We start from the raw sequence: 72,089 nt of genomic DNA, 5'->3' as shown, positions 1-72,089 counted from the left end.
TATGGCACCAAGACATTTCTTAGAATTAGTCCCAGTTTTACAATATACCCATCCCCCACCATCTGCCTCCAGCAGTCTTATCATAGTTGGCTGGTTTTCCAAACGTGAAGAGTTTTAGCCACATCATACTGATATTTCAAAATCTGAATAGTCAGTTCCATACTAAAACTATCAACTTGGGAAGCACTGGGCAGAAAATACATAGAGGCCTTAGTTTAAGATAGCTTTTTGAAGTTATCTTGATCTGTATAGGGTCAAGTTCCAGTTATGATTTGGAATCTCTAACATGTTCTGTGAGAAAAAGCTCACCTATAATGGTTCATGTCATTAACACATAGAAATGGTTAGTATATTGCAAAAACAGCTTTGATGACAATTGCTACTTCTGGCTCAGAAATAGATCTCAATCTCCCACCAGGGAACATAGCAGATATTAAGTGAGATATTCTGATTTTCCTGGAACCAATGTTAAGGCCCATAGCTAAGGACAATTGGTGCTGTCTACTCCTATCTTCCAGATTCTGCAACCCTATGATCTCCTTATAAGCCCTACTAAAAGATTAATTTAGAAATATGGTTTTACAATGAACCCCGACATAACACACACACTCACCAGAAAATACAAGAAGACAACTGAGAGATGAAGGTCAACTTGGCAGGGGCATGAGGAAGGGACAGGCCTGTATTTTTGGAATCCATTCTGTCCTATGACTGAGGGAAGCCAAATGTATCCCTTGTCCAAAGCAAAGGAAAAGAATTTAGATGTGAAGACAGGACCTCCAGTTGAATGCCTGGCCAGAAGCCTTGCCAAACAAGGGAAAAACAACATGAAAAGACAAAATGGAAGAGGGACAGGGCACCTCAAGTCTCTGTTCCAAAAAGATATGTTGTAGGTATTTCCATAGGCCCAGAAGTCTGAATGCTGGCCTTGGCAGGTAGATGAAGTTGAAGGCTACAGTCCTGTTGGCACCACTGTGGTGTAGAGGGGAAAAAAGGAAACACATGGTGCCTTCATCTGGGGGTAACCCAAAAGGTGTGAATAAATCTCACTAGGAATCACCAGTGCCTAGAGGTGCTACTTGGAGGTGCAGCTCAGAAACACCACCCATCCAAGCCCTTGGGCAATAAACTCAACAGCATCTAAATCAGGGGAGGAGCCAACCTCATCAAGTCAGAAGACATTTGCCATTTCAATAAAAAAGATTCAGATAGTAGACACTGGAATGAAACCAATATGATAATGTCTAAAAGTGGCTGAGAAATTACGGAATCTGGCTTCAGATATTTTAACAGTTTCTAACTGGTGGGAAATGTGTATAGCACAGGATGGGGGGAGGGGATGTTATTAGAAAAACAAAGTGGAAATGTTTCTGTTTATACCCAAATGAATCAGGATCCTCTAAAAAATATAATACTAATGGATTTGTCTTCATTTTCATGATTGACAATTGGGAAAAAAATTTGATTCAGGAACACTCAAATATTAGGGTGCATTAAAATAACCTGGGGCTGGTTTTTATTTTTTTTTTCCACGTTTATTTATTTTTGGGACAGAGAGAGAGACAGAGCGTGAACGGGGGAGGGGCAGAGAGAGAGACAGACACAGAATCGGAAACAGGTTCCAGGCTCTGAGCCATCAGCCCAGAGCCTGACGCGGGGCTCGAACTCCCGGACCGCGAGATCGTGACCTGGCTGAAGTCGGACGCTTAACCGACTGCGCCACCCAGGCGCCCCCTGGGGCTGGTTTTTAAATTGCGATTTCCCAGAGCGCCTGGGTGACTCAGTCTGTTAAGTGTCTGACTCTTGATTTCGGCTCAGGTCATGATCTCACATTTTGTGGGTTCAAGCCCCGTGTCGGGCTCTGTGTTTACAGAGTGGAGCCTGAGATTCTCTGTCTCCCATTCTCTCTCAAAAAATAATAAATAAACTTAAAAAAAATAATAAATAAAAATAAATTGCAATCTTCCAGCTCCACCCTACACTAAGAGATCCAACGCAGTGAATCTGTGGCAACACCCCAAAATCTCCATTTTAACAACTTGATCATTCAATGCAATAAATTTCCCTCTAAATACTGATTTCACTGCATTCCACATATTTTGATAAATTATATTTTCATTTTTATTTAGTTCAAAAGATTTTTTGACTTACTTTGAGATATTTTTCTTTGGTGCATTTTTTTCTTTGGTATTATTTAGAAGTGCATTGTTTAATCTCCAACTGTTTGAAGACTGCCCAGTTATCTTTCTGTTACCGATTTCTAGTTCAATCCCATCCTTGTCTGAGAATACACATTATATGATCTGTATTCCTTTAAATGTATTAAGGTATATTTTATGACATAGAATGCGATCTGTCTTGGTAAATGTTCCATGTGAAACTAAGAAGAATATGTAATCTGTTGGATGAAAATCTATAGATGTCAATTATCTCTAGGTGATTGACAGTGTTGTTGAATTTAACTACATCCTTACTGATTTTCTGTCTGCTGGAACTGTCCATCTCTGATAAAGGGGCGTTGAAGTCTCCAACTGTGATTATGAATAGTGGGTTCATCTCTCTCTCCTTGCAGTTGTATCAGTTTTTGCCTCACATAGTTTGACACTCTGTTGTTAGACACATACAATTAAAGATTGTTATGTCTTTGTATGGAATTGACCCTTTTACCATTATGTGATACCCCTCTTTATCCCTGATAATGTTCCTTGCTCTTTAAGAAAATTTGATCATGATATTGTTAGTTCAGAGGATCACAGCTGAAAAAACATTGGGTGTATTAGTTTTCTATGGCTGCTGTAACAAACTACCACAAACTTACAAACTTACAAACTTAGGGGTACCTGGGTGACTCAGTCGGTTGAGTGTCTGACCGGCTCAGGTCATGATCTCATGTTTGTGGGTTCAAGCCCCGCATTGGGCTCTGTGCTGACAGTTCAGAGCCTGGAGCCTGCTTTGGATCTGTGTCTTCCTCTCTTTCTGCCCCTCCCCTGCTCATGCTCTGTCTCTGTCTCAAAAACATTAAATATTAAAAAAAAAAACAACTTACAAACTTAAACAATCTTACAGTCCAATGTATGCTAAAATCAAGGTGTCTCCAAGGCTACATTCCCTTCTGGAGGCTGTAAGGGGGAATCCATTTCCTTGCCTTTTACAGTTTCAGTGGTAGCCGGGAAGGGACCTCTGTCATCAGATTGAGCCCACCTTAGATAATTCAAAATCATCTCCTGCTCTCAAATTCCTTCATGTAATCACATCTGCAAAATCTCTTTGCCAAGTTAGATGATATATTTGCAGGTTTGAGGAATTAGGATGTGCATATTTTTGGGAGATGCCATTATTTTGCCTCCTACACCTTCTTAATCATGTTTGCTCTATGATTTAAAAAGCATTTTCAAAAGTATTTTAATAACCCTTGACCAATTTCCATGTGTGTCATCAGAGAAATAGCTCCAATTTCTCACCAAGGAAATTGGTGAGAATTATTTTTACATGGCAGTAGGATGTTATAATAAATTTTGTTAATAATGATTACATTTTTCTGTCTTTGAAGTTGGTCAGGGCTAGCCACAGTTAATGGAGTTCAAAACAGCTTCTGTTAGCAAGGGTTCTAATTCTGACAGAAAAGGTGAGTACTGCCTTGAGGAGGTTACTATTGATACCAAGAAAGTGTTGATTATTCAGGCCTGCAGTGGCCACCACTTGGCTGGCTGAGAGATCAGACAGAGAGAAACTAATCTAGGAGAACAAAAGAAGCCAGACCTGAAAAGCATCTGGAGAGCTTGAGGGAGGGAGTATGTTACAGGATACAGGAAACCATTTTGAGTCTCCCAGACAATCACCCTTTGTCTGAAAGTTTCCCTTGCACAGTTAAATACAGTTCTTAATAGAATCTTCACACTGTTGAGCAAACATGTACTGCAAAGTGAAACAGCTGTTCATTCATTCCATAAGAATTTATTAAGTACTTGCATTTGTTAAGTATTTTGCATACGGAGGTAGCAAAGTAACTAAGTGTGGTATTTAGGGTCAGATTATCTGAGTTTAACTAGGTTTCAGCACTTACTAAGGCAAGTTACCTCACTTCTCCATGCCTGGTATCACCATCTATAAAATAGGATAATAGAACGTACTTTATGGGATCAGTAAACAGAATGCTCGGAACTTGCTTGAGATAAAGCAAGTACTAAAAAATTGTTAGTTTTCATGACAGCTTCAATAACCTGCCAAGCACTGGGAACACAAACTAAGGAAAACAAATTCCTGTGCTTAAGTAGCTCACAGTCTGGTAGGAGAGACAGATGATGGCAACAAGGGAGCCTATTAAGTAACATGTAAAGGTAGACCCAACATACCTTAGGAGCACATCAAACAGACACCCAACCCAGTGTAGGCAGTGGTCAGGGATGGCTTCTCAGACACCCGAGCCGCATCTCAGAAAATGAGCCAAACAAAGAATTAAGGAAAGGGGTTTCCCAATGGGGACAGCATATGCAAAAGCAAAGAGGTGTGAGAGCAGGCTGCATTCAGGATGCTCTGAATAGGGCCCAGTGAGTATAGGACAAGCAGCAAGTTCAAGATGGATATTGAGGTTTGAAAGAACTTCATTCAGAGGGGAAAACAATTTGCCAGTGCCAGGCCAACTGTTATTAACACCAAAAAGAGAACAGCTGAGGAGTCCCCAGGTAAACTCAATTTCCTCTTTTTCTCATGAAGAAACCAAAGCTATATAATAACTGTGTGCATGTATGAGCACTTGTGTGTGAATGTGCCAGAAGAAGCAAGAGCTCTGGGGAGAAGGAGACTTTGTTTTCTGAAGCTTTAAGAACCACCTGTTTTGAGAAACAGACTGAACTGAATTCATAATACCTATAGTTTTTTTCCCAAGACATATTAACATACTTAAGAAAACATGAAAAGTCAATAGAAATTTTAAAATAGAAACTTAACTTTATTTTATCACTCAGTTAATAAAATGCATCATACATGGAATAAGGTGTTAAAATTGAAGTTTCCTCTTCTCAGCTTCTGTGGAAGACCCAAAACTTAAAATAAGGGATGTTAAAGGCCCACATATCCTAGAAAAATGAGCCAGAATATCTATGGAGAAATTACAGTTAATTACAGTCCCCCAGTCTGCCCCACCCCAAATGTAGATCCTTAACTGGACACCCATATCAAGGGGAGAGTCTTAAATATTGATACAGAGTTTGGTCATAAGAACTTTCTTTAAAAAAAAGAAAAAGTTGTCAATGTGTCATGGTCCTTTTCTTCTTCTTAGTTTCTCCTTTCCATAAGCCAAGTGAGGAAGGGGATCAGAGACTCATCCAGAAAAACTGACCTATGACCTCAGGGCTCCTTAATGCAGGAGTCATTGAACTAGCACGTGGCAAACTACTAAAAATCCTAGTGCGAAAGTGGCTGGGGCAAATTGGTTCTCCTTGAAAGGGACGCTATCCAAAAGAACTAGCTGGAAGGGTAAGGTGATATCAAAGAAGAGTCCTTAAAGAATGGAGCACCAGAAGCCAGAGATGATTGTAAGCGGCCACGAAAAGGAGACATACACACCCTGTGAGGGAACGACTGGCAAGAGACCTCAGCAGCTAAAGTCTCACAAGAAAGTCAGCATTTAGATACATGAAAGAGCAGAGAGCCCCATCAGATCACAACTGCACCAGTCCAGGAAGACCTTTCAGCCCTTTTCTTCCCCTCCTCCTCCAGCTCAACCATGGAGAACCACAGACCACATGGGAATCAGGTAAAAAGAGAAGAGCCAAGTGGGAAAACTGTGAAGAAGACATGGAGACTCCTGCTTCTGGCAAAGACATGGTAACAAGGGGCTGAATTTCTCCTCTCCCATGAAACAATTAAAAACCTTAACCAAATGTACAAAACTGGCTTCCAGACTTTGGACATTGGGCTGCAATGGACAGTAACCCCCAAGAAAAGGGTAAGGTGGCACCCCATGATGATGGCCCCATCTTGCTAACTGGAGGGTTAGCACAGTGCAGGGAGGGAGAACCCAGAAAGAGCCCAGCTGTTCACAAAGCTGAGAAGACACAGAGGGGTGCCTGGGAGGCCCTTTCACTATAGCCCATCAGCAGAGTGATGGAGAGGAGAGCACCACACAGACATGTCCAAGGCCTTCAATGAGTGCTGGTCGATGCGTGTGTGTTAGCAAACTACCCAAAGCACCATTCGAAGGAGCAGAGGGAAAAATCCCCAGGGCTCACGCAAGGTCTGAAGTAATTTGTGCTACCACCAGCCAGAGTAAAAACATGGTAACTTACACAGGACTGAGTATCACTCAGAATGGGGTGGGGAGGGGAGGCAAAATCATCCCTAGACTAAAGGTTGAACTGACTCTGCCTACCAAAGCTTTGATCCTCAAAAGGATCAAAATGTTTCCAAGAAACAACTCTCACAATCCAAAGTGTATTCAGAGATCAAGCAGCACCCAAATTCTCAGGCAAAGGGCTTTACTGGCCTCCTAAATAGCTAACCCTGTGTACCAGGCAACAGATTCACTTAGAGTACATTACTGTATTTGCTTTCATTTGGATTGCTTCAAGATGGATAAGGAATTACATCGTATCTATATTATCCCTGGGTTTTTTTTTTTTTCTTCCCTGTTTCCTTCTCTAGGTTTTAAAATGTGTGAACCATTTGGCCTCTATAATCAACTAAAAGACTCTCTTCATTATTTCACAATAAGAAAAAGGAGAATTCAAACTTGGCTAGAGCTGATGAGTTGTTCTTTCCCCTCCTCTTTCCTTTAGCTGTGTACCTCCCAAGGCCACAGTAATACAAGGGACTTCTTACAGTGCAACTGAATGCTTGGGATGTGGGGAACAAGACACTTATTTCTCGTAACTTTCATCTGTATATAATTTAAAACTTACAAAAAAGTTGCAAGTATAGTTCAAAGGCTCCTATACATCTGTTGTAGACAGAATTATGTTTCCCAAAATTCACATGTTGAAGTATTAACCTCTAACATGACTGTATTTGGATGCAGGGCCTGGAAGGGGGTAATTAAAGTTCAATGAGATCATAAGAGTGGAATGATAATCTAATAGGACCGAGGTCTTTATAGGAAAAGGAAGAGACACCAGAGGTCTCTCTTTCTATGCACTCACAAAAGAAAGGCCATGTGAGGACACAGCAAGAAGTTGGCCATTTACAAACCAGGAAGAGAGGCCACACCAGACACCCCTCATGGCGCCTTGATCTTGGACTTACAGCTTCCAAAACTGAGAACATATCTGTCTGTCTCATGCAGGAACTCTGAGAGTTCACCACAGGGATGAGTAAAATAATCTAGGACAAGGGTCAGTAAACTTTCCTGCAAAGGAACAGATAGTAAATATTTTAGGCTTTGCAAGTCACATATTGTTCTTGTCTGGTGGTGGTGATAATGGTGGTGGTTGTAGGAGTAGTATTCAACTCTTTAAAAATGTAACAGCCATTCACAGCTCAAAGACCATATAAAAAATAGGCCAAGGGCCTATGGGTGGGTGAACCATTTCCAAATCATAAAGCCCTACAGGCATGAACCTGAACTAAATAACCACCCCCCCCCCTTTGAATACCATGCTGTGCATGTGTCTGGCTAAGAAAGGGATTACCACCACTTCCCCACTTGATCACCTGTTTTGTTATGTTTATTTATTTTTAGGAGGGGGGGGAGAGAGAGGGAGAGAGAGAGGGAGAGAGAGAGAGAGCATGAGTGAGCAGAGAGAGAGGGAGACACATAATCCGAAGCAAGATTCAGGCTCTGAATTATAAGCACAGAGCCCACGCCAGGCTTGAACCCACAAACCATGAGATTATGACCTGAGCTAAAGTCAAACATTTAACCGACTGAGCCACCCGGGTGCCCCAATCACCTGGCTTTCTACAGAGGAAACATGAGGAAGCGAGTATGGCCTCCCAGAGCATTTGCCACCTGACTTATGAGACTATTTACTGCTACTGACTATCCCATTCCCTATGCCAAGACAGAGGACAGACCACTGGGGTACACCCACCAAGACAATATGCAGAAGAGAGAAGAATCAGAACTTTTGTGTCTGAGCTCCTATTTCTAGGAATAAGTAAATTAGAATGGAAGTAGAATTGTGAAAATATATGTATGTGTTACCTTGAGTGAGGATGGATGGTTTTATAAATATATATCTGCCATTGTGGCATACTGATGGCAAAAGCTGTAGTAGCATCTGGGGCCATGAGAATGAGAGCCATACAAAGGACAGCAGACCTAAAGCACCGAAATGAGTTTGGGTTTCTGACCTCAGAACATGGTGGAGCTGTGACAGCAGCTATAGTCAATCTGCTGCCAGTGGACTTGATTTTCTTGAGTTCAAGACAATGTTATCTTGTAATCTGGACACAAACAGTTGAGACTACCCCTGACGAATAGAGTTTGAAGAATCCAGAGTATCTTTCAAAGAACAAGCCATAATGCCTTTGTTCCTACAAAAATTCTTTTGATGGTGTAAACACATTTGTTAACAAGTCTTAAACAGGTACTACTGAGCGATAACTTGCTTTAAATTTGTAACAAGTTTTTCTAAAGGGGTTTTGAATGTTATTATTGTACTTACAGAATGTTATAGTAAATGCAGTGAGCTAGAAGTCTAGAGACCTAGGATTTAATCAAGTTCAGCCTCTTTAGCTGTGTGAACTTGAGCAGTTTGGTTTCTTTTATAATTGAGGCAGGTACACTAAACAGTATCGGTATGAAATGAATGATGGTGATTATCTAATGTGATCATCACAAGAGACTTGGAAGCAATAGCAGTGTATCAGGGTAAGGTACAAAACTCAGATAGAAATTACTGTCTTAAAACAATATTCTTGAACAGATACCACTTAACCTGTGTTTTGTGCAATCTGAATATGTACTTTTTACCACAATGGCCAAATAGGTTCAGAGAATCCAAGGCTTTATGAAAATGGTCCAAAAAAAAGGACTTAAGTGCAGCTTAACCCACTTGATGGAAAGTGCACTGTATACACTGTATTACAGTATTACTGTATTACAAAGCAGTTTATTCCTGATTACAAGCAACAGCAAAAAGAGTACACAGTAGATTCTGATATCCGCTTCCAAACTCCACTCTTGCCAGCATGGGCAGGGTCTGATTTCTGTTCTGATCCAACTGGAACACTCTTTCAGGCCCTGTTTAGCTGGTCCTCAGGTCTGCTTGCTTCTCATTCCATGTGGCCTGCACTAATCGGGTATTTTCTTTGCTGCCTTGATTGATTACCTTAGTGTACATCTGCAAATTCTTGACCTTCACTTTACATACCAAGTCCTCACGGAGTCATTGTTTACCTGAGTATAGTCTACATCACGCTAGACACTGCTTTTCCTTGTTAACTACCAATAGACTCTTTTTGCCTATCTCTGTCTGCCTCTTTCTCCCCTCATACTCTTTACCCCTGCATCTGTGACCAAGAGCACAATTAGTGGTCTTTGCCACAACATGTCCTCTATTGGGTTTCACTGATGGAAAGAATTATAAAGTTCACTTGTTTTGGTTGTGAGCAATCAGTTACTGATAGTGGTGTAAACGAAAACTATACTCCCCTCACTGCCTCCCACTACCACAACTGCTGTAAAACCACAAGGAACATTTCCCTGGGGGCAGTAGTACAAAGGTATTACTGATTAACTGTTTCGTGATACATATCGTATGACCCCTATCAGTGCTGAACAACCAAGAATCATTTAAGTTTATTTGTATCCCAGGTCAAACCCTTCTCACTAGCTTATTCCTCTTGCCGAATATTCAAATAAATGTATAATGTTCTCTATTGTCTTCAAAGTCCCAGTGGCAAAGGTCTCGTTGTGACAGAAGAAAGGGGAAAAAATTAAGCCACTTGTGTCTTTTCCTCTGATTTTACTAAGTAGATGAATTCCTCCCTAGCCTTATAATATTGATTTAAAACTGATAATATTGCTAGCATACTCCATCCATGGAACTCAAAATTGAATCACGATGGCCAAGATTTGTTCCCCTCAATCAGACTTGTAATTCATTCTAAAACTCATTTCACAATAAGAAAAAGATTAATCATCTCATAGTTTTTTTTTTTTAAAAAGGCAACTGATGTAATCATTTAAAGTATTTCCTGCATATATTAAAAAAAACAGATGTTGAATATGATCTTTCAGGATAAATAAATGTCAAGAATATTCCTCTATAGTATTTGATAGCTATGGGAATTTTTAAAGCACATCATGTACTGTACTAATCTTAATCTACCATGTATGCTGAACTATCACCATTTGCCAATAAAGTACAGTTATTTACATTCGATGAGTTCCAATAACACATTAAGTTTCATCCTGCAATTTTTTAGATAGAGACTGTAAAATTAGACACTGTCTCTATTTCACAAAATGTAATCCAGGTTTTTTTTTAATTTCTGCAAAGATAGAATTATAAATCTCAATAAGAGTAAAATAAAACTAAACTGGGTAATTACATAATAATATATATGTCTCAGTTTCCTACATAGCCTGCTAAACTTGGTATCCATTAGAAGAGTTTTACCTAAAAGATAGAAAAAAAATTAAAAGAGTTAAATTTTTCTTTCTTTTCTATTATAGAATTTCCTATCCATTAGGTAGCCTGGAGTATAATTAATATGTAATGTGCAGTGCAAGTGCATTGACTGCATGAAAGAGACTGAACCCATATTGCCTAAAATCTTACGTACAGAATGTTCAGTTGTCTGAATATTTAAAATATCTATTACCTCAAGCTACCTTAAAACAAAGTAAATCTTGGGACGCCTGGGTGGCTCAGTCGGTTAAGCGGCCAACTTCAGCTCAGGTCATGATCTCACACTCTGTGGGTTCGAGCCCCGCGTCGGGCTCTGTGCTGACAGCTCAGAGCCTGGAGCCTGTTTCAGATTCTGTGCCTCCTTCTCTCTCTGACCCTCCCCTGTTCATGCTCTGTCTGTCTCTGTCTCAAAAATAAATAAACATTAAAAAAAAATTAAAAAAAAAAAGTAAATCTTATATATTCAAATTCAGTTAGTTACAAAATTAATAGAATATAATCAAAGATATCATGCCTGGATTACCACTGCTCAAGAAATTTTCCTCAAATGAATATAATCATAAAACTATATTTAATATTTTCTGATGAGTCTAATGGCAATTTGGTGTCCTAAAAATGGTTCAGTGTCATCATTCTGAAACTGATTATCACTGTATAGTACTCTACAACACACTGTGGTGCTATTAACATTTATGTTCAAAGTGTTAACTTAGATCTCTAATAAACAGAAATTATCATATCACCTCTGAAAGAGTAACAGTTTATTCTGATTAAGCATTGAAATTCCTCTGCTACATAAGGTGTACAACCTGAAGAGTGTCACTCATTACCTAACAGTGAGAGAAAGCCATGTAAATTACAAAATCGCTTTTTGGAACCCAGCAGAGAGAGCCAACATTTCAGGACAACCAAGCAACTTAAAATCCCAGGAGGAAAGACCTTGCCAAGGAGAGGTGGGAGCAAGGATGGTCTCACCTATGGCAGAATACAGGAGGAAGATGAGGTTTCCATTCAAGTGGGTAGACAGAAAATAGCCAGCTTCCAATTAGAAGATGAATAAGTTCTGGGGATCAAATGCACAGCACTGTGATTATAGCTAACAATACTGTGCTGTGTACTTGCAAGTTGCTAAAGGGTGAATCTTAAATGTTCTCACCACAAAAAAGAAATGCTAATTATGTGACATGTGGGAGGTATTAGCTAATACTACAGTGGTAACCCTATAACAATATTTAAGTGTATCAAATCAATACATTGTACACCTTAAACTTTCACAATGCTATATGTCAATTATATCTCAGTAAAGCCTAAAAAAAAATTATACCTAAAAAAAAAAAGGAAAAGGAAAGAAATCAGCCATCATTAGCATAAACTGTCATGATAGCAAAGCAAGCCACAAATACAAGGGAGTCCCCACACACTTGTAGGCTTTTTTTTTTTTTTTTTTTTTTACAGTCATTCAATTCATACTCACAAGAAATACTGGAAGCAGGGAAAGAGAAGACTCCCTCTGTGGGATAGGCATAGAGAGAATCAGCCACCATTGTGGGAAGGCACAAAACCCAGCTCCTCTGCTTGGACCTTTCTCTTAAAAGACTGAAGCTTTGGGGAGGGGCAGTTAATGCTATTACCTACAGAACAGATGTGTTGTTTCCGGAAAGGATAGGAAAATATACCTCTATCCCTGGGGAGAGGGGCAGGAAACAGTCCTGAGCCCAGGATCCTGTGCCAGTACTATTAGAGGTCTCCTGCCACTTGGACTAGAGCAAGAAAACCTCCTGTACAACATCTGCTAAAGATACAGAAAATTGGCTCCTTGCCATGGGAAAGAGAAACAGTGAGAAAACTCCACCCCCAGAGTCCCAGGTTCAAGTGGCCTACCTAAGGCTGAGGCTGGGTCAGAACACTAAAGGACCCTCCTGCCCTGCTCCCCACCAGTCTAGGAAACACTGAGTAGCAAGCCATGGCAGTCTACCACTGTGGAAGGGTCAGGACCATGGTGAAAAGCCCATCTATGGTACAAAGAAGGACAGCGAAAAGCTAAGGTTTGAAGGCAAACATTGAGATACACCTTCAGCTAACTCAGATCTTCAACCTAAGCACATCATTAGAGAAATCTGAAGAAATCTGAAGATAACCACAGCAACCATAAACCCTAAATCAAGTTTTTCTATATTAATTCCTATAATGAAATTAAATTAGAAACCAATAACAAATATATATGGGAGATCCCTGAATGCATGAAATTAAAACAACAAATTTCCACATAACCCAGAAGTCAAAAAGAGGGTTACAAGAAAAACTAGAGAATGCATTGTATTGAATAAAAATGAAAATATAGCATATAAAATTCGTGAGATGCTGTGAAAACAGTGTAGCTTTATAAAGATGAAAGATCACAAGCCAATATCTAAGCTCCCACATTAAAGAGTTTTAAAAGAACAAATTTAACCTATAGCAAGCAGAAGGAAGGAAATAACAAAGAATGGATATCAATGAAATTAAAAACAGAAAAAAAATTATAGAGAAAATCAATGAAACCGCAACTGGTTTCTTAAAGAGATCAATAAAATGTATAAACCTCTCACCAGAATGACCAGGTTAAAAAAATAAAAGACAAAGAAAAAAATATCATGAATGAAAGAAGACAGTTCACTATGGGCTCCACAAATATTTAAGGGATAATAGGGAATATTACAAAAAATTCTATGCCTATAAACTTAACAACTTACATGAAATGGATAAGTTTCTTAAAAAGACACAACTCCCGAAGTTCACTTCAGAAAAATTTATATACCTTATAGGAGTTTATTAGTCCCATATCCACTAAAGAATTTGAAAGTACACATAAAAAGTTCCAAACAAAGACAACTTTCACTGGCAAATGCTATCAAACATTTAAGGAAGATATAAAATTATTTTTTAAAAGCTCATCCATATTACAAAGAGGAGGGAGCATTTGTCTACTCATTTTATAAGGCTAACATTACCCTGATAACAAACCCAGAAGAAATTATAAGAAAAAAAATTATAGATGTCTATCTCTCTTTAACATAAAGATCTCAACAAATACTAGCAAATCAAATCCAGCAATATTTTAAAAACAAACTTCATGATCAAGTGAGGTACATCGACGGATTGTAATACTGGTTCAACATTTTAAAAAATCAAATTAGCCAATATAATTCACCATATCCACAGACTAAGAAGTAGAACCATATGTTCATCTAAATTGTCGCAGAAAAAGCATTTGACAAAATCCAACATATTTTTCTGATTAGAAAAAAAAAAAAAACCTCTCAGCAAACTAGGAACAGAAAGAAACTTTCTTAACATGTAAGAGCATCTACAAAAATATCTACTGCAACATCATACTTAATGGTGGATGACACTGCTTCCTCCCTAAAATCAAGAACAAGGCAAGGATATCTATTCTCACCAATTATATTCAACATCACACTAGAGGTACCAGCCAATGCAAACAAGGCAAGAAAAAGAAACAAAAGTCCAATAAAAGGAAGAAATAAAACCATCTCTACTCAAAGGCTATATGGTTACCGTCTGAATCCATTCAGAGCCGCCATAACAAAATATCACAGATTGAGTGGCTTATAAGCAACAGAATTTTTCTTTCATGGATCTAGAGGCTGGAATTCCAAGATCAAGGTGCTGGCATGGGCAGATGAGGGCCCTCTTCTGGGTCGCAGACTCCTCATTGTATCCTCACAGAGTGGAAAGGGCTAGAGATCTCTCTGGAGCCTCTTTTTATAAGAGTAATAATCCCACTAAGGAGGGTTCCAGCCTCATGACTTAAGCATCTCTCAATAGCCCCGTCTTCTAATACCATCATAGTTGAGGGTTAGGATTCCAGCATATGAATTTGGGGCAGGAGGTGGGAGGGACACAATCATCCCTAATTTGTAGTAATTATCTACAAAGAAAATCCCAATGAATCTCCAAAAACTACTATAAGTAATAAATGAGTTTAGGAAGTTTAGAGGATACAAAAATTCAACTGTATTTCTACATATTAGGAAATAACCATTGGAAATTAAACTTTTTAAAAGGTATCATATATAATAACATCAAAAAAACATAAAATACTCAGGTATAAACCTCACAAAATAAATGTAAGATTTATATGCTGAAAACCACAAAACACTGATAAATTAAAGAAGACCCATATGAAGGGAGAGATGTATTGGGTTCATGGTTTGGATGACTCAATACTGTAAAGATGTAAATTTTCTCTAAAGTGATCTATAGATTCAATGCAATTCTAATCAAATCTCAGCAGAGTATTTTTATACAAATTGACAAGTTGATTTTTAAATGTATATTGAAATGCAAATATAGGAAAAACCTGGAATATAGTCCATTGATTTTTGACAGATCCAAAGACAATTCAATGAAGAAAGGAAAATTTTTTTCAGCAGATGGTAACTTGAAAAATCATATACAACTGGATATTGAATATCCACATGCAGAAGAAGAAGAAGAAGAAGAAGAAGAAGAAGAAGAAGAAGAAGAAAAGAAAGAAAGAAAGAAAGAAAGAAAGAAAGAAAGAAAGAAAGAAAGAAAGAAAGAAAAGACAAGACCACAACCTTTGACTCACACTTCATATCTTATATAAAACTTAACTCAAAATGGATCATGGACTTAAATGTAAAACCTAAAATTACAGAACAACAGGATAAAAATTTTGTGACATCAGGAAGAGTCCTTAGATACAACACCAAAAGCATGATCCGTAAAGAAAAATTGATAAATCAGACTTCATCCAAATTAAAAATATCTCCTCTTCAAAAGATACTGCTGAAAGAATGAAAACTATAGGAACAGAAAACAGATCAAAGCTTGCCAAGGGCTGAGAGTAGGGGAAAGGATTGGCTACAAGGGGCCTGAGGGAATTTTGAGGGTGTTGGAAATGTTCTATAGCTTAATTTGGTGGTGGATATATGGCTGTATGCATTTGTCAAAAGTCTTAGAACTGTATACCTAAGAAAAATGAATTTTACTATATGTAAATTATGCATCAATAAAATGGCATATATATGTATATATAAGATGCTAATATACTTCACTACCCTTGTGTTTTATTGAGATGATCCAGAAGAGTACTTCTTTTCTCTTTAAGAAAATCAACAAGAACAGCAAGGTTTTGGCAAAGTTTCAACAAGTAGACCAATGGAACAGAATAGAGAATCACAAAAAAGACCCTCACATATATGGAAACACAACTGATGACAAAGTTCACACTGTAGTGCAGTACACAAAGCCTTTTCTTATGGATAGTTTAGCTATAATCTGATACAGTCATAATCTTTCTTTATGAATGGGATAGTGCCTGATATTTCTGGCAATCTGATATAGTGGGGGAAAGTGTAACTTAACTCCTACATCACACCATACACAATAATCAACTCCAGATTATGCACCTAAATGTAAAAAATAACAATCAAGTTTCAGAGACAACATAGGACACTTTTTTGACTTTTGTGTCAGTAATTATTTATTTCTTAAACAGGACGTAAGATGTAGTAATCATGACAGAAAAGACTGATTTATTTGGCAAAATTAGTAAATTTTACTTATCCAAAGATACCATAAAGAGAGAAAAAGCAAGCCATAGACTGGTAGAAAACCCTCACCACACATAAAATCAACAAAGGACTTGTATCTATATTATACAAAAAGTTCTTATAAATTAATAAGACAGACAATCTAATAGAAAAATGGTCAACAGATTTCACAGGCATTTCACAAAGAGAATATTCAAATGTTCGATGAACACAAAAAGGTGTTCAAGCTCACTCATTGTTCAAGAAACCCAAGTTAAAAGCACAATGAGATCCCATTTCACAACTACCATAATGGCTAAAATAAAGGGAATGAAAATATCATGTTTTAACTAAGATGTGAAACATGAGGAAAGGCTGGATGCAGATATGCAGTTGCAACAATTCCCAGAAGAGATGCAAATTAAGGAGCAACTGGCCTACACAGGCAACAGCAGTGGAGATGCAAAGAAAGGAATGTGTGTAACAAAGCATGCAGAAGAATTGCCAGAAATTGTTAACTGATTAGATACAAGGGGAAAGGAGAATGAGACAATAATGTTTCAAGCAAATAAGGGAAGCCTAACCACCACATACTTCAAAGAATTTTTATCTTCTTTCATTGTAGGAAAAAAACACCATGAATTATGACTAATATTTTACCGGCTCTTTTTCACACCAAGTTTTATGTTGTACATATAAGATACCCTGCCAGAATGATGCACATTAGAAACCCTGCATCTGCATATTTACCTGGGAAGAATAAATTATAGATTGTATGTGAAGTTTTTTATCTCCATTTCCTCTTATAGCATTTTTCCATATATATGCAAACACTGACAACTCATTGCCTTGTAAATCTTTTAATTTTGTCACCAAAAAAAAAAAAAATCATCTTCTACAAAATTTTCCAATCACGAAGGCCAATAAACCACAGTCTTGAATGACCCAACCATGTTTTTCTGTTGGACTTACATCAGTTTCCCAAGAACTTATCAGGCCTAGTCAGAGAGCTTATTAGAATCCATTCACTTAAATATTTGCAGGCTAAATTAAGATGCATCTTATTTATTTTATGGTAAGCTCTGCTTAGCATTTATCATTTAAAATTCCCAGGCCACCAAACTTCCAAACACGGGACCCAGCTGCTTTTTGTCTTAAGTGAGTGGTCACTGGCCAAAGGGCATGTTTTGGAAGTCAGAAGTCTGAGTATGAGTCAGGCTGAGCCTGCCCTGGGCAAAATGTCTTCTATTACTTTGTTTAATTTTGATATGCTTTGTTTTGAGGAATCCCCCACATAAAAATTTGATCTCACTTTCCCAGTCTCCCAGTGTCCTTATCTTGTCCTGCAAGCCTTCTTCTAGCTTTGCCTTCATCACATTTGCTCTGATGCTACATGCTATCATGTCTGAACTTCTCTCTCTCTTCAAAGTTAACCAGTTTCCTCACACTCTTCCTAGGTAACAAGTTAGATAATGGGTAGGCATTAGTGATCAACAATATCTCCCTGAACACGGATATTAAGAACATACATTGATTTATTACATCCTTTAAAAAAGTTATTAGTACAAAAGTTCATGGTAAAGGATATATTTTTAAAGCACAGATGTCCTTTTAAAGCTCTTTGAATAATGGAGTGTTAATCTTTCGTCCATTTTAGCCAATACCAAATGATTAGAAATACGTGTTTTATGGAGAATTTCTAAGTTTAATAATTTCTGGGGTGCCTGGGTGGCTTCATTGGTTAAGTGTCTGACTCTTTTTTTTTTTTTTTTTTTTTGAAAAACAGCTATTTTATTTTTTTACTTTATTTTTTTTAATATATGAAATTTATTGTCAAATTGCTTTCCATACAACACCCAGTGCTCATCCTAAAAGGTGCCCTCCTCAAAACCATCACCCTCCCTTCCCTCCCTCCCACCCCCCATTAACCCTCAGTTTGTTCTCAGTTTTTAAGAGTCTCTTATGGTTGGCTCTCTCCCACTCTAACCTCTTTTTTTTTTCCTTCCCCTCCCCCATGGTTTTCTGTTAAGTTTCTCAGGATCCACATAAGAGTGAAAACATATGGTATCTGTCTTTCTCTGTATGGCTTATTTCACTTAGCATAACACTCTCCAGTTCCATCCACGTTGCTACAAAGGGCCATATTTCATTCCTTCTCATTGCCACGTAGTACTCCATTGTGTATATAAATCACAATTTATTTATCCATTCATCAGTTGATGGACATTTAGGCTCTTTCCCAATAGTTCATGTTTGCTTTTAATTCCCTTGCCTTTGGAGATGTGTCGAGTAAGAAATTGCTACAGCTGAGGTCAGAGAGGTTTTCTCCTGCTTTCTCCTCTAGTGTTTTGATGGTTTCCTGTCTCACATTCAGGTCCTTTATCCATTTTGAGTTTATTTTTGTGAATGGTGTAAGAAAGTGGTCTAGTTTCCTTCTTTTGCATGTTGCTGTCCAGTTCTCCCAGCACCATTTGTTAAAGAGACTGTCTTTTTTCCATTGGATATTCTTTCCTGCTTTGTCAAAGATTAGTTGGCCATACACTTGTGGGTCCAATTCTGGAGTCTCTGTTCTAATCCATTGGTCTATGTGTCTGTGTTTGTGCCAATACCATGCTATCTTGATGATGACAGCTTTGTAGTAGAGGCTAAAGTCTGGGATTGTGATGCCTACAGACATCACAATGACTCTAAACCCATATCTTTGAACAATAACACTGAATGTAAATGGACTAAATGTTCCAACCGAAAGACATAGGGTATCAGAATGGATAAAAAAAATAAGACCTATATATTTGCTGTCTACAAGAGACTCATTTTAGACCTGAGGACACCTTCAGATTGAAAGTGAGGGGATGGAGAACTATCTATCATGCTACTGGAAGTCAAAGAAAGCTGGAGTAGCCATACTTATATCAGACAAACTAGACTTTAAATTAAAGGCTGTAACAAGACATGAAGAAGGGCATTATATAATAATTACAGGGTCTATCCATCAGGAGGAGCTAACAATTATAAATGTCTATGTGCCAAATATGGGAGCCCCCAAATATATAAAACAATTAATCACAAACATAAGCAACCTTATTGATAAGAATGTGGTAATTGCAGGGGACTTTAATACCCCACTTACAACAATGGATAGATCATCTAGACAGAGGATCAATAAAGAAACAAGGGCCCTGAATGAGACATTGGATCAGATGGACTTGACAGATATATTTAGAGCTCTGCATCCCAAAGCAACAGAATATACTTTCTTCTCAAGTGCACATGGAACATTCTCTAAGATAGATCACATACTGAGTCACAAAACAGCCCTTCATAAGTATACAAGAATTGAGATCATACGATGCATACTTTCAGACCACAATGCTATGAAACTTGAAATCAACCACAGGAAAAAGTTTGGGAAACCTCCAATAGCATGGAGGTTAAAGAATACCCTACTAAAGAATGAATGGGTCAAACAGGCGATTAGAGAAGAAATTAAAATTATATGGAGACAAATGAAAATGAAAATGCAACAATCCAAACGCTTTGGGATGCAGCAAAATCCCAAATACAAAATCTAACAGCACACCTAAAGGAAATAGAAGCAGAACAGCAAAGACACCCCAAACCCAGCAGAAGAAGAGAAATAATAAAGATCAGAGCAGAAATAAACAATATAGAATCTAGAAAACTATAGAGCAGATCAGTGAAACCAAGAGTTGGTTTTTTGAAAAAATAAGCAAAATTGATAAACCTCTAGCCAGGCTCCTCAAAAAGAAAAGGGAGATGATCCAAATAGATAAAATCATGAATGAAAATGGAATTCTTACAACCAATCCCTCAGAAATACAAGCAATTATCAGGGAATACTATGAAAAAATATATGCCAACAAACTGGACAACCCGGAAGAAATGGACAAATTCCTAAGCACCCACCCACTTCCAAAATTCAAACAGGAAGAAATAGAAAACTTGAACAGACCCATAACCAGCAAAGAAATTGAATCAGTTCCCAAAAATGTCCCAACAAATAAGAGTCCAGGACCAGATGGCTTCCCAGGGGAGTTCTACCAGACATTTAAAGCAGAGATAATACCTATCCTTCTCAAGCTCTTCCAAAAAATAGAAAGGGAAGGAAAACTTCCAGACTCATTCTATTAAGCCAGTATTACTTTGATTCCTAAACCAGACAGAGACCCAGTAAAAAAAGAGAACTACAGGCCAATATCCCTGATGAATATGGATGTAAAAATTCTCAATAAGATACCAGCAAATCGAATTCAACAGCATATAAAAAGAATTATTCACCATGATCAAGTGGGATTCATTCCTGGGGTGCAGGGCTGGTTCAACATTCACAAATCAATCAACATGATACATCACATCAATAAAAGAAAAGATAAGAACCATATGATCCTGTCAATCAATGCAGAAAAAGCATTTGACAAAATTCAGCATCCTTTCTTAATAAAAACCCTCGAGAAATTCTGGATAGAAGGAACATACTTAAACATCATAAAAGCCATTTATGAAAAGCCCACAGCTCACATCATCCTCAATGGGGAAAAACTGAGAGCTTTTTCCCTGAGATCAGGAACACAACAGGGATGTCCACTCTCACCGCTGTTGTTTAACATAGTGTTGGAAGTTCTAGCATCAGCAATCAGACAACAAAAGGAAATCAAAGGCATCAAAATTGGCAAAGATGAAGTTAAGCTTTCACTTTTTGCAGATGACATGATACTATACATGGAAAATCTGATAGACTCCACCAAAAGTCTTCTAGAACTGATACATGAATTCAGCAAAGTTGCAGGATACAAAATCAATGTACAGAAATTAGTTGCATTCTTATACACTAATAATGAAGCAACAAAAGACAAATAAAGAAACTGATCCCATTCACAATTGCACCAAGCAGCATAAAATTCCTAGGAATAAATCTAACCAAAGATGTAAAAGATCTGTATGCTGAAAACTATAGAAAGCTTATGAAGGAAATTGAAGAAGATATAAAGAAATGGAAAAAACTTCCATGTTCATGGGTTGGAAGAATAAATATTGTCAAAATGTCAATACTACCCAAAGCTATCTACACATTCAATGCAATCCCAATCAAAATTGCACCAGCATTCTTCTCAAAGCTAGAACAAGCAATCCTAAAATTCATATGGAACCACCAAAGGCCCCGAATAGCCAAAGTAATTTTGAAGAAGACCAAAGCAGAAGGCATCGCAATCCCAGACTTTAGCCTTTAATACAAAGCTGTCATCATCAAGACAGCATGGTATTGGCACAAAAACAGATATGTAGACTAATGGATTAGAACAGAGACTCCAGAATTGGACCCATAAATGTATGGCCAACTAATATTTGACAAAGCAGGAAAGAACATCCAATGGAAAAAAGACAGTCTCTTTAACAAATGGTGCTGGGAGAACGGGGCAGCAACATGCGGAAGGTTGAAACTAGACCACTTTCTTACACCATTCACAAAAATAAACTCAAAATGGATAAAGGACCTGAATGTGAGACAGGAAACCATCAAAACCCTAGAGGAGAAAGCAGGAAAAGACCTCTCTGACCTCAGCCGTAGCAATTTCTTACTCGACACATCTCCAAAGGCAAGGGAATTAAAAGCAAAAATGAACTATTGGGACCTCATCAAGAGAAAAAGCTTCTGCACTGCCAAGGAAACAATCAACAAAACTAAAAGGCAACTGACAGAATGGGAGAAGATATTTGCAAATGACATATCAGACAATGGGCTAGTATCCAAAATCTATAAAGAACTCACCAAACTCCACACCCGAAAAACAAATAATCCAGTGAAGAAATGGGCAGAAGATATGAATAGACACTTCTCTAAAGAAGACATCCAGATGGTCAACAGGCACATGAAAAGATGCTCAACGTCGTTGGTCATCAGGGAAATACAAATCAAAACCACACTGAAATGCCATCTCACACTAGTCAGAGTGGCGAAAATGAACAAATGAGGAGACTATAGATGCTGGTGAGGATGTGGAGAAATGGGAACCCTCTTGCACTGTTGGTGGGAATGCAAATTGGTGCAGCCGCTCTGGAAAACAGTGTGGAGGTTCCTCAAAAAATTAAAAATAGACCTACTGTATGACCCAGTTATAGCACTGCTAGGAATTTACCCAAGGGATACAGGAGTACTGATGCATAGGGGCACTTGTACCCCAATGTTTATAGCAGCACTCTCAACAATAGCCAAATTATGGAAAGAGCCTAAATGTCCATCGACTGATGAATGGATAAAGAAATTGTGGTTTATATACACAATGGAATACTACTTGGCAATGAGAAAGAATGAAATATGGCCTTTTGTAGCAATGTGGATTCTGGAGCCTCCATAGCATCTCCATAGCAACTGGAGAGCGCTATGCTAAGTGAAATAAGTCATACAGAGAAAGACAGATACCATATGTTTTCACTCTTATGTGGATCCTGAGAAACTTCAGAAGACCATGGGGGAGGGGAAGGAAAAAAAAAACAAAGTTAGAGAAGACAGCCAAACCATAAGAGACTCTTAAAAACTGAGAATAAACTGAGGGTTGATGGGGGGGTGGGAGGGAGGGAAGGGAGGGTGATGGGCATTGAGGAGGGCACCTGTTGGGATGAGCACTGGGTGTTGTATGGAAACCAATTTGACAATAAATTTCATATTAAAAAAATACGAAATGAGTGCTTTGTTTCTGCTTAATCTAACTTATTGTCTTTATTGTTGCAGAAAGAAAACAAAATCTTCTCATTTTCTCTGAGCACCATTTTTATAAAATAAGAGTTTGCATAGGAAACTTTGATTAACTACAATGGTTAGAATGTGCTTTCTTGACAGTTGATCAACTAATCCAGAGGTTCCTAACACTGGACCACAAAGGCACACAAATATACAATTTTATGGGAAAACACAATTTTATGACTCTCGGACTTTCAGGCTGAGAAAAATGCTAATAGCAAATCAACCTGAAGCCTGAGGGAAGCAGTCCGACGTGGCAAGAGTGCACATCCCTCCCAGATGCAGCAGGAGAGCAACAGTGCCTGAAACAGACCCATTGCCAGCACCCTCACAACCACCCACAAGCTCCAGTATCAGCTACTTCCCCTCCATCTGGAGCTCACAAGGGATTTTAGAAACAAAATGTAGTACTTTTCCACAGACAGTTTGCAAATGTTGCAGCTAATTAACCTGTGACATACAAAGATGTGTAATGTTATAAAAATTGCAGTCTTTTACATAACACACACACACACACACACACACACACACACACACACACAAGGAAAGTGTTCTAAACTTTCTCAATGAACCACTGGACCTTTACGGGGCAGATCTGCATGTGGATGGAAAGGAGAGTGGTGCTACTAGCAGGACCATAGATTGCTAGGCCCCAGCCCAGAGTTTCTTATTCAGATGGTCTGAAGTGGGGCTTTATAATTGGCATTTTTAATAAGTTCCAGTAATGCTGACGCTGCAGGTCTACAGTCCAAACTTAGGGAACCAGTAGACTAGAGCTAAAACTCTTTTCATAAGTAGTAGATGAAAGAGAAGCAGAAAAAGTAAGGAGGATCTGCAAAACTCATGTATAGGGAAAGAGGCTAAATAAATAAATTAAAAAAAAAAAGAAAAAGAAAGAGGGGTAGCCTCAAGAAATAATCCTGAGATGAAAGGAATTTCTAAAAATCTTCTTTTATCCTATGTCTTAAAGTTCCCTGTCACCAACCCCTGAAGAAAATCCACATTAAATACATTATTCTTTAAAGGATTTGTAGTCAGGTGTGTATCTTTCTGAGCTTCTTCATTTGTTGTCCAACTTTGACTTACTGAGCCTATCATCTATGCCAAGCACTAGCCAAGGCCCTGGGGTAAAATACAGAGACCAAATCCCAGTGAACCTGAAGCTCACATTCTAAGGAAGGGAAGCAGATCATAAAAAAATAGGCCTGATGGTGTCAAGTTCTGTACAGAAAAATAAACCAACATAAGAGGGCAGATAGTGATGGGAGGTGGGAAAGATGGCCACGGGATTTGAGAGAGGGTGGTCAGAGAAGGCTCCACTTATAAAATAGCATTTTGGCAGAGATCTGAAAACATGAAAGAGAAAGCCATGTAGAATCTGAAGGAATATGGCAGACAAAATGGAAATCACAAATATTCTGAAATGGAAGCATGTCTAGATGTTTGAGAAACATCTGTGAGGCCCATGTAACTGCAGCAAAGAGATATAAAGGTGATAAGAGATAACATGGGAGAGGTAGCAGAAAGTCAAATAATATAAAGCCAATTGGGCCTTATAAAGAACTCTGATAGAACATGAAATGGAAAGCCATGTCAGGTTTTAAGTTAGAATTATGAATATCTCACTTTTTTTCTTTCTTGGAAGGATCCCATTTATGGGAATGTATGTATGGAGAACAGAATACACTGGGTCAAAGACAGAAGCAAGATTCTAGATTGAAGGCTGCTGTAATAATCCAGGTGAGAGGTGGTAGTGGCTCACACTGGGGTAATTGCAGAGATGGTAATAAGAAGTAGTTGGATTCAGAATATGTTTCAAAGAGTATGCCATCAGGATCTTCTGATAAATTGAATGCAGGATATGAAAGAAAGGAATCAAGGGTGATTTCACGGTTTTTGGCCAGAGCAAATGAAAAATTGGAGTTGTCATAAATGGAGGGGATGGCATGACTATGGAAGTAGCAGATTTAGGCACAGAATAGAAGGCTATGGGTGTGCGGTCCAAGGAAGAGGTAAAGAAGGAGCAAGGAGATTTTAAAGACGGTACTAGATAAACCCACCTGGAAAAGAAATGACCCGAGGACTCAACCCTTGGAGAACTTTTGACCTTTAAAGATTGCAAAGATGAGGACAAGCCAACAAATGAGCTGAGAAGGAGCACTTGGTAAAATGAGAAAAAGAGAGAGAGAGAGAGAGAGAGATGAAGGGCTCCACTATAGCCTAACCAAGAAAGTGTTTCAAAGAAAGAATGACCAGCTCTGTCCAACTCTTATAATCGGAGGGCAAATTGAGGGATGAGAATTAACCCCTGGATCTGACCAAATGGAAGTCACTAGCAGCCCTGACGACGCAGCTTGGCTGAAATGGTGAAAACAAAACTCAAGCTGGAATAAGTACAAAATAGAATGTAGCTCTCCTTCTCAGCATTGTGTCAATCTTTCTGAAGCTGGAAATTGAGAGTTAATCCCCGACATTGCTGTCTTCTTCACTACAATAATGATTCAGCAAGTTCAACACTGATTCTCCTTCTGAACATCTCTCTGTCCACTTCTTTTCATGCCCAAGCCACCATACAAGTCTTCTGTCCAAACCAACATCATCTCTCACTGGCTCAACTTCTTGGGGGGGTCTCAAACATCAACTGTTGGTCCCTTCCAGCCCATTCCCCACTCAAGTGCCAGTGGAATCCCTTCTCAAATCGGATACAACCATGTCACTCTCTTGCTTAAAATTTGTTCAGTGGTTTCTACCGGTCTTAGACTAAAGTATAAAACGCATAAAACACACACCCATAAGAATAGCTATTCAGCCCCCAGAGTTTTCTCCAAATCTTCCTATCTATTCCATGTTGCCTTGCCCTCAGCTGATTTCTTTTCTGGGAACTTGAAACTTTAGTCAAGAAGCATACAGACCTGAGTCTACCTCAATATAAGGGCTCTAGAAAAAGTCTACAACCAAACTCATCCCTAAAATTTCCTGGTTGGGGCCAGGATAAGAAGTACAAATGGAGGCACACAAAGCACATGTCTAAATATTCAAAAGTTATAAATCAAGCTAATAAACCATCGGGCAAAATGTATTCTGTACTCTATACTTCATAATGATCTGGAAGGTCAGATCAAATTTAGAATTTTCAGATTCCTGAAAGTTCTGAGGCAAATGCCCTCCTTCTTCTTCCAACTGCTGCCCCATCTGGGTCTGTAAGGGCATTATATGCATTTCAATATACCCCCTCTGACTGAATCCTTGTTTCTTCATTGATCATCAATGTATTGAGTACCTACCATGCACCAAACAGTGTGTTAGACAATGAGACCTCTTCTCAGCCTGCATGTCCTATCTCCAACCATAAGCCCCTCAACTGGCTATTTCCAGGATTTTAATTCTGCTGGAGGGTTTTACACTTGGAAGAAAGAGGTCTACATTCATCCCAAAAGCAGGCTTGTGACCTTTAGGGCAGGAAAGTCCCAAATCCCAGGTACCTGGGCTGTGGTCTGGATGGGTGAGCATGAGCTCTAGGTGGCATTTGCCCTTTGCCCTGAGAATCCCTTGGTCCATGGAGACAGGACTCTCTGGAAGAAGGGCAAAGAAGGAGTTCCAAAAGGATACGCCCTATGACAGGAGAGCTTTTTTTCTCACATTTAAGGGCAATACTGATTACACAACATCCTACTGTCAAGCTCCTGGGGCTGCCCGGTCTCTGCCCTGCACAATGCCTGGCTGTTTAGCTTTTCTTCCACCTACAAGCCAACCCAGTGTCATACTTCCAAGCACTCCCTTTGCTCCATTTCAGCCAGCCAGAGTGTTGTCTGTTGCTTGCAAGCAAAAGAAAATCAATCAATACAATGTGGCTTATATGACAACACAATATGGCCTTAAGTTGCTTGCATGGTTCTTGCATAATCTGGTTCCTGCCCACCTCTCCAGCTTTACTTCATTCCACTCTCCCCATCACTCTCTGGCCACACCAGCTTCTCTCAGGTTGTCACAAAAGCAAAGTTCCCGTCCACCTCAGCACCTTTGCACATGATACTCCCTCTGCCTAAGGAGACCTCCTCCTCACCTAAGCATTACTTTCTTTCAAGAACCAGATTAAACAGTATTTAAGGAGGCCTTTCTGCTCACACCCCACTCAAGCATCACTACTGCACACACTCATAGCAACATGCATGTCTTCTGGGCACTAATGGTTAATTATTTGTGGAATGTAAGTCTTACTGATAGAGCCTAAGTGCTACCAGGGAAACCTTATCTATATTTTCACTACTCTGTAAACACTTAGTGTAACACATGACACAGAGTAGATGTTCAATAAATAGTTGTTGGATGAATGAGCCAATGGTACCCCCTGAATCCTGATGATTTAATCCCCTATCAACAGAGTCCAACTTTCTTCTTTGTGCCCTGTATCCCAAGGCCTTCCTTCACACCCAATTTCTGAATAAATCAACTGTCTCACATTTACCCCCAAGAGAAACTGAGCTCTGTGCTTTATTTTCCCATTTAACAGCAATATGTTGAGTGCCTATGATGCACCACAAAATGTGTGAGGGAGGCCACACAAACAATGGGAACCTGCCCCCTTCCCTGCAAGGAGTTTTCAGTCCTCACAATAACAACATGCTGGTCCTCACATCAACGAGATCCCTTCTGCTTAACTTTGCTCTGTATCACTGAGTTCCTAACACTTGCTGCTTGCAGGCCCTCTAGGTCCATATTACCTGCACATTCGCTTCCACTAATAGAAAATGCCTGGACACTGTTTCCGATTCTGTGTCTCCCTCTCTCTCTGCCCCTCCCCCGTTCATGCTCTGTCTCTCTCTGTCCCAAAAATAAATAAACGTTGAAAAAAAAATTTAAAAAAAAAAAAAAAAAAAGGGGCGCCTGGGTGGCGCAGTCGGTTAAGCGTCCGACTTCAGCCAGGTCACGATCTCGCGGTCCGTGAGTTCGAGCCCCGCGTCGGGCTCTGGGCTGATGGCTCAGAGCCTGGAGCCTGTTTCCGATTCTGTGTCTCCCTCTCTCTCTGCCCCTCCCCCGTTCATGCTCTGTCTCTCTCTGTCCCAAAAATAAATAAACGTTGAAAAAAAAAATTAAAAAAAAAAAAAAAAAAAAAAAAAAATGCCTGGACAGTACTACTTGCTAACAGGAGGTATAATCCTGACACAGACCAGCACAATTTGGACCTCCACATGGGATAGTTTCTTCACTTTCAGATCTTCTTTCCACATATCCAAAACTCAGGCCAGGTATCTCACCTAAACGCAACAGACCTTGGATTCCTGTCCTCAGTCTTCTTCCATTCGTCTTGCTTAACCACTGACCTAGCCCCGATCCTGTTGTAAAGGGAGTAGGGATGGGAGGTGGAGAGGAAATCTTTCTTATTTCAGATTTCTGGATACTTGGATTCTAGATTGATGTCTGCTATAAAGATATGTTTGCTAAAATCTAGATAAACAGATGTCTGCTAGAAATAGAATTATATTCCTAACATCCTCACTATAGAATGACTTCTGTCCACACAGAAAAAAATACCTTTTTTTAAAATTCCTACCTTGGGGTGCCTGGGTGGCTCAGTCAGTTAAACGTCTGACTGCAGCTCAGGTCATGATCTCGCTGGGTTTGTGAGTTCGAGCCCCTCATCAGGCTCTGTGCTAATAGCTCAGAACCTGGAGCCTCCTTCAGATTCTGTGTCTCCTCCTCTCTCTGCCCCTCCCATGCTCATGCTCTGTCTCGGTCTCTCAATAATAAATAAACGTTAAAAAAAAAAATTAAAAATAAATAAATAAAATTTCTACCTTCTAAAACATAAAAAGATATAAAATTACTACCCCAGGATAAAGGGACATTTATGTATGCTCATTTCCTTCTATACTAGTTTTTTGAAACATGCAACGGAAGGAAGAAGACTTGGTGTTCTGAAAATGCATGCTTTTAAAGAGGCTATAAAAAGAAGTCATTCATCCATAAAGGAAAAAATCAGGAGAACAGGGAGCCAAAAGGGGCTATCTTCATGCTTTTTGGCAGTCTTCCCTTATGGCTGGTTTTCCTACTAAAAATTAAATATCTTCTGCTTTTTACAAAACAAAATATACTTAGAGATATTACTGTGAGGAAAAAAAATGTTTGCTAATGTAATTTATAAAAGGTAGATCACTTTAGTAAAATGTACCCATAACAAGTAAAAGATACCCATTTTCCTTCTTTCCAATAACACGCCTAGGCAGAACTATCTTAAGGTGATAATTTCTTAATTAACTACTCCAAATCATCATGAGAATTTGAGAAGCTTCCAAGTAGATTATCAGGCAGATGCTTTCACTAAGTTTAATTTTTTTTTCCTTAATTAAAAAATAATTAGCATTGACCATACTTCTCAATTTTTCTCCATTATATTCCATTCATCACACTTTCCTAGGAATGATATTCTAGCATGTGTTAAATTTTTCAAGGAAAGAAATGACACCTTTATAGTAATTAATTAATTTTGAAATACGATTCTAATTAGAACAAAACAATTTATTTTTTTAATCTATCACTATAAATTATTTTATACTAAAATTGAACAAATGAAATATTGACTGAAAAAGGCTGTTCTATATAAAATTGGAAGAACATGTTCCTAAAATTACGAAACTCTGAAAAATCATTGTCCAATATATTTCTTTTTTTTAAGTTTATTTATTTATTTTGAGAGACAGACTACAAGTGGGGTAGGGGCAGAGGGAAAAGGAGAGAGAAGTCCAAGTAGGCTCCACATTGTCAGCACAGAGTCCAATGTGGGCCTCGAACCCACAAACCATGAGATCATGACCTGAGCTGATATCAAGAGTCGGGCACTTAACCAACTAAACCACCCAGGGACCCCTCTCCAATATATTTCTTTAAAGAATTCGCAGAACATAAATACTACACTGAAACTAAGAGTGAAGTAAGTTGTTCTGTGGGATGATTTATGGCTCAATGCTATGCATAGACTAGGAATCGTCTATGCTACTTTTCAGCAATTTATGTTGAGATTAGCCAAGTGTTTACACTAGTGTCTCTTAGTTGTTATTTCTTTGTGAGAAATTTGAAGGTTAATTATTTGGCATTCTTAAAAATATTTTGTGCTATTTTTTTTAATGCTACTACTACATATTTTGAAACTTTTAGAGTCTTCCAAAAAGCAAGATCACTGAGCTTTTCTGTTTCCCTGCCAGAGAGATGAAGGAGAATCACCCTCTTTATTAATTAGGATTCTTTTGGTTGCAAATGTCAGAAAACTCCATCATAAATGAGTTAAGTAAACGGGGTAAATATTTGTCTCCCCTAACTAGAAAGTCCAGAGGGCTTGCCTCAGGCTCTATTATGACTGATACTATCTATATGTGATTGTAACTGCTACTTTCCTGGAACGTAGTGGTCTCATGTCTCTGCTCCTATTCATAGCAAAATTCCTTAAAATAGTTGCCCATCCTCACTAACTTCACTTCTGCATTCTCCATGCTTTGACGATAGTGCTGGGCATGAGAGCTGTGTGCCCATCACTGAGCTAGATCACAGGGATACTCTCAAAAGATTGGTCCAGCCCAAACTTGGTAGGGGGTTGAGGCCTCCTTTCACAACCCTCTCTAGAGTGTCCCAGCTTCTCACCACCAACAACAGCTCTCCTTTCCAAGATCAACCACAGGTGGTGAGCTAGGGGAGGAACAGGGACAGGAAGCTCTAGACACCAGGGAGAGTCTCTGGGAACAGAATGCTCACTCAGAGTGGAGTCTTCATTCCTCAGCTCCCAGGTGGTTCTTCTCCACTCCTACCCCTCCCAGGTTTTTTCCACATTCCTTTCTCTTCTGTGAGTAGTTCCTTCGCTTTCCTTTCCCTGTTCTCCAGCCTGGGGCTTCTGAGAACTCAAAGAAACTCTGAATCTGCCAGCCTGACATTCCAGCCACTGGCCTTTCTCCATAAATTTCTTAGTCTTTGGGGCTGCTTCAGATGCAGGTGACTATTGTCCGGGGACAAGGACTGGTGAAGGAGGAGTTGTCAGGGTTCTCCTTCTGACAAGAGTAGGAAATATTCAAGGTACAGATGAATACATTGAAGTATTATCCAGCCACAATGTTTGTGTTGTTGTTATTCTTTTGCTATTATTCCAACTGATGGTAAAATTAACATTAGCACCTCTAAAATTCACACTTCCAACAACATAAGTAGAGTTGAATTTTTACTTTCCACGTTAAAAAAAAAAAAGAGAGAGGTAAATTTAAATGATATCTTTACCTTGAGAGAAATACCTTCAAGCAAGCACTATCCATTCGGTGAGACATTTATCATCTTTAAACCAATTAAGTCCCTCACTGAATAAATTATTCTACATTCCTGCACTAAAGAAATTATGTAGTCATTATAAGAATGAGGTAGGTCTCTATGGGCTGCTATGAAAGAATCTTTAAGACATTGTTAAATTTCGAACAGCAAAGTATAAAATGGTTTAATCCCATTTGTGCATATGTGCTTTTAAATAATACTATTTAAGTTTTTAACATGCTTTTAAATTATGCACTGATGTTGGGACGCCTGGGTGGCTCAGTTGGTTAAGTGTCTGACTCTTTTTTTTTATTTTTTGATGTTTATTTTTGAGAGAGAGACAGAGTGCAAGCAGGAAAGGGGCAGAGACAGAGGGAGACACAGAATCCGAAGCAGGTTCCAGGCTCTGAGTTGTCAGCACAGAACCCAATGAGGGGCTCAAACTCACAAACTGTGAGATCATGACCTGAACCATAGTTAGACAGTTAACTGACTGAGCCAACTCAGGCACCCCAAGTGTCCTACTCTTGATTTTGGCTCATGTCATGATCTCGTGGTTCATGAGTTTGAGCCCCACATCGGGCTCTGTGCTGGCAGTGCAGAGCCTGTTCAGGATTCTTGTCCTCTCTCTGCCTCTCTCTCAAAATAAATAAATAAACCTTAAAAAATTATGCATTGATGTATATACCTGAAAAATTTCTGGAGGCATCCATTAGAACCTGTTGAATGGCATTACCTCCAGTGAGTGAAACTATGGATAAGGGTCAAATGATCACTTTTAACTGGCTAGACTTTTATTGTTTGATTTTTTTTTACCATGTTTACATCATTTCACAATATGAAAATAGATAAGCTTCAATTCTTTACTCAACTATATTTGAAGGTTTATGTTCCTTCAAAGGATATGCAAGTTATATCAACAAGGGGTACAGATTTTTGCTTATAAAAAATGTTTTTAAGTGTCTCAGGCATGGGAAATTAATTCAAAATCCTGTCCTTAAATGATCTCCTCTCCCTGCAGGGTCTCTGAGAAACACATATGCACAGAGGAAAATATATGCACAGAAGGGAACGGCCATCAAGTAAACACTTTATTGCTTGGAGCTGGCAGCCATGCAGGATGCTAAGCCCTAGTTGACCACCTGGAGACACCAGGTAAGTTAGGTAAGCTCACATAACCTGGAATCAAGACAACAAAAAAGGCCTCATTTGCCCCTTACGCATTCATCCCTTCAACCAAATATGAGGTCCTCCCACTTCAACGCAAGGAAGGCTGACACAGAACAAACCAGAAAGAAAAACTATCAAAGCACTAGGGCATCTGCCCCTTCCCAGAGCAGTGAGAGCTGATCTACAAGTCTGAGTCCAGACTGCTCTTGGGAAATAGGCTATCGACGTGCTGGTCAGCAGCAGGAGGCTCCCAAGAGAGTGGGACCTCAGGACAGAGGCAGACCACATCCAGTATTATTGCCCTAGTCATCATCATTGACCCTGGGCAAGGGTCTCCACTTTGGGGTGGGCTCAAATGCCTGTCCTGAGCCATCTGCAATCAAATAAGGAAAGCAATCCACTCCTGCTAGGAGCCAGCCCCAAGTGTACTTTGTACAGAGTATTTCTTCAAGATCCAGATGCTTGCATGGAGACACCATCTGGTTGGCAAAGTCACTTTTAAAAATGTATTTTCAAATGGTCACCAATGTATTTACCTTGATTAAATGTGTCATCTTTCATTTCAGAACTAATTTGAATTAAATTTGGCTAGTACTCCAGAGGATGACAGATTATTTCAGTCTGGTAGAAACATTAGCATTGAGAGGCCAACTGACAAAAAGCATCAAATCAAATGGAACTCTGAGGGCTTCTTCGTTGAAATAACAACATCATCTTTAAGTGTTTTTCCACACAAGATAGCACTGTAATGCCCAGCCCCCAACATTATCTCACCACAAGAAAACACACACCCAAAATAGAGTCAGAGGTCCGGGCTATGGCAGATGTTTCAAATGTTTGTTGGGCTAATACCTGAAATACTGGTCATCGATATTTATTTCTAACATCTTTAACACCAGGTATTCCAGAATTTCAAATAGTGCATAGAACACAGTAAGCCAGCAATAAATATCCATAGAATGAATGAATGAACACTCAAAAGAAGTCATAACCCAAAAGAATATTTTTTCAATTTTGTGAACTCTGTTAATTAACAGTTTTATTCAGTTACCTCAATCTTTTATTGTCTCTTTCCTAATTATATTGTGCTTTTGATCATCCTCAGAACTGAAAATATTTCTTGGTAAAATAACATAATAATATTTATGTGCTATGTCACTCCATTCTTCTATCTACTATATATCTAAGAAATCTTGCTGCTATTTTGAATTTGCTAAAAAACTTAATGGATATGCTTAATAACTCAGAATTGAAAACATATATAAAAAATACCAGTCTGAATCCTTTACACAACTCATACTTATGGGTATGTCTCAACATGTCCATTTCCTGATGACAACTCAATTGGATAAACATAGGCATCTCTCATTATTAAGATTGGGGAAACAGGATTCAAACTTCATGCCAATCCCTGTAGAATCAAAGACCTGATCCTAGGCCACTGTCAGTTGTGGCAAAGATGTTAAGTTAGTTGGGGAAGACAAAATACCAGAGGTGCTGAAACCAGAAGCTCCTGTTGATGGGTGACCCAACTAGGATACAATCAACACAATATACTAGAACATCATTTGAGATGTGCATAACTAAAAATAATGGCGGGGGTACCTGGGTGGCTCAGTAGGATGAGTGTCCGGCTTTGGCTCAGGTCCTGATCTCACAGTTCGTGAGTTCAAGCCCCACATTGAGCTCTCTGCTGTCAGTACAGAGCCCGCTTTGGATCCTCTGTCCCCCTCTGTCTCCCTGCACCTCCCCACTTGCACTCTCTCTCTCTCAAAATAAATAATGTTTTTTTAAAAATAATGGTGAAATGATAGGCTGGTGCCAGACTATGAAGGGTGCTGTATATCAAGCTAGACATATTGAATTTTATTATGTTGCAGTGGGAACCCATCAAGAAATTTTAAGTAACAAAATGACATGACTTCGACCAGAAGTCGGCAAACAAACTGCCCAAGGCCCAAATCTGGCACACTAACTATTCTTCTAAATAAAGAGTTTTTGGAACATAGCCACACCCATTCTTTATATATTTTCTATGGCTATTTTTCTCTACAACAGAAGAGTTGAGTAATTGCAATAGACATCAAGACTCTATCACCCATAAAATCTAAAATACTTACTGTCTGACCCTTTACAGAAAACATGTGTTGACCCCTAATATAGACCAGTGCCTTAGAAAGATTTCTGGTGGCATAAGACAGAAAGTTAGACACAAGGCAAGGAAACAGCTTATGAGGTTCATTACTTGTGAACACTTTCAGCATTGTGGATAAAAGGTGGGGCTAGGAAAAGACTTCTTTGAGAATGAAAATCTGCATTCTTACTGAACACAGCCAGGACCTTGTAAGATCTAGGGCTTAAAGAATTTTGAATCACCACTTATAAATTATCTTCCCAAGAAGGCGAAATACCAAACTGGATGGAATATATAGTTGTCTTTGTGTGGATTAGAATATGAGGGTTTTTGGTTTTTGCTTGTTTGTTGCATTTGTTTTGTCTATGACAGCACTAATTTTCTGGAGTTATGTATTCTTAGAAGCCCCTCCTGGCCACCTCCCTTCTTCAGTCATTCGTGACAACAGTAACAAATGTTTACAGAATGCTTACTGTGTGCTTCAAAGTAGAAAACACATCAATAAAAATAAGAAAAGACAAAAATCTCCATCCCTGTGAAGTGTATACTCAGGTGTAAAGAGACAAAATGAAAATTATATGGTGTACTAGATGGTGATAAATGTCATGTGGAAGGAAATATAACAAGAGAATAGGAAATACAGTTGGTGTGTGAAGGAAGGAAGAAAAAGGAAAACAGAAAAGTCGTTTTGGGCCTTATAGGTCTGTGCAAGGATTTTGGCTTTTATCCTGAGTGAGATGGAAAAGCACTGGAAGATTTTGAGCCATCATGTGACATTATCTAACATATTTTTAAAACCTCACTGTGGCTGCTGTGTGAACAGAGCAAGAGGGCAAGGATAATTATAGAGAGACTACTTAAGGAAGCTACTGAAAATCCAGGTGAGAGATGATGGTGGCTTCAACTAAAGTCATATGGATGGAAATGGTCAAAAAGTGGTCAAATTCTGGGAATAGTCTGATGGTGGATCTAATGGGTTTTCCTGATGGATTGAGCATGAGGTATGAGAGAGGAGTTAAAGGTGACTAAAAGCTTTCTGGCCAGAGCAAACTGGAAGTATGAGGTGTTGTTAAACAGAATAGGGAACAGCTGTGGAGGTTGGGAAATCAGAGGCTCAGATTGGGATATTTTAATTTGAGATGCTTATGGACAGCCAAATAGAGTACTGAATAGGCAGCTGGCTATACAAGTCCAGAGTTCAAGGAAAAGCTCCAGGCTGAATAAATATATATATTCACAGCATACACATGGTTTTTTAAATGCCACTGGACTCAATATGATCATGGAGAAAGGGAATAAGAGAAGAGGCCAGAGTCCTGGGTACACCAATGTTAAAGGTCAGGTTGATGAGGGGGACCCAGCAATAAGAGACGGAGAATGAAAATCCATTGATGAGAGGAAAATCAAGAGAGTGGGGAGGCTGTTTCTGATCATCTGTATTTTCTAGGTTTTCTGTAATGAGCATGTAAGGCTTTAAAGAATTTTTAAAACATAAAGCATCTTTATTTTTTTTTAAAAAAGGATATTTGTCCCATTCCCTTCTTATCACAACCCAAGCCAGTGATGATAGATATATGTTAAGAGGAAATGCACTTTCTCTCTTCTTAGATAAATCAAAAGGGTCCAGTATTTATCCTTAGAGCAAAGGCAAATATATCAAGCCAAATAGTTTAAATACTTATTTAAACCACTAGAATTTTTTTGTTCCCTAAGACTATGTGTTAGATTTATTGGTTTGAAATCTCCCCACAACCGCAGTAATAAATAAGTAAATGCTCTGTCTGAGTCTTCTATTTAAAGTTAGACTTCTGAGTGTTTTTAGTTAATTATAATCAGCAGTTGCCCATAAAACTTGAGAACAAAGCTGAACTGCTAACAGAGTGCCAGCTTCCGGGGCCCTACCATGTGGTTTTATTTCATGTCCTTTATTATCAAAAGGAATTTGTTTATAAAAAGAGGAGGGATCCAAACCATCAGAAGCAACAAACAAATGCCCTGCATGGCTGAGTCTATCAGCTATTGATTTATGAATCATTTAGAAAACTCCTTTGAAGAGCCTCAGGCATCACAAATTTTGTTCAGTTCTGCTTTGCTATTTGCACCAGAAATCATGGTCTTGGGAATGGAAAATGAAGAAAATGTTCTCTGGACTCTTTAAAACACACATGCAACTGGATCCATGAGGCAAGGCTGAAATAACAGCAGCCATTTTTTGTGACGGTTTGAGAATTCCATCTCTCTAGGTTAGGTTTATGCATTGTGTAATCACAGTACAGCGTCATTGATTTAGAAAATGGTAAATAACTTGAAACCATGATAACCAGCAGCTTTGTGTGAGAACAAAATCCCTAATGATAACATTACTGCTTACATACCCAACCATCTGGAGTAGAATTTATCATCAATTCTTCACTAAACCATTGTTAAAATACGACCTCTAATTATGATTACCGGAGAATTCAAGCTCCTTCCAAAGGAAGCTAAGCATGTGTGATGTGGAAACATTCATAATGCATGTCTCCGGGGTGAAGACTGGCCTCTGAAATCCTGACCAATACTAGGGATAACCCCCTTCAGAAGTAAGGATGCCCAGATCTCCACAAACTTCTCCTCAGAGATCCACAGCAACTGGGGTAGTCATATCCAAATGGCAGGCTTCTGCCCACCAGTAATCTGATATTTTCCTCTCAAAAGAAATAAGAAAACTTTGTATTATCAACAGAAAGCAAAGGGCTTTCATTCTCATGGGTTTACACAATAGTAATTGAAATTATTGATTCAGTGTACATTATCAAATTTAAAATTTTTAATCATATAACCTACTGGATCTACTTACCCTTCTAGAATAAAAAGAAGCCTTTAAATTGCATGTGACTTCCTGAAGATCTTCCTTCCATTAAAAATAAACTACCTACTAGTTGGTACCTACTAAAAAAAAATTTTTTTTAAGTCTCTCATGCTCTGGGTTAAAATAGCCAACCTTTGCTGCTTGTAGTATAATAGACTTGTTGTAAACTGCTTTCCCTTCCCTCTTTGTCAGTCTAGATTATAGCCAGTCTCTTTCTTCAAGGTCAGTTTAAATTTCTTGTCCTCTTAGAGCTGTACTGTGAAGACTCCATCTCTTAACCTTCAATTCTGGTGCTCCCACTCGCAATGTTCCAGTTCCCTCCCCTTCCCAGTCCCCAAACATGCACTCTGGAACCTCATGGAGGTCTCCAGCCTGTATTTTCTCCCAGATTTCACCTCCTTTCCTGCTTCACTTCATTGTCTTATCAGCTAAATCCATCTTTTGGATTGTTCTTTTGCCACTGTCCACAAACCCCTGAACCTCTGCCCTAACCTCACAGTGGAACTCCAACCCTGGGTAACCCAGCTGACCACTCCCATTGCACTCATAGGCCATTTAGTGCTTCTGGAGAATGGTCCTTTTTCCTATTCATACCAAACTATTTATGATTCCTTGTTATGTTTCTTATCAGGCCACATAATCTTCCACATATTCTTCTTACCTGAGACCCATTTTTCTTCCCCTACTCTTTGTTAACCCTATTCCTAGGTCAAGACTTGTTCAGGAATGCAGCCTCAGAGAAGCAGCTCCTGCTACCTGCTAACTGCCCCATTTAAATGTTCTCCTTCCATACTTCACATCATGCCTCTATGGTAGTGTTTCTCTAACTCAGCAGTAATTAGTGGTTTCCCCATATATCTTTCCCATTAGACTGTGAGTTCCTGAGGGAAAGAATCCTAGAGAGATAGATTCCAGCCTGATACCAAAATTACCCGAGGTGCTTTTAAAGTATACATCCCCAGATGTTACCTAGATTTACTGCATCAGACTAGCTGGAGGTGAGATCCAAAAGTCTGTATTTGTAAGAGCTTCCTTAGTTGATTTTGGTAATCAGCAAGATTTGATTATACTTGCCTAGAGTACAGTTTATAGTACCTAGTACAAAACAGTTGCCCACTAAATATTTCAGAGCAGGACAAAATGGAAAAAGAGATGGGGAGGAAGACAGCTTCCTAAATGACTTCCAATGATCTCCACCCCCTGATCTCCACCCCCTGGCAGCCACACCATCTGTAATCCCCTCTCCTTGTATATAGCCTGGTTCTAATGACTTGCTCGCAATGACTAGAGTAAGACAAAGGTGATGAGACAGCACTTCCAATTTTAGAACCATCAATAAATTAACATTATATATTAAATAAGGTGTCTTCAAACTCACAAAAATCAAGGTTATGTATAGACTGGATGATGACAATATGACCAGAGGCCCACAGGAACCTAACTCTGTATTTCCTCCAAGAGTAATGATTTAATATTCACTAATTCTGTGGTGACTTTATAGAACATGACTACCACAGGTCATGAGAATCAATTATAGTATAAAATTTGCTTAACAACATCCATCCACTTGTTTATTACAATATGATTTAAATGGGGTGATGGTAAGATCTCAGTGTCTTAGTAGGATAAGGTATAAATATGAGGATGGAGAAGTGAATGTGAACTATTCTTTCTATAACATCGGCAAAGGGAAGAAAAGATAGGATGGTTGCCAGATGGAGAATGAGGCCAAGACTTTTCCATATAATGAGCATATGTGTACATTGAAAGATGATGCAGTTCAGCTAGATGTTAAAGATAGAGGGAAAGTGGAGGTAATTATGGATCAAATCCTAAACAATCTGGGGAACAGTAGGATCTATAATTAGATGGTAGATTGTCCTTGAAACCAGGGATAGTGCTACTTTTGTGAGCACGTGGGTGATTTTGGTAATCAACAAGATTTATTTATACTTGTCTAGAGCCCATTTAATAGAACCTAGTACAAAACAGTTTTCCCCTTTGACACAGAAGAGAGTCAGAGAAGGAGCACCGAGTGTCTAGATAACATTGCAAATGGAGAACAGAATGTTGAGAAGTTTATACTTGTGATGATTGATTTTATTTAATGTGATTTCCTGAGGAAAGAAAAGGAGGAAGAGTAGAAGAATATGCCGGCGTGGCAAATTCTTAAATGATAAGAATGAATTTTGACTGGTCAAAAATTACATAATTTCTTTTGCTACTGATCCTTATATAAGACAAGGTACTTGCTTTTCCTATGAAATAAAGTTTTGAGTTCTAGTAAAGATTTCTTCTTTACAAAGTGCATCCTTTAATTTTCTTGTCTATGCAATATTGGTTTAGTTGTTCTGCAAGTATGCTTTAAGCTCTCTTGTGTCTATGACAGATCTCTAAAGTCACATCTACCTATCTACCTATTTAAACTGGAAGAATAGCAGAGACCAGCACTCAGTGTTAAGGCTTCCGGTTGGTACCAATTATCTGGAAATTAGTTTCTGCAGATATATCCTTAAATAGTGCCATTTTAAATGAAAATGTTAGCAGTCACCCAAAAGCAAGAAGTTTTTCAAATTTATAAATTGATTTTTTGAAATTATGACTAGGTGTGAGAATGAAAATGAACTGAACAAGACATGTTATTCAACATCTATATATGAATGGCATTTTTAATACCAATAATAATAGGAAAAAAATGCATAGAATATCTTCAGATCCCAGTCTTTAGAGGACTTATAATCCAGTTGAGGACATAAGATACACAGGCATAAAAAGATAATCTAAACTTTAAAATGACACATGGACAATAAAAAATTTTATGAACCCGACATGAATAGGTATAGCACCGAAGAGGGGCCATTAATGTGGCTAGAGTGATTGAGAAAGTTGGTGTTTAAGTGAGGTTTTGAAAGATGAAACAATTTTCAAAAGTAGAGAGGGAAAGTATATAACATTCATATCAAAGGAAATGTTTTTTTAATGCAATAAATATAAACTGTGTCATATTCAGAATCCCATAACTAGACAATTTGTCTCACATACAGATTTGAACACCTACTACAGTCCAATCCTGTTTTAGGGGCTAGGATATCACAGGGAAGAAGTCAAAGAAGTCAGAGGAGGCTCCACCTCACAGGGAGCTCATAGTCCAGTGGGTAGAGTCAGATAATAAAAAAAAATAAACAGCAATAATTTCAGATAGTGATAAGTTCTGCAAAGAATGTAAAATTTGCCTATAGAATAGAAAGTGTACAAAACGCTAGCTTAGATTGGATGGGCAGGGAAGACCTCCCTGGGAAGGCAGCACTTGAGCTGAAATCTAAATGACCAAAAGGAGCCAGCCATGTGAAGTTATGGGGAACCAACACTCCAGTCAAAAGTGACAAAAGGACAGAGCAATGGGGAGGGAACAAGCTGGCATGTTAGGAACAAAAACTTCCAGTGTGATGGAGCATAGTGAGACGTAGAGAGAATGATAGCAGAGGAGGGAGGTCAAGTCACGCAGGATCTTGAGATCATGGTATGAATGTAGACTTGAATCTAGATGATACAAGGAGTCATTGGAAGGTTTTAGAAGGGGAGTGCCATGCTCTGACATATATGGCTTAAAAATTCCTCTTTATATGTGGAAGTTGAAATGTTGGAAGGAAAGCACAGAAACAGGAAAATGTCTAGGAGACTACTAGCATCATCTAGTAAGAGAGAATAGTAACTCACATTAGATGGAAGCAGTGGATGTGACAGGAAATTGTCCTACGTGGATGTATTTACAGGTAACCTGAATAGAACATGCTGATGGGTTGCTCATGTCGGGTCATGAGGAAAGTGTAGGAACACAGGATGACTTCTAACCTTTTAACCTGATGGTAGATGGTGATGACATATCCTGGGATGGGAAAGCCTGGGGGAGGAGCAGGTGAGGGAAATAGGAATCACAGTCTTTTTGGATATATATTACGTGACACATTTATACCTAAGTTGAGATGTCAAGTAGTCTGTTCGATTTGAAAATTAAGTGCTACATGATAGGGTTACAAATGAGTGTTACCAAGGTACAGAAAAGTTGGTACAGATTGTACAAACCTTGAATAAATGTTGAGAATATGATCTTTAATTTGGAGGAAGAAGAAGCCATTAAGTGTCTCTATGCAAATAGTGACATAGATATTTTTAGGAAGGTTTATAAAACCACAAGGTGTAGGACTAGAAGAGTCTAGAGGTGGAGCAGCCCATTAGAAGGCAACTGAAGTCATCCATACTTAAGAGGATTAAAGTTATTTTCCATAGAAACATAATTTAATCTGGAATACTAGCAAAAAAAAAATGAAAAAATATTTTCTGACTATGACCTTAAGGAGGCCATAAAATTCAGATGTTTTCCCACAATTTTGTGGCATGGCCCACTGTTTTTCATCAAATGGACTATAAACATGACAGTTTCTATATGTACAGTTGATTCAGCCATCATGGTAGTCAAAATCCCTATAAAACCAGCTAACTCTGTCAACCCATTGTCTACAATCTGTTTTGCCCACGTTTTACAACCGACCTGACCAAAGTGGTATTCCCATATACCTTAGCCTGACCTGTGTGAAAATGGACAAGCACTTGCCCCTCACCCAGCTCACCAGGACTGATGCAGCGGCTGTTCCTGGGCAGTTAAATCTCAAGTGCAGAATTAGAAATCAGCATGCGTCCTGCTCTACAGTCACCAGCTCTGAATTTATTTTCCCATCTCTCTTATTTTCCTCCCCTTTTTTTCTGTCCATCTTCGAACTGTGGCCTCTATTCTCTAAGTTTCTAACGTGAGTAGAAAAAAAAATACAGAAGATGTCCTTCTGACTGGATTGAAGAATCATGCCAGCGGGGGAAAAAAATCATGAAATTTTTTTCAAACATCTGCAAGTAGAAACAAGTTCCAAACATGGTTATTCCCTAAACATTCACAGCAGAAATATTCCCCGATCTCCCTAACTCAACTCTGGGGCTGGTGACATTAGGAAAGACTGAAGGAATTGCAAATAACACTATTCTGTCTCATTTTTTTTAGTTTTTGTATATCCACATGTTTTTCTGCCCATGCTAGTAAATGAACAAAAGGTAGTCAAGAGAAATAATTTAAACACTTTTTTCCTAGACTTGTACACAACTTTTTGACATATTAAAAATAATCATGAAAACCATATGTATAGCTATAAAATACTGCAAAAGTCTACTTATCTCTCTGAATGACACCTCTCTCACCTGCAAAAGTACTATATTAATTTTGCCTTCACAGAATTTTTGAGTATTAATATTTTTGTGCTGAAACTGGTAGAATACTACACAAACACTATTTAATATTATATCATGAAACAGTAAAGGAAAAGAGTTTAATAAGTGGAGAATTTCTACATAGCCCCTGTGAGATAAACTTCCTTTTAAATAGAAAGGTAATAACACATCAGTTCAAATTATAAAATTAAAATAATTACAGTTAACACAACCTATTAACCAAGTGGTAAGTGGCCTATAAAATGATGCCCGTCTCCTGGTATTTACAACTTTGCATTATTCCCTCCCCTTATATGTGGGCTGGACCTAGTGACTCACTTGTGAAGTCAAAAGTGATGGGATATCCCTTCCAACATTAGGTTACAAAAAGACCCTTACCTATCCTGTTCACTCTCCCTCACTCTCCAGGTGCTCACTCTGATGGAAGCTAACTGCCATGATGTAAACTGCCCGGTGGAGAACTCCATGTGGAAAAGAACTGAGAGAGGTCTCTGGCCAATGACCAGCAAGGAACGGAATCCTGCCAGCAATCACATGAGTGAGCTTGAAAGGATATCCTTCCCCAGCCAACATGTTGATTGCATCCAGAGAAAGATCCTGAGTTGCACCCAGATTCTGGATTCACAAAAACTGAGACAGTAAAATTCGTTTTTTTAAACCATGACGTTTTGGAGTAATTTGTTACACAGCTATTGGTAACTAATGCAATCCATAATTAGCTGTGTCCATGGAATAAAATTGTGAGTAAACAGATTTCAATGTTTTTAAGTGATGCTTATAATTAGTTATCAATTTTCAGTGATTTTGATTGATAGTCCATGCCCTACAGTACACAAGCAAACAGAACTCCTTGGAATAGAAACAGACTCTAAATGGGCTATTCTTGTTTTGTCAAAGGAAATTTATTCGTATCAACTTATTGTATACATGGAAATTCACAAATCTATGCCTAATCTATGATCCTTCTGTAAGGATAGATACAGAAGAATAGATCCTTCTGTAAAACTTTTGCCAAAACTTCTGCCAACCTAGTATATGTCACTAAGGAGCCAAGACATTTCCAACACACCAAGGCTGGATACTTAATCCTCTCTTGATGAAACTGTCTGCTTCCTTCTACTAAAAACTGGAAGCTCATAATCATATTTTCATTTGCTGTGACTGCTAGAAAATTTAAAATTAAGCTTACTAGGGAAAAATAATAAAATTTAAAATTTCTGTCCTTTGAATCTCTAAAGTAGAATAAGTAGTAGGCTAAAGACATGCATTATTAAACCACCAGTTGGTTTTATCAAGAGGGCATGAAAATACCTTTTACCTTCATTCTCTCTTCTGGTAATTAGTTGTAGCTTGTCGGAAGTATTTTTGAAACAAGCATCTTTCCTCTTTCGTAGCAAAAAGAGATTAATACTAATCTTCTATTCCCCACTTGCAAGGTAAAGGAACTCACTAAAACTGTATCTTGAGATCAACAGCAAAGTTGAGGAATCACAAAAACCAGATAGACCACACCCATGCCTCGAACTTGAATCTACTAAAATGCCAACTTTAGTCTCCTGGACAAAAGATGTCTGGGCTTTGACCAACACCCGATGATATATGTGGGGACCCAAATGGTATAGAAATCAGAGAAGAATGTAACTGACAATATGAAGAAAGAGTGAATCTCTGCTTCAGGAAGTATCACACAACACTAAACAATATAAATCAAAGCTGTACAATTTCCAAATAATTGCCAAAATATCTAAACTTTTTTTTATTTTTCTGGGCAGTATACTGTATATCTATTTAAAGGAAATATTCCATCATTTAATGACTAAGGAATATCTACATATGACTCTTTTTCATATGTGTTAATTAGGTTCCAGCTGAGACGTGGATGTGACAGAAACGGGCCTTTCATCTAGCCTTTTCTAAACACACCTCCCGCCCCCACCACTCCCTGACAACAATTTCTGTCCCAGTTTTTTCAGTATACTTTGGCTCTGGGATATCCTTGGAGACAGACTTAGATGACAAGTCTTAGTAACAGATGTGACCACAGTTAATTCTTCTCTTCATTGTTATGATCACAAGCTAGAGCTGTGCATTGACTATTTTTTTAGGAACAGTTTAAGATAAAACTTTGCCCGTATTTATTTAGTAAATGAGAATTCCTGCATTTCAAGTACTACTTAAAGTTGAAGACAGTTTTGAATCACTGAACCACCCGCACATTTTATTTGCTTCTGAGTCCAATTTAAGTTGGAGTAGCAAAAATATTATCAAATATTAAAGAAGAATAAATTATATTACCTCTGGATGGGAGCATTCTTCCTACTAAATCTACCACATGTCCCAAATTATATAAAACTTGCTGTTATTTTGAATAACACAGTAATGTTGACTTTGGTGGAGTACAGTGCAGGAGGCAGGACCAAGTCTTAGTGATTTCCCAGCCACCTAGGAAAACCTACATTCAACACACAGTTCAATGACTCCATTGAATTCCCACTGGAGTTGTATTCATTTGCTAGAACTGCCATAACAAAGTACCACAAACTGAGCAGGTTAGATGACATAAATTTATTGTCTCATGATTCTGAGACTAGAAGTACAAGGTCAAGGTATTAGCAGGACTGTGATTCTTCTGAAGGCACTAGAGAAAGATTTGTCCCAAGACTCTCTCCTAGCTTCTGGTAGTTTCTTGTCTTGTGGCAGCATAACTGCCTGTGTGCCTGCCTGTTTCCAAATTTCCTCCCCTTTTTAAGGACACCTGTCATATTGGAATAGCAATCCACTCTACTCTAGTATGACCCCATCTTAACTAGTTACTTCCGCAACCACCTGATTTCCAAATAAGATCACATACTAGGGGTTAGGACTTCAATATACGAATTGGGAGAGAGGGATACAATTCAAACCATAACAAAGGTCACTGAGCATTTTTGCTAATAAGTTATTTTGGCAAGCCTTGACAGACCACAGTGGCTACTTTAGAAAGGTGATGTTGCAAGAAACATTCCTGGAAGAGAAACCGGACCTGGTAGCCAAGACAGAAAGGGGGAGATTTATTTATGGAGAGGCTATCCTAATACCTCTTTAAAAGTCAGAGGTAAGCCCTAGGATGAAACTGAGCATTGAGTAGGGCACAGGGAAATGGGGCAGAAAAGAAGAACGAGCTGACTCATAGATTTTAGGAAATATTAGAACCACTTAATTTTTCAGATGAAGAAACTGAAGCCAGAGACCTAAAGGCACACAATTAATCAGTAACAGAACTAAGACTAGATACCAGATGTGCTGACATTGTCATGCCCTTTTCTCTACACTATAAAGATTAGAACGGCAAAGTGAGGCCAGGACATCCAGGCTCAAATAAAGTACTAACCCACAACATAATTATTTATCCTTCTACGTCTAGAACTCCAGGAAAAGTGGATGTCCAAGACCTTCAGTACTGTTTATCCCATGTAGTCTTAGACACGGAGCGCAGTGACTGACTCATAAGGTAGCACTGCCCTCTAGAGGCCTGGTGCCAGTGGCTCATTCGCATCTGTCTGCCATGCCCAGGTTCCTAGCTTTGCCTGGGCTCAAGGGTAGCACTGTCACCAGCAGTCCTTTCCTAAGGGGAATGCATCCAGTCCAAGTTTCTCCCAGCAGAGCATTCTGCACATAATTAAATACACACAGCCACCAGACAAGAAGGCAAAAGCATGTTTTCTCAGCATGTGGGATAGCTACCCCTCACTTCACAGAAACTTTGCATAATTCATTTGAGTTCATTTATCTGGCCTCAGTTCCACAAACTGACAGAAAAAAAAAAAGCCAACCCTTAACTCCAAAGGAAACATCTATTTTAATTATGCACAAAATTAAAAGGAGGCCAAATTATTAAACTGGAAACACCAAAAACAGGTTCCTTAGATGCATCTCAGAAAAGGTCAATAAACTGAAAAGCAGCTGAGCAAAACCCCTTTGAAATGTTATGCTTCTCAGCTTCATCCCTGGAAATCCATTAAAAAGCACCTATGAGAGCAATGTTGACCTCTTGTTTTGTTTCGTTTTTCTGTTTGGTTCTAATCCTTTTCGGCATATGGTAGAAAGATAATGAAACTGGGAATCAGGAGTCATAGATTCTACAACCATTTCTTCTGTTGAAAGATGTGTGGCCTTGATTAACTCCTTTAATCTCCTGAGTTTTAATTCCTTCAACTTTAAAACAAGGAGCTGGTTTAAATGATTTCCAGGACATCTGCAGCTTTAACCCTCTATAATTCCCTGAAATCAGTTCTGCTAGTCTAGCAAACCTCTATGGTCTGAAACATTCCTACCTACACACCATATAAGGGCCTATATTACAAATGGATTTGCTTGGCAATGATCCAAAGAGCCAGCACAATCAAAACAATGATGCTCAAATAATTATTTCAAATAGCAAAATCATTTCTTTTTTTAAATTTTTTAAATATTTTTATTTTATTTTTGAGAGAGAGAGAGAGAAAGCGCACGAGCAGGGAAGGGGCAGAGAGACAGGGAGACACAGAATCTGAAGCAGGCTTCAGGCTCTGAGCTGCCAGCACAGAGCCTGACGTGGCGCTCAAACTCACGGAGTGTGAGATCATGACCTGAGCCGAAGTCGGAAGTTTAACCCACTGAGCCACCCAAGCACCCCAATTTTTTTCCTTTTTTAAAATTTATACCCTTTGGAATAAAAATAGCTTCCCCAGGAATTTCCAAATATTCAAAAACATCTTGTGCTCTTGTCTCATACCTTTTGACCTGACAAATAAGCTGTTAGGCAGCAACATTTCACTGCAGCCAGCTTGCCACGTTCACAGTGAGCAGCTGTGACCGCTAATGGGAATCAAAAGCTCCTGCTGGTCAAACTCATAAATACTCTCCCCCAAAATCCAAGTTCATAAAGCAGAATCAAATAACTTTATTTTCACTCAACTATTCCAAAATCATATCTAAATTATTAAATTAGTGACTGATTCCTACCAAAGTAACCTACAAGCTACAAAATTGTACGTAGTAAATCTAATATGCAATTAATTCATCTTTGGGGTTATTTTTGAACAAATAAATTGAAGCTACTCAGAAATGACTCCATGTGTTACAAACAGGCAATTAATTAACTTCCCCACTAGTTCTGGCAGAGCAATTTGCTATGCACTTATTACCTATTAAAGACAAGAAATATGTGTAAGCATTTCTATTGATGTGGTCAACTCCAGTTCTAAAATATTTTAGTTCTGGAACACTTACAGTCTCAGATTTCCAGGGGAAATATATGCCAAACAACTAACACCCTTTAAAAACTCTACTGCACAATCCCAAAACTGTCAGTAACATGATAGCTCATTTTCCTGTTTGTCAAACAACAGTACCTTATGGTTCACCTGGCAGAAATTCTAAGATTTCAATGGTAGTCCATAGGAAAAACTGAGCTGAAGGACGGAGCTAGGGCCTAACTGAGTTATGAGTCAATGGTGATCTGAAGTCCAAATTGCAAAGAAAGAGGATATAGAAGTCTTGGGTGCAATCAAGACTGATGTCCAAATCCAATAATATCAGAAGTCTGCAGTATGCATCTATACTTTTAGTCTGGTTGGTGAAAGCATCATGATGAGTTGAGGTCCATTCCCCATGAAGTCAGATGTCAGACAGTGAGTGGTTGGGGGTGTGGGGATCAGAATCCAATATCTGTTAGAGACGGAATTAGGAAGCTTACAATAGCCTGGTAGAAGGTCAAGGTCTTCTAGTCTCAGGGTGGAAAACTGGGTCATTCTCAAGAAACAAAGAAGAATAGGAGTTGAAAATTATACCAGTACACCCAGAGCTTCCATAAGATCAGCAGATTCCAAAATTAGGAAGAGTAATTCAGATACCTCTCACCTACCTACCCACCCACTCTCCCCACAAGGGTGATGAGGATGGAGCTCTGGATGGCCTTCTGGCTTAGTTCCCACTGTCTCAGGAACTCCACTGATACTAGAAGATAAATCTCTTGACACTAAGCTCCAAGATGTGCCAGGGCAAGCAGAAACTGACACAGCTTGTGAATACTCCATCAACAATCTCTTCTTTTCCTTCTGACCTGCAATCTGCCTTTTCCCTCCATTGAGTTCTTCTGATGAGGTAAGGGGAGAAGTTCAAGTGGAGCAAAGTGAAAATGGAACTCATTATTAATAACCATTCAATAGCACTAGTAAGATTCCTATACTACTTAAGTTGAAAGGTTTTAAAAATTGAGTCCCAACCATTAGTTTCTAAATGAAGAAACTGGCTCATAAAGAGGGAAGTGTCTCACTCAAATTCACCCAGCCTGTGGGTCACAGAACCAAAACTAGAAACCAGGTCTGCTGCCTCTTAATCTAATATACACCTCACCACAAGACATTGTCATCAAAGCACATGGCACCAAAATAAAGTTCTGGGGAAGGTAAACATCCCAGGCATTCATGGCTATTTGTCCTACTTGACAACTAAGTTATGTGGATCTGACTGTATTCTTTTCTAATTACTGCTGTGCCAGGATAACTTATGGGTTTTAAAAACATATCAGTCCTGACACTGCATTTCATGAAATCTAGAAACAAACAAAAATAAAGGATGGATTTGGATCTGATACCTAGAGAACACTCCAGGAGGAAAATGACAGAATCCTAGAATGAAATGGTGTGCAGTCAGCCTAAGAAGTCCCTGGAAACCCAGATTTATGTGTCAGACACACCATGTTGCCAAGCATACCCTTAGAACATGTCTGGAGCTTGAAGGGCACCACTTGAAAAACGGTCATCCAAATGCATTTTTCATATATAGCACTAATAAAGATGTGTTCCTACAATAAGCTAACATTTTTCTAATTCCCGAATGTAATGCCAAGACTTGAGGGTAAAAAAAAAAAAAAAAGATGTCGGCAACATATGTTGGAATGGACCTCGAATACTCAGGTCAATAAAGTAGGATCCCAGATGACTCCTCACACGAATCCTAACATAAGTGGTTGGATGAAGGAAAACTTGGTTTCCAGATGAAACACCAGTTTTAAAAGCCAAAATGATTCTATATCCCAGATGGGATATAGTGGAATACTATAGGCAACCAATGGAAAAAAATGTGTTTCCTTCTGCCAGGTCACTTTGGCCATGTCAGGACACCCACTGAACATTCCCAATCTCCTTCTGCCTCTGACAAGTTTGTGGCATGCATCAACTGCTTGATCAGGGCAAACTTAAGTTAATTGCAATGTGAAATATGCATCAGCAATCACCAACTGAAAATCCTTGGCAAAGTAAAGCAATGCTGAATTTGCCCCCTGGATAAAAACCCATGTGATCTACAATGATTATGGAAAAACAACATGTTAAGAATACTGACAACTTCAAGGTAATTGTTAGGTAACTTACATAGGAATGTTGTTGTCGTTGTTGTTTTTGTTGTTGTTGTTGTTGTTGTTGTTGTTGTTTTAAGGGAATGTCTTCCCTGAGAAACCTAGGTGGCTTGTTCATAGAAAAAAAAGTGGTGACACCGAAGAAACATTTCATCTCTTGGCTATACACTTATGAAATCCTGAGAAGTGGATTCCTGTAAATTCCTTTGATCTTCATTCTCTGGAACACAGGGCACCTGTAACACAGACCCAGCCACAAATGAAAGCCACATAAATGACCGGCAAATATGGATAGAATTAGTACTCACAACTTGCAACATATGTTGAGTAAGGGCCTTCTCTGTGCCCAGAGCCTGCAAACATTCTATTCTAAGGAGTGCCCAGCTCCTGTCCACTTGTATTTTTGATCAGATTTGGGGGAGTTGTGTTTTGTTTTGTTTTTAGTTTTTCCTTTTTCTTTTTTCCTGGCTGCAATTATAGGGGAACTTTAATTTATTTACTGGTTCAGAGATTGTGATCTATCTCCTTCAACTTTACTCCATTCCTGCCAAATCTATTGGCAATGGAAAATTGTTTAGTGGGCACACAGAAACTTGCTGGAAGAGATGAAGTTTCACCAGTTGCTATTGTATTCAATGTTGTACCTAGTACCAAAGCACGTGATAGTTCAATACAATCAACTCTATAATTATTCTAAAATGGAGAAGATCTCCCAAAACAGCAATTCTCAAACTTTGAAGTGTTTCAGACTCCCCTCAAGGACAAAACATAGATTTCTGGGTCCTATCTCCAGAGTTCTGATTCAAGAGGTCTGGGATGGAGTTCAAGAATCTGCCTTTCTAACAAGTTCTCAGGTGATGGCGATACTGCTTGTCCAGGGACCACATTGGGAGATCTACTGCTCTAGAATATCCTACCTGATTCTGCAGGTCATACAAACAAATCCAATGTTTAAGTGTAGATATTGAATCATAGTGATGATTAGTTTCAACCTTGCTTTGTGCAAATTGTGATTATGGCATAATAAGGACTATTATATTTTTTCAATGTAAAGTGTGAGTTTGGGCAGGGTTTCTCTCCTGCATATTGTATGTATGTATATATGCATGCACCTAAGTATGTATGCTAAAGGACTCACTTGATGATCTGGTACTCCACATTTCAGAGGAGCACAGAACTAAAACCTTGAACTAGGAAGATTAGGATCACCCAATGGTGCCTAAAGGCATTGAGGATTCATCTCATGTACCAGGAACCAAGTCTAAAAGGGAGATCCTCAGCAAGGAAAGTTGAATAAGGAAAAAGACTCAGCTTAAAGAAGTTGGTATTTGCTCTTAAATTCAGTCAGGTGTCCAAATTGAATATTTTCCAGATGCTAAGGAAACAAGATAAACTCAAGGACTTCACCATGAACAGATAAGAGACTTGGAAGAAAGGAATTCAGGCATTGACAAATGTATGGCACCTTATTTGGGTCTAGAATAAGTCCTCATCTTAGGATAAAGGCATAACGGAGTGTGAAGTACAGTCCAATTTACTGATGCTTTTATTGGGTCACAATGTTAAAAACTGTATTCTGAGGACTTGCTTATTTTTATAATGTTTGTAATTTTTGTGGTTATTGCCAATCCCTCCTGGCTTTTCATTTCTTTAAATTGTTGTGGTTCTTTGTATCACCCATTAGAAAATAATTTATTCTCTTTTAGCTAAGTATAAAAAAGCAATATTTTTTCATATTTAGGACAAATGAAAAAATTGAATTATGAGGGTCAAGAACTGTCATAATAAAAGTGATAGATGCCATAAAGAAAAGCAAGAACTCCGGAGGAATGTTATAGAACACTTAAATCTCACACTTGGACATTTCCCACCAGAGGGTTTCCTTATTTGGTCGTTAGAGGATTTTTTTAGTTTTATATAAGTAACTCATTTATTTAGACCATAATGAGTTCTCTAGGTTTACTTGCCCCAGATCAGGTGTTTCCAGAAGTGAAGGGTACATATCATTGCCTCAAAACCTAGAGAATGTGGTCAGTAAATATTTGTTTTATAGCTAATTGTTCTATGTGCTAAATATATTAGAGTAGGGGCATAGAATTCCCCATCCTTCAAAGAGCTTATAGTCTACTGGGATGCATAAGCAAGTGAACAAATTGCTACAATGGTCTATTAAATGCTACGATGAAAGAATGACAGGAGGGCTAAAAAGTAAACACATGGACTATCAGGTAAGGCTTTATAGAAGAAGTTTAATGCAGGCTAACACCTGAAGGATGGATTGGAGAAATAGGAACTAATCAGCCAAAAGGGAAAGTCAGAAAGAAGAGAGTGCCCAAAAGCCAGCAGTGAGTGATATACATGAACTGAAAGGAATTTAGTATAATCAGAATGCAAAACAATGGAGGTGTCATAAGCAGAGCAACCATATACATTACCAATGAAACCAGGACACTTTGGAAATGGAATGGAGTTGCTATTAATAAACACAGAATAACAATGATTTAAATTGAGATGTATGATCACTCTAATGACGGTGCATATTAAGGAGCTTGGACTTTAATCAAAAGATATAGGAGATCATTGGGAGAATTACAAACAAGAACATGGCATGATCACATTTATATTTTAGAAAGATAATCGTGGCATCTGGGTAGGTTGAAGGTGCCATATGGGAAGTACAGTTGACAACAGTTCCATAGTTCCATAAAAGATGATGGTTAAACTAGAAAAGTGCCTTAAAAAAATGGAGAGTCATGGATGAATTCCAGGGAGTCACAGAGGCTACTGGGGGTTTACCTGAGAGCTACAGAAGTTGCTAACTGGGCCAGGGAGACAGCGCTGTCATGAAGATGTGACTAACTTGTTTTGCCTTCAAAATCTGGCTATCCATTCATGGTCATAACTTTAATTAAGGAACTTTGATCAGCCTGTGTTTTAAATAAGTGAGAATAAATCATGTTACATATTAAAAATAGAAACAATTGTGTTACTAACTTCCGAACTCCTCCAGAATTGATACAAAAATAAAATAACATACATTATGTAAGTTGGGAAGACTAGATGTCCCAATGTTCTAATATCAGTTTTTATTTCATTTAAATTCACCGTGATCAATCTTGGTTACAAATCAGTGACTCATTCTGGGTTAAGTAAAAGTTTCTTTGATACCATAAGATAAGCATGATTCATAGAAGAAAAAATTAGTATGTTGAACATCATCAAAATTAAGACTTCTGCTCTTCAAAAGACATTGTTAAGCAAATGACAAGAAAAGTTACAGACTAGAAATGTTCTCATATTATACATGTGATTAAAGATTTATGTTCTAAATACATATTTTTAAAACTCTCAAAGTTCAATAAAAATAAACCAATAAAAAAACAAAACAATTTGAACAGAAACTTCACCAAAGATGATATATGGAGGACAAATAAGCACATAAAAAGATGTTTGACATCAGTTGTTATTAGGGAAATGAGAATTCAAATTGCTACACATTTATTACAACAGTTAAAACTGAAAAATACTGACTATACCAACTGTTGGCGAGGATATGGAGAAACTAGAACTCTCATGCACTGCTGATGGGAACGTTAACTGGTACAATCACTTTGGAAACAGTTTGGCAGTTTCTTAAAAGTTGAAAATAAACCTTTCATATCATCCATCCATTCTACTCCTATTTATCCAAGAGGAGTGAAAGTATCTTTCCATAAATGGATGTATCCGCAAATGTTCACAGCAACTTTATTTGTAATAACTAAAAACTGGAAAAAACACAAAAGGCCATACATAGGTGAATGCAGAATCCATTCCACATTCCACATTCATTCCGCATTCCACAAACTGTGGAATATCTATACATTGGAATACAACTCAACAAAAAAAGGAATACAACAACATGGAAGAATCTCCAAGAAACCAGACCAAAAAAACAAAGATAATATACTGTATGATTCCATTTATACAAAGTTCTAGAAAACATAAAATAATCTATAGTGACATAAAGCAGATCAGTGGTTGCCTGGGGGTGTGAGGGAGAGGTAAGAGGGAGGACTACTTTGGGGAGCAATGGGTATATTCATTATCTTGATTGTGGTGACATCTCACAGGGCCATACATATGTCAAACCTTATCAAATTGTACACTTTAAATATGTAGTTGTGGTACATAAATTCTACCTCAGTAAAGCCATTAAAAAGAAAAAGAAAAAAATCAATCACTCTTAATAGTGAGACTTTCTGATGAGCTGAAAAGAAACGTCAGAGGTGTGCCTGGGTGGCTCAGTCAATTAAGCGTCTGACTCTTGATTTCAGCTCAGGTCGTGATCTCTCCGTTCATGGGATTGAGCCCAACAGTTCATGGGACCAAGCCCTACATCAGGCTCTGCACTGGTAGCACAAAGCCTTCATGGGATTCTCCCTCTCCCTCTTTTTCTGCCTCTCCCCCACGTGTATACATATTCTCTCTCTCTCTCTCTCTCTCTCTGTCTCAAAACAAATAAATAAACTTAAAAAAAAGTCAGAAAGTCTTTTGCTAGATCATCAATTATCTGATTATCTAAATGTCTTTACTCCCAAATATGAGCAGAAAGTGCATGAATAAGCCAGGCCAAAAATGGGCTATCAGGCAGGGTGATCATACCTCCTAGTTTGCCAAGGACATTTCCAATCTCCAGCTATTATCTGGTATAATTATTAATTAAATGCCTTTGCATTCTCAGAAGTGTTCTGATTTGTAAACAACCAATTACAGATATTTCCCCCACTTTCCAAAGTTCACATTATACCACTTTGCTTTTACAAAATACCTACATTAGTACCTGTTTTCAGTCACCAAAACAAATCCGAAGAGGATTTTTGCTTTTGCAGAAAGTGAAAATAACGTTCAGCATGTGTGTTGCTGTGAGTCCTCATAGAGCGAATGTGCATCACAAGCAGCAAGAGTTGCGCCACCAGGCTCCTTCCCCAGGAACTACACTCAGCATTTCAGCATCAAATGGCCACAGCTTTGAATTGTCTGTGAACATCTGTGCTTTATCTCAATTTATTGTATGCATTCGTTAGCAACATGTGTCCTTAGGTATCAGAAAAGCCTAAGGCTTGGGGGCCTGGGGATGCTTACAAATTTTTCCATATAAATTAATGGTAATTGTTTCTTCACTTTACACCATTTCGACTTATAGAAGGTTTCATAGAAACACTCTACTTTCAGATAACAGGGAACCTGTATCCAGTTACTGTACTTGTAGGCAACCTAGGAAGATATGATCATCTTTTTTTATTGTCTTTTTTTGTTTTTTATTTTTTAAAATTTACATCCAAATTAGTTAGCATATAGTGAAACAATGATTTCAGGAGTAGATTCCTTAATGCCCCTTCCCCATTTAGCCCATCCCCCCTCCCACAACCCCTCCAGTAACCCTCAGTTTGTTCTCCATATTTGAGTCTCTTCTGTTTTGTTCCCCTCCATGTTTTTATATTATTTTTGTTTCCCTTCCCTTATGTTCATCTGTTTTGTCTCTTAAAGTCCTCATACGAGTGAAGTCATATGACTTTTATCTTTGACTAATTTCACTTAGCATAATACCCTCCAGTTCCATCCACGTAGTTGCAAATGGCAAGAATTCATTCTTTTTAATTGCCAAGTAATACTCCATTGTATATATATACCACATCTTCTTCATCCATTCATCCACTGATGGACATTTGGGCTCTTTCCATACTTTGGCTATTGTTGATAGTGCTGCTATAAACATGGGGGTGCACGTGTCCCTTCAAAACAGCACACCTGTATCCCTTGGATAAATGCCTAGTAGTGCAATTGCTGGGTCATAGGGTAGTTCTATTTTTAGTTTTTTGAGGAACCTCCATACTGTTTTCCAGAGTGGCTGCACCAGCTTGCACTGCCACCAACAATGCAAAAGAGATCCTCTTTCTCCGCATCCTCACCAACATCTGTTGTTGCCTGAGTTGTTAATGTTAGCCATTCTGACAGGTGTAAGGTGGTATCTCATTGTGGTTTTGATCTGTACTTCCCTGATGATGAGTGATGTTGAGCATTTTCTCCTGTGTCTGTTGGCCATCTGGATGTCTTCTTTGGAGAAGTGTCTTTTCATGTCTTTTGCCCATTTCTTCACTGGATTATTTGTTTTTTGGGTGTTGAGTTGGATAAGTTCTTTATAGATTTTGGATACTAACCCTTTATCAGATATGTCATTTGCAAATATCTTCCCCCATTCTTTTAGTTTTGCTGACTGTTTCCGGAAGATGTGATCATCTTCCCAGGTATTTAAGGCAGGAAAGCCAACTTGAAAATCACCGAAGTAGAGTTTTTGTTGTTGTTGTTTTGTTGTTGTTGTTTTTTAAGTAGTCTCCACACCCAGCATGGGGCTTGAATTCATGACCCTGAGATCAAAACCTGAGCTGAGATCAAGAGTCAGATGCTTAACCCACTGAAACACTCAGGTGCCCCTGAAGTAGCTATTTTAAAAAGAATTTCAAATTAGGCTTCAGAGCATCCAGGAAGATGTTAATCAAAACAGAATTTGGTTTATGAAATACAAACAAAATAAAGAAAGCAAGACATAATTGGACTTTAAATGAAAAATGAGAATATGAACAAAAGGATCAACATCCATTTCAAGGACTGAAAGCACATTCATTTGTTTAGCACCCACAAAGTGACAGGACTATGCTGAATGCTAGGAATGTACATTTTGAATGAGTAGCATGAGCAAATAGGATGGTTGTAATCTTTAAAAAAACATGCACAGACTGAGACACCCAGTTCTTAACAGTGAGATTATTTCTAATGGTATCAAAAAGTCTTGAAGACAAGGGTAGGACTCTGCTGCAAGAATTTTGAGCTCATTGCCTTCCATTTCTTTCGAGGAACTATTTTGTTTTGGCAATACTGGGCACTAAGTAAATATTCACTAAAGAACAAATTAGTTAATTAATTTTCACTCCATGTATTTTCTTAGGCTAAATTAATAGCTTTTACCAGAGGCAACCATCAGCTTGCTGCCTAGACAAAGCCTCCTTATTAGGTCAATGTACAAACACAGTAATAGTTATAATCACTAGTTAGTTTTATTCTTCTGGATATCACATCATAGAGTTTGTAGAAAAATTAAAATAAAGTATACATTGAAAATAAATATTAAACACACAAAGCATAACCAGGTAGTGTTGGTTAATTTATTAGAGAGGAGGGGAGTGGGCCAAATCAATGATTCTGGCCTTTCACCTCTTTATATCCACCAAAAATCCTTCATAGCCGAGGATGGTAAGACATAGGTACTGCCCTTGGGTAAGGAACTCCTTCAACCCCAGATACATACTCCTCATTTATTGCTCAATACTCTGCCAGGAAGGGACCTTGGATCTCAGAGGCGTGTGATGCACATTCTGTTCATTTCTGTCCTCATGATACTCAAAATTTGTCTGAAGAGGAGAGTCTAGCATTATGTCAAATTCTTTTAACTCTAACATTTCAAAAGGTTTTTTTTACCCATTATTAGAGATGCTCATTTTCAACTAACTAAACCATCTACAGTTGTGAATGATGACAATAAATTTAAACCCTGTGTTCAGTTCATAGACAATAATATCTGTGCATGGTTTTTTTAGACACAACATATATAAATTCTAATGAGTATCTCTGAAAGCCATAAATTAATTGGTGAATTAATTAATTTACCTCAAGTCTCATTCATAAGCACACAGTTGAATTGGTCTCATTCATTCTGCTTAATTTAGAGGTACAAGTAGAATTTTTCAATTCTTCTCTGAATCTTCTCAGCATCCCTCGAAGACTGACCACTTACTTAAAATGTAGCCAAAAAGAAAAAAATACACATAACTAGGATGCAGCGAGCCTAGCCAGGCTAATGAAGAGGTACAAACACTAACATGTTTTTCTCATGACTTTGGGAGGTAAGCACACATGTGGAATGGAGAGTTTTCCAATGGAGTTTATGATCATCTCAAACATTCACAGCACGTATCAGGTGGAAGTACCGATAAACATGAGACAGTGCCCCCCAAGCTCTCTCAAAGAGCCGTTAGACACTATAAACAAAACTGTATTTCATTCTGTAGTTTCAAAAACTAATAGTTAATTTTTTTATGTTTATTCATTTTTGAGAGAGAGAGAGTACAAGCAGGGCAGGGACAGGGGTGGGGGGTGCAGAGGATTCAAAGCGGGCTCTATGCTGACGGCAGTGAGCCCTATGTGGGACTCGAACTCCCAAAATGGGAAATCATGACCTGAGCTGAAGTCAGACAGTCAACCAACTGAGCCACCCAGGTGCCCCTAAAAACTAATAATTCTTAAACAAACTTTAAACTGCAGATTTCTTTTAAGTAAGAATTTGTGTAATTTGTCCATCTCTCTGAATAATGCATTTCTTCTCATTATAATTTATTTTAATCCCCATGGTAGGTGAGGACACCATTTATGGTTTAAGAAAATTGGGGGGAATAAAAGGTCAGTCTGGAGTCAGTTGTGGTAGTGGAAAAATATCTGGCCGGTATATTTCATGGAATGTCTTGCAATCACTTTTAAAATCTCTGGAAAGCTACCACTGAAGAACTTTATAGAAATTAAGGAGTTATTGGCAAGCACTGTTGACTGAGACAGCTCAGTGGAAATATACCAATCCCCCAAAATATAATTCTTGTTCCCCTTCTTCTTTCTCTAGCAACCGCCTGCCATCTAGTGGATGAAATGCAATCTAGTCATGAATCTCTTAAAAACAAGTAGCAGAACTCATGGAATAATGTAATAATGTTTTTAAAATAAAAACAGGGACAGGAACCTATGCTATTACACCCCCCAAAAATAAACTCTATCTGGTAAAGATGTAAAAAGCCATTGTGAGTCTTTCCTTACCAAGACTTTTAAAAAGAAGATCATTTTCATGCTTGACTAAATAAAAACCAATCCCAATAAATTCCTGCAAAATCAAACTAAAATAAAAAAGAAATGCTACTTTCATACTTTCTTTTGTGTTATTTTTATTCTTATTCAATTAATTAATTTACTTCACTTCAGCATACTATAATTTTAACATTTGTGTCAAAAATCATATAATCAATATTTATTGAGCACCTCTAATAATGTATGCTATGGGAAATACAAAGAAATAAGAGATGTAAGCCCAGCTCTTACATTTACAGTCTATTCAGGGAGAGAAAAATAATCCAAATGCAGCAATAAGCCACCATGCTAACTTACATGGTCCAAAGGAAGGAGAGATCAGTGAGGACAGGGGCAAGTTTGACAGTGACACTTCAAGTGCAATTTAAATATAAATTAGAGACAAATGATCAAATTCTTGGGCCTAGAGACAGTGAAGATGCTCTTTTCATAGGAATGGGGAATTAGTATCTTAATATAAAGGAAAGGAAAATGGATCTGTAATGATATAGAGAGTGGCCGTATCATGTAAATCTGGGCCATATTATACTCTGATCAAGTATCATCTGAGAAAAATTTGCAACATCATGAAAATATTTATGAAAGAGTTAAGTTATATTGCTATTACCATCTAAGTCATTTGACCCTTCATTATCTGCCCTCTGTTGAGCAACTACTGCCTGATTGTAAAAGGAACCAAATTCCTGTAATAAGACTCTAAGAATATTCTTTCAAGCCTTCCTATTAACCAAAGAGAAGCTCCTGATTGCCAGACTCTTGGAATGTCTGGGAAGGGAAACAGGAGTTTACAGAGCCTGTGCATTAGTGATCTCCCACTCATCATGACCTCCATGTGACGTGTTCCCTCTGCCGAAGGGCGGGGCCAGGCTGCCCTTTGGAGACTCAGGCTGCTTCCCTGGAGGGCCAGAGTGGAGCCCCCCACCCTAATCAAGGGCCACCATCTATTCTCCTTTCATTGCCCCCCCAATGGACTTTGTTACTTATAACTATTGCTCATGTTACTTTAACATGAATTTTAATGCGCTTCATATTTTAAAGAAGTTCTTGATTCTAGAGTTAAATTTTTCTGTTCTCATCTACCCGTTATTTGACTTTTGGGCCTCTTCCTATTTATAGGACATATATAATAATAATTAAAATTATCATTTGTTGTCTACTGTATACCTCCCACTTAGGTTCTTTTATTTAACATTTTAAAAAGCCCTGTAAGATTATTATTGTCTCATTTTTGTAGATAAGAAAACTGATGCTCAGAGAGGTTATGCAAATTGCACAACATTACGCAGAGAGAAAGAAGATAGGAATTTAATTTTAGATCTTTCTGAATTCAAATCTTGTCTGTGTGTGTTGTTGCTTGTTCATTTTACTGGACTCTGACTTCTTTCTACTAAAGAATAGATTTTAAAAGACTATTTGATCTTTTGATCTTCCTCTGCTGGAGGTGTAATCTCAGCATATATTTCCCCACAATTCACAAACATTGATTTAATCAGATGAATTAGATTTGGAAAAAGACCTTTTAGTTCAGGAGTACAACTTCCCACCAAGAACAGGATTTTCCCCTATAAAGCATTTATTGCTCAAACACATTTATAACAAAAAATCACATTTTTCTATTGCATACCCCATATGAAGCCATCCCACCGATATCTAAGGTTGCCATGTAAATACTATCAAACATTCACCATCTCCCATCTCAAGCCTACCCTTCCATCTTTTCTACTTCCCAATGGAAACATTCTGCCATTTCTACTCAAGAGAGTCATTTCTTCAGTAGCTAACCTGTCACTTGACTCCAGTGGAGGGACAGGTTAACAGGAACAAGGTTTATGTCACCAGCTAAAGACTTTCACAAAGAACAAAGTGACCTAAACTCACAGCTGATGAGTGGCTAGGTACTCTCAGGAGCATTGTTAACAGTCACATTTCTGGCAAGCTCTTGCTCCAAAAGTTCTTTACGACAGAAGGGTGGGAAAAGGACCTATATGAGTTCAAAGGCCTCATGGAATTACTGGTTTAGCCCGCTAAAACATAACCCAATGCAGGGTTCCTAAGGAGAAGAAAGTCCTGGGTCCCTACGGGCTAAAACCACATAAATTATACTGCAAACAACTTTTACTGTATCCCAAGAAACTTCTGTCAAGATGAGAGTAGCTCAAGGTTTTTCTCGAAAATGAACCCAAAGTCAAAGTAGCAGATTCTCCCCACTGGATTCTCCTAATTAAGCAAGACATTTACTAAAAGGTATTGGAGATTTAGAAAACTTTATTAAAACTTTCAGTAATGTCAAATACACACTTTAACTCAATAAACTTGAAAGAGACATTAGGTCAACTGGGTGGGGGTTAATTACTTTGGTGATGCTGGTCTGTAGGGAGATGGCATAGAAGATCATGGAAAGCAAAAGCCACAAGTGAGGTACAGAGACAAAGATTGCCACCTCTCCATTAGTGCAAGGAATAGCCAGGAAAACCAAGTACCCTCCTTAGTGAAGATCTATTTTGCAGTTAACAAAAGTTATAAGATTTTTCAGAAAGATAGCTGGAGCAGGGGCAAGGGATAAGGTGGGGAGAACCCACACTTTGAAACCTGCCATACTTGAAGCTACTGAGAATCTGTAAAGGAATAGCTAAATAGTGGCTGAGAGCACAGAGTCAGACAACCTCGAGTTCAAATCCTAACTGCTACATACCACCTAAAAGAAGTAACTTGGCCTTTCCCTATCTGAAAATGGGAATGTTGCGAGGATGGAATGAAATAATGTCTAGAAGCACTTGGCACACAGCCTGGTATATCAACCTGCTCAAAAAATGGAATTTACAGAAATAGAGGGAGCTATTAGTGTTGTGGCCATCACTAATTGTCCACTGACCAAACAGAAGCAACATCTAAAAATGTTAAGCTAGGAGAGCAGAGTCTTACTCCATCTTCAGCAACAAAACCACCCCCTCCAGAAACTCCAGAGAGCTGCTTGATGTCTCACTCACCTACTAACCCCAGAATCACATCAAATAGGTCATTTCAAAACACTCATCCACAAATCTCTAAAAGAGACAATGGATCCCACCGGACCTCCTCCTTATAAAAGTTGCTAAATCCTCATTAGGCAACAACCACGTGGGACAAGCCTGTAGTCTGACAAAGTTAGATTATTGACTGGATGCAGCAAGGTAGGGTGCTCCAACACAATCATGGAGTGCCACTCAACAACACGGAGGAGGGAAGTGTTTTATCCACAGTCTGACTTCTCTGAAAAATATCTAAGGATATCTGAAAGATATCTAAAATATCTCTGAGAAATATCTAAGGAGAGTAGGGGCCAGTTCTGTTTCTGCTGCTGTTTCTAGGACAAGATTAGGAAAAATGAGGATTACCAAGGGACCGGCTTAGCAAATGGATATTCCCAGTATAAAGTAGATATAAAAAGCCGACCTGGAGGCGTAATTCAGAAAAATGCATCTACTCAAAGAGTGGGTCTTTATGGCATTTGACAGCTGTTGCATAACCTTGGGAGAAATACGTCTCCTGTTAGTTTTGCAACTGACTTATTTGGGTCTCTATGAGGACTGCTTTTCCCTTTTTTACTCTGACTTGATTTTCACTCTTTCTGTTCTGAATAGATTTTTCCTCTAGTGGCCCCCTAGAAACTGGGTGTGCAGTTGACTAGGACTCTCTGTGCTATCTCTGTAACTTTTCTGTAAGTCTAAAACTATTCTTTTAAGTGGCCTCTACACAACCACTGACAGATGCTTATACAATCTTCCTACAAGCACCACTTCACAGGAAAGTAACTCCATTCCATGTTTTAACACCTAGAATTCTTAATTCTTCCTCATTTTCAGCCAAAATATACTTTGTGCAAGCTATCCTTCCATGATCCCAGATAGGTTTCTGTAAAGCTACATGGAATAGGTTTACTTCTTTTCCAAAAGGTTTTTTTTATTATTATTATCATTATTTTATCCTCAAAATTCTTCTCCCAAGTAAATCTCTTGTTTCACATCCAGTTGCCAGTGACCCTCTATTAACGAGGCACACTACTGGACAGAGCACTCCGGTGTGGTTTGACCTTGCTGGTTTGGGGCATTCCTCCATAGACGTTAAGGCCATGCCCACATTACCCTTTTCAGCAATAGGTTGTGCTCTTGGCCCATATTGTGCTTGTCGAAGTAAAATCCCCTACATCTTTCCCATATGTACTGGGGTCAAGCTAGCTGCCCTCTCCACATTTCTAACCAAGTTATACTCACAGTTTATTTTTTAAGTCAAGCATAGAACTTTACTGGTAGCATTCATCTTGTTAAGTTTCTCCCACCTGTCAATGCTGCAAGAGAATTGAAGACTTAAGAACCAGAAATTCTGGGTGCTATTTGCAAAACTTTAAGCAAGTCCTTCTACCCAACTGGGTCTCCTTTCTTTGCCATTAGACAATCTCTAAGATCTTTTCATCTCTGCTCATGCACCTATCATACAAAGAGTCAGTCTACTGAACTATTTTCCATCTTTATTTCACTGATGAAGAAACAAATTCAGGGCGGGGTGGGTGTCAATTAACTTGCCCAACATTGTATATAGTTCCAGAATTCTAACAAGAACAGTCAGGGGCTAAAGCCTTTACCCCACTCAAAACAATTCTCTTACATCACTGATCTTTCCTCTGCTTCTCACACAAGGCTATCAAGAACCTTCTTAGCCTGGAAAAAACTGTCTGCCCCCAAGTAACCTTCAGTAGTTGTTCCATCCTATTCCCTCCCCCTTCCAACATACACCTGCTTAAAGGCCATCTGTACCCTTATTTGCATCTCATTGTTCATTATTTTCTTTGTCCCCTGACAATCAGGATTGTTTTCCTACACACTACTGAAACTGGTCTTTCAGCCAGTAGACCCAGGGACCTTATCTCAATCATTATCATCGACTTTTCTGACTCCTCTTCCTTCTCCCCAGAGTTTCCACAAGGTTTTTGTTTGAATTTGTCTCCTTTTCAGAAAACTTCAACTATCATCTCTATGCAAATCCACATTACTAGCTCTGACCTTCAGACATACAGGACAGGATCATTCACTGTGAGACTAACTTTGCATGGACTCTCCCTGTATTTTCCTCTTTCTGCTATTCCAAACAGGTAGCTTGGCCCTTAGAGGTCTTCCAGGGAATTTTGCTGTGTGGAAATTTGAAGACCATAGTGGATGGAAATTCTGTCCAATGGCTGTAGGCAGATTTGTGGTAGCCTTTGTCCAAAACACTATTAATAACTTCAAAGCTATAAAGCAAGTAAAAGTCCACAGTGATACTTAGCAGGAGGTCAGAGTGCTAACAGGCATCTTGCCAATCTCTCATAAAAGTACAAAAATATTCTCTTTACAGCTAGAAGAAGAACAAGTGATAAAGCTTAAGAGGAGGTCTGGTTACCTAGATGTGTAAATAAATATGGTTTGTTTTAGGGCTGAGAACATTTTTTAAAATCCTTGTCCATTTGCATGTCATGGAAACAGTCAAAACAATCCATACGACAACGTTTTAGTACAAACAAGAATGTGCTATACACATTGCTGAAGCAAAACAGAAACACACCAGGAAAAAAGTGAGAGGCAAGCTCAATTGAGGACTCACCACATGTTAAAGAAAAGAGAGAGAGAGTCCTCTTCATTCAATGATGTACTTATGAACACTAAATGTCTTTCAATGTTTTGTGGAACAGATGGGAACTTGGTGTGAGGAGTTAGAGACAATATTAAATGGAAGAACAAAACTCAGAAACCCCAGATTCCCACCGCAACCATTCGTTCCACCCCCATAATTGATAGTGAATAAAAAACTAAATTTAGACATCCATTTTTAAGAGACTACATCAATTTAACTTTATAGTACAATAAAAGCTAGAAATTAAAATACTTCTATAATTCATCTATAAATTCTCACATAAATCTTAGACTGTTATCTGAAGATCTTTTATATTTTCCAGAATATTCATGCCAGTGTGAAGACAAGTTAGTTTAAAATCCATACCACATGCTGCAGTGGAATAGATTTTTTTAAGTTAGGTCATGTATGGATTATTTAAGGACCATTTTATTTTTCATTTTTCTTTAATTCATTTTTTCATTAAGAAAACATGTTTATGGTAACAATACCAATTAGTAAAGAATTTCCATTGTCACCCTGCTTGGCTGGAAATCTTACTACCTGAGGTGGGCCTAGTTTTTCAGTCATGGGAATATACTTCAAGACATCAAATTGAAGGGAAAGTGTTTATGTATATGACAATATTTTTATACTAAGTAACATCACACCTAGTGGAAATTACAAAATCTGATTCAGACTAACCTGGGGAAAGAAAATATATTAATGGTGGTAAATTCAGGTTAAGAAAGTCAGAAACAATTTATTCTGTGTTCAAGCAGAAAAACTAAGAAAGAGGTCAAGTGGAAATATTCAGAGAGTGCAAGCTGTCCCTAATATCCATCTTTCCTTTTCTTTCAGAATACTCTACTTTTTAGCTGTGCACATGGCCACCTAAAATAAACACTACATTTCAAGAAGCTAGAGGCGGCTATGTGACCTTTATGCTCTACCCAATGAGACTGAAGTAGAAGTTCCTGTGACAGCTTTCAGGAATCTTCCTTAAGAAACAATTGGTATTATGGGGCACCTGGGTGGCTCCATCAGTTAACTGTTCGACTTTGGCTCAGGTCAAGATCTCACAGTCCGTGAGCTCAAGCCCTGCATCAGGCTCTGAGCTGATAGCTCAGATTCAGATTCTGTGTCTCCCTCTCACTGTGCCCCTCCCTTGCTCTCTCTCTCTCTTAAAAATAAAGATTAAAAATGTTTTTTTTAAAAAACAGAAACAATGGGTGTTAGTACCATCCTGTTGATGGAATGCAGATATAATGGTTTGATCTCCATTTCAAACTTTGAAGACAAGGAACACAACCTCAGAACAGCAAAACAAAAGCTAGAGATCTCAGTCTTGGGGACTTTGTGGAGCACAACTGCCATACTAGCCATAGATTGCTATATTCATTCCCTAGGGCTGGCCTAACAAATTACCACCAATTGGGTGGCTTAAAACAACAAAAATTTATTTTCTCATGGTTGTGGCCAGAAGTTAGAAATCCACATGTTGGCAAAGCATGTTCCTTCCTCCCAGAGCCTCTAACTAGTTCTTCCTAGCTTCTGATAATTGCTCATATTGGGGAGATGTATTTAAAAACAAAATCTTCTCTCAAACCAGAAAACCTCTCCATGAAAGTAGAGGAGAAAGAATTTTATTATTGAATGAGCACTAAACCAGAACCTGATGCACATCACAAGCAATCCCCCTAAGAGGTGGCAAAGACAGAAAGAAAGCTCACCCTTTCATGTAGCCAAGCAGACACAACCCATTCCATACATTGAGATAAACAGTGACTAGCCCTCAAATAAGAGGACTTCACAATTCCATGTGTCACACACAGCACACTTACTTGGGAGCCAGGGTGGCCATCTGTGTTTGCAAACTGCCTTTATCCAAAGGAAAAATAAACTTCTCATATTTTTATGGCAGGAAGTGGTTTTGGAGGTGAGGTGCCCACCTTCTAAAGAAAACTGGGAAAAAGAGATGGTATCTTTCTTAATGATTGCATTTCAAAAAGATGGCACTCTAGTCCTCGGGAAAGACATTCCTGTTGGGCATAAAGCTGGCAAGAAGTTTATTTAGATTTTAAAGAGATTTACATACATTTAAGAGAGATAAAGAATTTATAACTGAAAGTTTTCTAAAGTAAATACGGTACTATAAGAAAAGGGAGAAGGGGAAAGTCTCTTATTTTCAAATGAGGCCTCTTATTTTTAATGCATATCTTCACTTACACTGGCAATCTTTGGCATTCCTTGGCTTGTAGACAACATGGCTCCAATCTCTGTCTCCATCCTCACTTGGCATTTGCTTGTGTGTTTTTGTGTCCAACCCCCCTCTTCTTACAAGAACATCAGTTCATTGGACTGGGCACACCCTAATCCAGTATAACTCATCTTAACTTGGTCATATCCACAAAGATCCTATTTCTAAGTAAGGTTACATTCACAGGTGCCAGGGATTAGGATTACAACATATCTTTTGGGGGGGAGGGGAACAATTTAACCCATAACAATGGCCTACCCACAAAATTATATGTTGAAGAAATATTCTAACTTGGTTAAGGTTAAGATTGATTTGTGGTCTTTGTTACTGACAAATAGTTCTGGGTTCTGGAAGAATCTGGTGACAAAGTCAAGTCTCCCAGCATCCTCTACTAAAAACCAGATCAGCTCCTCTCCCTTGAGATGCAGAGAACACTCTGGAGATGTCCTGGGCTATCTCTTGTGTCACATATCCTTTACCATCCCAACCCCCACCGCAGTTACCCTTAAAGCACCAAATCAGTTGAAACATTGAGATGTTGTCTACAATTTATCTCACCTAGCTGATACCTAAAATTGTTTACGAGGAAAAATAAAACCTTTTAATCTCTTAATTAGCATGAAAGCCCTAACAGACATATGCTAATTGTGGTAACGTTTTATAGTGAATGAGTTTCAGTCAAAATGCAATCAAGCTATCAATCAACAGATATCAATTACTGAAGTGAAAATCTTGGCTCTTTTTCTAGGGAGAAGCAAGCATTGAGTGCAGGAAAGTTCTGTTTTCCAAAGGTCATATCCAGAATAATACGATTAAAGCAAAAACATTTTTTTAAGATAAAATGGAAAATAGACTTAAACTCCTAAAATATTTAAAGATTTAAAATTTACTACTAGACCAACTAGTGAAATCCTGAACATGCCATAACAACAAAACAAAAAGCCCCTTTGTCTTGGTCCTGTGGTAATTCCAAACTGCCTGAGGCAGACTTATTCTTCTTTGTTGCTATAAGATTCGAGAACAAAATTCATGCCAGGGCAGAAAAGGGAAAAACTCAGAATGAAAGCAGATCCGCAGAGGTAAAATGTGTGCACAGATTATCCAGCAGGAGGGGGCCTACAGCAAGGACTGGGAGATGAAGCATCTGAGCTGGGCTCTCTATTGCTTAAAGAAAGTCTTTCAAAGGCCCAAATGTTTAAAGAAAAAGAATCTCAGAATTCTAGATTTTCAGTGGATTAAGCATCACTTGGGTAAGGTCCAAAAGTGGTACAAGTAAACCTTGAGAAATCATTTATCCCAAATGCACGGGGATGTGAGAGAGCAGGTGGCTGGTCAACAACCCATGAGCAATAATACAAAACATGGGGTCATGGCAGTCAAACATGACTGAATTCCAGCTGGTCAATATACAGTGTTATATTAGTTTCAGGTGTATAATATGGTGATTCAACACTTCCATACAACATCCAGTGCTCATCACAAGTGCTCTCCTTAATCCCCATTACCTATTTCACTCACCCCACCCCATCTGTCTTCACTCCCAGTAATTTTAACCTCTCTATACATTTTCTCCCTGAAACCTCCTGATGTCTCCAGGGGCCCCACAACACAAAGCCATTCTCTAACCAACAATGTTCATAGGTATCTCCATTTACATAATAGATGTGGTACTGCAAAAAATGGTTTTGAATTCTGTATTTGATTAAATTCCATTTAAAGTGTATTAAATCTGTTTGCTAATAATAATATTCTAAATCATTTTGGAATATAAACAACACTACTGTAAAATATACAGTTATCTCCTACCTTCTTTTCTGTGTAGATCTAGACTGTCATATTTGCATTTTGCTCAGCAGACCAAAGGCACATAAGAGCTTCTCCAAAAGAGGTATTTCACATGAAGGGATCAATAACTCTTTGTGGCAAAAATTGTGAGATTGCTACTAAACAACAGGGATTTGGGGATTCTGTAACCCTTGCATTTCACTTGGATTAAAGTCTCCAGGTGTTTTATTGTAGTGACACAGTGGGCTGCCATTCTGAAGTACCCTGCTAAATCTCTCTGACTGAAGAAAGGATGGCCAATGGTATTTCAGTGGTTGGAATGATAGCACAAAAGGTATTGTTTACTTATGAATGCAGTTGTTCTCAACGCATTAATTCAGGGAACCTGTTGGAAATGAGGGTTGGAAATGCTGACTCTCACAGTTTCTGATTCACAAGATATGGAGTAAGGCCTGAGAATCTGCATTTTAACAAGCACCCTCAAGTGATCTGCTGCAACGGATCAACATACTATATTTAGAAAAACAATGCTTTAAACTTTATAGTTTAAAGGTTGTAGTTTATTTATAACATGTAGGCCTCACATTGTGTCCCACAACCATCCCAGCAGCCCGGCTGCCTTTCACATCCTGCTACCACCACTCTTACCACACACACACACACACACACACACACACACACTATGGCTTTGAGTTCATCCAGTAGATCAAACTCTTCCTTCCACTTGGAGCGATCTGCCATCTGGTGGTAGAGATAATTTGGTGATTTCTCTTCTCTAATAGACTTACTGTTCAATAAATGTCCTTGAGGGGTGCCTGGGTAGTTTAGTCACTTAGGCGTCTGACTCCTGATTTCGGTTCAGGTCATGAACTCATGGTTCAAAACATTGAGCTCTGGGTTGGGCTCTGCACTGACAGCACAGAGCGTGCATGGGATTCTCTCTCTCCCTCCCTTTCTGCCTCTCCCCTGTGCATTCATTCTGTCTCTCTCTCTTTCTCTCTTTCAAAATAAACAAAATTTTTAAAAAATAAAATAAATGACCTTAAAGTCTGGTTCACTTATTGCAGTAGCTTTGATTCAAAATTTTAACCATTCAATTTAACAAATAATTTGGTCAAAGAAGTGCTCATGTACGTAGTGGTCCAATTACTATTCTAACCCACAGAAACTCTTTGGTGACAAACAACATTAGCAACTAGGCTCCAAGAGCTTTGAGGTCCACACACTTTCTTCAAAAACTTTTGAGCCCTGTGTTGGAACATTAATTAGAAATTAATTATGAGGAGCACCTGGGTGGCTCAGTCAGTTAAACATCTGACTTCAGCTCAGGTCATGATCTCATGGTTTGTGGGTTCAAGCCCCACATAAGACTCTGTGCTGACAGCTCAGAGCCTGGAGCCTGCTTCAGATTCTGTGTCTCCCTCTCTCACTCTCTCTGCCCTTCCCCAACTTACGCTCACTCTCTCTCTCTCTCTCTGAAAAATAAACATTTTTTTAAAAAAGGAATTAATAGTGAAATTATTAGAGATTTTTGATCAAAGGATCGCCTTAGAAACCTGCAGGAATTGGAATTTCATTCCCAAATTGCCTTTGTGGTACCAAAATGTAAAGTAGAGATATTGGAAGAAGCAGATGGGAAAGTTCCCTGGTCAATTTGTTTTAAGCAAAACTTTACTTGCCTATTCAGTTATACTGAAAGAGGTTGACAACAACATCAAAATTAAAAATACTACCAACTAGACTAACTTTTGGCATCAGAACATGAGAATATCAACATGTGCTGAATTCCACAAAGAAATAAGGTATATGCAGAAGTTTCAATTCATAGAAAACAGTATCCAAAACAACCACCTTAACTGAGCTTTTAAGCTCTTATTCATACTAGCAGGATGTATGATATTGGGTCCCTACACATTTCTGTGGAGTAAAGTTCATAAGACCATTTTAAACTCTAATATGGAATGGTAAAGTAACAGAATATCTAGAAATTTAATCTTTAAATCTATGTATATTTAGATTACATTAATCATTATCAAACACATTATTACCAAAATATAGACTAAAAATCCTGCTCAGAGAAGGAGACTTTAATACTCCACTTACAACAACGGACAGAACATCTAGACAGAGAATAAATAAAGAAACAAGGGCCCTAAATGATACATTGGATCAGATATATTGATATATATTTAGAACTCTGCATCCCAACAACAGAATATACTTTCTTCTTAAGTGCACATGGAATATTCTCCAAGATAGATCACATACTGGGTCACAAAACAGCTGTTCATAAGTATAAAAGATTTGAGATCATACCATGCACACTTTCAGACCACAATGCTTGAAATCAACCACAGGAAAAAGTCTGGAAACCTCCAAAAGCATGGAGGTTAAAGAACACCCTACTAAAGAATGAATGGGTCAACCAGGTAATTAGAGAATTTAAAAATACATGGAAACAAATGAAAATGAAAATACAACAATCCAAACACTTTGGGATGCAGCGAAGGCAGTCCTGAGAGGAAAATACATTGCAATCCAGGCCTATCTCAAGAAACAAGAAAAATCCCAAACACAAAATCTAACAGCACACCTAAAGGAAATAGAAGCAGAACAGCAAAGACACCCCAAACCCAGCAGAAGAAGAGAAATAATAAAGATCAGAGCAAAAATAAACAGTATAGAATATAAAAAACTGTAGAGCAGATCAGTGAAACCAAGAGTTGGTTTTTTGAAAAAATAAACAAAATTGATAAACCTCTAGCCAGGCTCCTCAAAAAGAAAAGGGAGATGATCCAAATAGATAAAATCATGAATGAAAATGGAATTCTTACAATGAATCCCTCAGAAATACAAGCAATTATCAGGGAATACTATGAAAAATTATATGCCAACAAACTGGACAACCTGGAAGAAATGGACAAATTCCTAGGCACCCACAGACTTCCAAAATTCAAACAGGAAGAAATAGAAAACTTGAACAGACCCATAACCAGCAAAGAAATTGAATCAGTTCCCAAAAATGTCCCAACAAATAAGAGTCCAGGACCAGATGGCTTCCCAGGGGAGTTCTACCAGACATTTAAAGCAGAGATAATACCTATCCTTCTCAAGCTCTTCCAAAAAATAGAAAGGGAAGGAAAACTTCCAGACTCATTCTATTAAGCCAGTATTACTTTGATTCCTAAACCAGACAGAGACCCAGTAAAAAAAGAGAACTACAGGCCAATATCCCTGATGAATATGGATGTAAAAATTCTCAATAAGATACCAGCAAATCGAATTCAACAGCATATAAAAAGAATTATTCACCATGATCAAGTGGGATTCATTCCTGGGGTGCAGGGCTGGTTCAACATTCACAAATCAATCAACATGATACATCACATCAATAAAAGAAAAGATAAGAACCATATGATCCTGTCAATCGATGCAGAAAAAGCATTTGACAAAATTCAGCATCCTTTCTTAATAAAAACCCTCGAGAAAGTTGGGAT

Source organism: Lynx canadensis, chromosome B2 (genome assembly GCF_007474595.2).
Source record: "Lynx canadensis isolate LIC74 chromosome B2, mLynCan4.pri.v2, whole genome shotgun sequence".
NCBI lineage: Eukaryota > Metazoa > Chordata > Mammalia > Carnivora > Felidae > Lynx > Lynx canadensis.
Note: the sequence above shows the minus strand (reverse complement) of the source record.